The sequence below is a fragment of the Buteo buteo genome, chromosome 25, assembly GCF_964188355.1.
Source record: "Buteo buteo chromosome 25, bButBut1.hap1.1, whole genome shotgun sequence".
NCBI classification, from domain to species: domain Eukaryota; kingdom Metazoa; phylum Chordata; class Aves; order Accipitriformes; family Accipitridae; genus Buteo; species Buteo buteo.
The window spans coordinates 12,914,902-12,975,849 of record NC_134195.1 but is presented as its reverse complement, the minus strand read 5'-3'; the positions used below and the strand labels follow the sequence as shown (position 1 = coordinate 12,975,849).

At 40.4% G+C, this 60,948-nt stretch overlaps 1 protein-coding gene across 1 annotated transcript; it reads left to right on the top strand.

Moving 5' to 3' along the window:
• Positions 1-1,763: 1,763 nt before the first annotated feature.
• Positions 1,764-30,445, top strand: LOC142044619 (interleukin-5 receptor subunit alpha-like). The gene is made up of 11 exons (XM_075057266.1): positions 1,764-2,060; positions 11,842-12,041; positions 12,386-12,540; positions 12,670-12,817; positions 13,394-13,502; positions 13,588-13,775; positions 17,661-17,797; positions 21,946-22,093; positions 25,868-25,955; positions 27,531-27,621; positions 30,009-30,445. The coding sequence occupies exons 2-11, from the start codon at positions 11,939-11,941 to the stop codon at positions 30,129-30,131; spliced, it is 1,290 nt and encodes a 429-aa protein (XP_074913367.1). The 5' UTR covers positions 1,764-2,060; positions 11,842-11,938; the 3' UTR covers positions 30,132-30,445.
• Positions 30,446-60,948: the final 30,503 nt, after the last annotated feature.

Genomic DNA, 60,948 nt, shown 5'->3' with positions numbered 1-60,948 from the left:
AGATAAGGACAGGGAGACTGCTTACCAGTTACTACTGTGGGCTAAACAGACTTGATGTGGGGAAAATTAACTTTTATTTATTACCGATTAAAATAGATACAGGTAGTGAGAAATAAAAAGAAAAATGTTAAAACAACACTTGCCTCCTCCCACCCCTGCCCAGGCTCCACCTCATTCTTTCACTTTACACTCCTCTACCTCCCTGAGCGGTACAGGGGGAATGATGGGGGCTATGATCAGTACATGAACGGTTCATCTACACTGCTCCTTCCTCCTCGTGCTTTTTCTCTGCTCCAGCATGGGTCCTCCATGGGCTGCAGTGAATCTCCGCTCCATGATGGAGCACCTCCAGCTCCTCCTCCTCCTCCAACCTTGGTGTTCCCTCTGCTTTTCCTCACTCTTTTTGCTCCCTCTATCCAGCATTTCCCCCACCTTTCTTAAATATGTTTTCCCAGAGGTACCACCACCTTGGCTGCTGGGCTCAGCTGTGTGCTGCTGTGGGTCCAGTGGAGCCAGCTGGAATGGGACACAGGACAGCCCGTGGTGTCTTCTCACAGGGACCACCCCTGTAGTCCTGGTCACAACTGTCACCACATCTAGCCACCTACACCCAATGCATGTTAAAGTGAGTTTTTAGTGCTTTACCTTTTCTTCCTAAAATAAACAGAAGAGTGAATTAATATTGAGCTAGAGCTCAACAGCACTTTCTCTGGGATATCACCTGTGTACAGGCATTCTCACCAGCAAAACTGTTACAGGTCAGAATATGCAGGAACATTTCTTGCTCCTTAACTTAAATATTATACTTATCAGAAGTAATGGCCCAGTCAAGACCAGTTACTAGCAATTTCAGGAGAAGATGAGGTGTTGAATAGTCTTCATGTGATGTACCCAAAAGAGGCTTTGGTTTAAGTATGGGCCTATTTTCCCAAAGCTGAGATCCTAATAGATATCTACAGGTTAGTTGTTGCTAGAAAAGTCATTCCAAACCCATAGGGTGGGATTCATCTCTAATGTTAACCATCTAAAAATTATATCTGATTCAGAGTCTCACCCAAGAGGGCAAGACTCTGAATTATCCAGATTATTTATCCAAATTATTCATTTGCTCTGCCTTATGGGATGAGATTAAACCTGTAACGGACACCTAAGTCATGACAAGTTTATTAATCCTTATTCTCTGTGAGGGGAACCCAAGATTATAAGCCCAAATTTAAGGATCTTTGACAGATACTTAAGTAGTGGCAGATGAATCTTATCCTCCTGATGTAGAGATAGGTCTTTGCACAGTGCCACAAATGGCTCCTCTGCTGATACTGGTACTGGTAGTTTCAGTGGTGAGGTTACCTACTACAAATTAGCTAGCTCTATCACGTTTGCACAGTGTTTACTCTATCCTCCCCTCAGTTTTTTCCAGCTATTGGAACACTTATGCTGATTCTTCAGAAATAAACCTTTGTTAAAATAAGGAACAACTGCTTAAAAGGAAGAAAAATATTCAGCCGCAGACACTTGTGAGATAAAACGAAGTGGAAGTGGCTAAATTAAGGTGACTCAGCCTAAAGCAAGGAGCAGTTTAACAGAGTGATGACAACCCTGATTCAGCTGGGCAAACTTTGAGTCCTCTTGCGTCAAGAGGGCTGGTACTGCTTGCATGATCAAGTGCACTAGTAAAGGCTGGAAAAGGAAGTAGTGCCTGGGACTGAACAAGGATCTGACTGCTTTACTAGTTAGCTGACCTGGTTGCACACAGGGAGGTGAGTAAGCTGTGCGAAAAGTGCAAGTCACATTGGACTAAGTGCAAGAAAGGATTTGGAAATGTTAGGCAAGCTTGATCCATGGTGGAAGCTACAGCTTTGAGAAATCACCTCAGAATGAGAAGCATGTCTCATTGGGACTCTCCAGGATGCTAAATGGGGAATTACCTAAGCTTCGCAGTTGGACACAGCATCATAGAGGGCTGTATCCTCTCATCTTGTCCATCAGAAACGTGTGTGTTCTTCTTGTGGGACTGGAGTGCATCATGGATGGACTACAACAGCTGTGAAGCTCTGCCAAAGGTAGGTCTAACTGCATTCCTTTTTTAAACTTCAGGCAAGGTTCATTCCCTTCTCTCAAATTCTTCCCAGTGGCAGAAACCCTCACCTCCCTCTCTGTCGAGGAAGTCAGGGCTGTGCTAGAGCAGCCCTCCTCTGACTGACTGATTTTAACCCAGCTTCTCCTCCACTTCCTTTGTTTTCTATCAAGTAATCCTCAAGTGAAAAACTTATTGTTTAGTCAGAAAAATCAAGTACCCTCCACTGGAAACTGCAAAAAACCCCTGAACTCTCAAATTATTTTCAGGCAAAGTTGTAGATTTCAGAATACTCTTCTTACAAAACTTTCTAAAATTTAGAATAAATCAGATTTGTTAAACATCTAACACTTTAAAATTTTATCAAAATATTTCCTGAATTTTTTTTTACTGATGACAAATAACAGTGCCTGTGGATAGGTCAGTCTTTTGGGTGAGTGTAGATTTGCTTCAAACAGCATGTGTAATGGTTGCTCCAAGCTAAGATACAGCAATACTTCAGAAGTGTCATGACAAACGAACACAGCTTACTGCCTTTCAGTGTGATTTCTTGCTCAGTGTATGCTCACTGATAGGAGACTGAGAGACCACAAGAATGCAATGGAAGAATTTTTGTTGTTGAGCTCCAGATTAGTGATAAGGGCATAGAAGGCTGAACAAGCACAATTATCAACATTGACCAATATTTAAGAGTGCTGAGCAGAGCACCTAGAAACGTATCTTTCTCTAATATAGAATGAAGTTTTGAAAATCTCTCTAGGTGAAGTGGCCAATGATTTTGTTAGATGGTTCAGTTGTAAAGAGGTTGATATGTTTTGGAACTGGGATTAGCAAAAGCTGTTTCACCAGCAAGTCATTTATTTACTTGTGCTTGGCAGATGGATAGACATTTTCCCTCTGCCTGTCTCTAGTGATCTTTACTTCATCAGACTGTTTGGTGATAAGTCAATTTTCTTTCAACTGAGTCATAAATGCAGCTCTTTACTATTGTGATCTTAGGCAACTAGAGTTTGGTAGGGGAGGAGTGTCATGAGAGTGAGAAAGTTATTCCTAAAATGATGGCTATAGCAGGTGGATAGACTTTTTGCGCTCCAGGACACCAATATACTTGTCTTCACTGAGAATGTTACTTGCACATACATGTTGTCTTTCTTGGTTAAGCAACGAACGCCCCATGGTTGCACTAGAAGACTCCTTATTGAATACCAGTTTGTGAGATGAAAGAGTCAGATGGAGGATGCAGAAGGCAGCACTTTACAATATCTTCAGTATTCTAGAGAGCAAGCAGTCTTTTAATAACCATTTGTGAATTAATAAAAGCTTTGCCAGTGACAGTTCTAGGTCTTAATGGTGGAAGAATGAAAATTAAGACTTGAAGTTTAAAGACGTTGTAAGGATTGTTTTTGAGCATCTGAAATGTTTTCTGCATACCAGCTGGGAAGGAAAATAGAATGAACCATTCTGAAGGATATTCTTAAATGAATTGTATACAGGAAGCATGGAGAGAAATTAACAGTGCTCCATTAAAGGAATGGAGTGAAAAAAAGGATTTTATTGAGAGTGCATTGCTTTTTTCAATCTGCCCATTTTTAAAGGTTTTGCCCAAACAGGGGGAGAAGACATTGAATTTGTAACAATTTTAGGGCTCTGAAATTAAATTGTAATGAGCAGAGATCTAATCAAAGCAGTTTACAGCGTGATTTATCAGATTTATGGTATGGGTCTACCTGGAGATAAGTCCTAAGACCTTCCCCACGTGCCTCCTCCCAGCAGGGTCTGTTCATTTGTTCGTTCTCTGTCCGTACTCTAGGTAGTCCAGGTAGCTAAAGTCCTGCGGGAATGCGTACAGGTCTAGCAGGAAGATACTCTACAGATCGATGCGGTGGTTTAGTAGCTCAGTTTCATTCTGTTAAGTGGGAAGGCCGGGTGATAAACAGAATTAAAGAAGGAGGCATTGAGGTCTCTGCCTCCTTGAGACATACAATGATATACATGCATCTAATAGTAGTTCCAATACAGAAACAGGCACATCACACACCTGTGACCATGTGGAGTTGCTGTTTGTGGCACAACAGCCATCAAAAGATTCAAACTGACTCTAAGAGCTAAGCATAAATAAAGGCAAACATGACCTGCTTTGTTAGTCTCTTATTTGATTCCACAATTTTGTAGCTGATAAAGTATATATATAAAGTATTCCGTTGTCAGTGCTTGAATATCTGATCAGGAATATTTGCATAAATTAGCAATCAGATGCCAATATATACGCTCTTAACTGTCTAGGACTTTTCTCTGTGTTAGGCTATGTTTCAACAGTTCCCTTGAAAGAAGGATAATGTTTATGAAATACAGCTTATCTTTTATAATACAGCAGGCTCTATTCCTAGAAATATTCAGGATGCATATCTATTGTTTTCACACTAAAAGATATGTCATTCTTTCAAGTTTTAGTCTCTTAGGCTGCTTGTCATCACAATTATTGTGATTCATCACTGATCTGACCATCACCCCAGAGGGAATTTGTGTGCATAATGAGATATCAGCTCCTGATCAGTGTTCTGAATTTTTCTATGTAGTTCACAAAGTTTAAAATGGAAATTTCAGAACAGTAACAATTCCTAGCTATTTCAGCTATTTCTAGTGTGGTTTGGAAAACTTGTATAATCTCTCCATGCCTCAATTCCTCACTTAGCAAAGATGAGGGGTCTGGTTTTTCCCATCTTTCCCTCCCCTTTCTCTCCCCCAATAAAAGTAGTGCATACCCTAAGGTAGTTGTTAAATGTGTCTGATTTAGTCTAATGGATTTGAAACCACAATACTCTCAGCACTACCTTTATAATTCAAACCTTTCACTGATTCCTCCTGAGTAGCTGAGAACAAGCATGCCTATATGGTATTGCATGCCTTCATAGGGCTCATTACCACCCCTGATGAAAAGTCAGCATACCCTACAGTGCACCCCAAAACTGCACATTGCTGTCTTATAAATCACTGCATGTGGGATTTGACTGTAATTGATATTAACCTCTACAGATGTAGAAAACCACAGAAATTAGAACAGAGGCATTGTATCTGGAGTTTACTTTCACTGTCAACAGATGGCTATTTGCTGTAGATGAAAATTTTTGGAAAGCAAAGAGACATCTTCTCAAAGAAATTACTTTCTCTGACAAGCCTTGCATTGATATATGTACATATGCATCTATCTAGTCTAGAAAGTGTTACAAAAGTAATCCGCAACAAAAGAAATGTTCCATTTTGAGAGTGCAGATGCAGAGTAGAAGGCCACATGGACAGCTGCCATCCCTATTGTGTGAAACAGAAACATGAGATCAGCTTCAAAACAGGATTAAGAGACCCAAATAGGGGTAATTTAGTCACTGCAGCAGGAAACTGTGATGTCAAAATTCCCTTCTGCTAACAAGCACTTATCGCTTTCCGGACACTCCCTTTACTTTACTGATATCCTTCAAGTCTGCTTCTCTACCCTTTTGCAGTAAAACATTTAATTTTCAACAGCCCAAATCTCTGAAACTTCATTTTCACATCAGTGCAAAGCAAAAGATGAGATTTTGCCCTCTTCCTCCCTTGATGTAAACAGTGGTGGAACTAAAGAGCACCCCGAATGTCCCCAGCGCATGATTACAAACACTAGCTGTGCTAAGGCAACAAACTAGACTTCGAGGGAATGTGAGAAAGGAAAACACATGTCCTTTAATCACACGCATGGGACTTCCCTGGAACTAGCTCAACGCACGGTTCAGATGACTACGAAGGGAATGGCTGCTAAGTACTAAGCTTTGCTTAGAGCGCTGGCTTTATGGATTGTTAGCAGTAATTCCTTTTTACAGGCAGCTAAACCTTGGGTGAAGTACTGCACAGTGCATTGGCTTTATGGATATTTTTAATTATATGACATGCTGTTTTGATCAGCCCAAATCCATATGTGGTTCCAATGTAGCACTTTGATGAACTGGAACTATTATTCAGTTCAGTGTGAGAGTCTACTAAGGGTGGAAAAAAGCATTGAATTCTTACCATTCTTGCTTTTCTGAATAAATTAACAATGTGTGAAAATTAAAAAAAAAAAAAAATCCCTGAGGTGTAGCTTCCTTTTAATCTTTAATTATTTTAAATTACAAGAAAACTCCAGAAAACATACCACCAGGTAATGAATGGCTGTTCTCTGAGTCAGCAATGTTAGTATGTTATTGGTGTAAGAAAACAGGAAGAAACATGCTGCAATTACTAATGTGCTACCACTACTTCAATGTACAAACCACAGTTAAACCAGATACAATTTGTACGTTTTGCTAATAAGCAGAAGACACAATGGGAAAATAAGTTTTCTACACTTTAAAAATGAAGCATTGGGCCTGTGGTCATGTTTGCTACTGTTACCATTGGATATGAGTTTCTAAGTCACACTCTTCTCACTTAAATACAACATACTTCTAAATATAGTCAAAGTTCTCAAGAAGCATTTACCTCACTTTATCTAGTTCCTTGTTAAAAAAGAATGGGGTTTGTACACCCCCACCTTAAGCTCATGTCTGATAAACTCCAGAACAAGGGTGCAATTGGATTCAAGGCATTAGAGGTAAAGGCTGTTGGTTTGTCCTTATGTTGTATAATTGCATTATCTAGTGTTAACAATAAAATAACACGTGGACCTAACTATATTCTTTTCTAATCTAAAGCCAAGATTAACTTATTGAATCTAGGTATAAGGGAAATCTGGATATAAAACAGTCACAGTAATCACAGCAAAAAAAGTGTTATTAAAAGAAACAGGCACATGGTGTACACCCAAGATGCAAAGCAGCAGTTTTTAAGGCTTTAATAGTAAGAAGTTGAAACATTCCATTGGGCTTTTGTATGACAACTTTTTGGTTGTTTTTTTTTTTTTTTTTTAAATGTATTTTTAACATACGTACTGAAAGAATAAAAATATTTCCATACTTAACTGTAACAAACTCTGCTTGGGACGAGGGTGAAGATCTTTAAGTCTCTACCACTTCACCTAACAGCCATCTAAGCGAAAGGGATGCATGGCATCCTTCCTTTGTCAGCGTTTCTCTGCTATGTGCCTGGTAGCTAAAGATGGGGAAAAGCAAAGCAGAAAAGCCAGTTTCTGTGCTCTGGAGGGGATCACACCAGTTAGTAAATGAAAGAAAGTATATTCCTTGATCTCTTCAGCCCTTTGTAGCAGTGCTTGTGAAATGAAACTTTTAAGAGGATACTAGCTTGTCCAAATCTGGCAATTTTTTTAAAAGGCAGTAAATAATGCATTCTTGACACCTTAGGTTCATTTTTGCACCAAAACCTGGGGTCACATTCTCATTGAATAAACTTTAATGTAAGTGCAGAGGCATATCTGTTCCAAACCACAGTCCCAGAAAAAACTGAACAATTTTATCCATTATTCCCTCTCCAAACTCAGCTTAAGGTGGAAAGCTGGAATACAAAATATCAGCTTGTATGAATAAAGTGGTAAGCTGATTTCAAACTCACTTACTACCAAGGCAGTCAAACCCTGCAGAATGCCACTCATGCTGGTATGGCTTGTGATTGATTGCATATGCTGTAACTGCAAACTAACCTCATTTACAAAGTAAACGTGGTAAAAGTAGGACAATTTCAGAGGCTAGGCTGGGCAAAGCTTCAGATATGAAGAGTAAACCAGTCAGTCATACCTGTTCAAAATGTAAGATTTATTTGTTCTTTTTCCTCCATGAGTTCTGTGACTTTTGCTTACCTGTCTAGTTTGTGTTTGTTTTGTTTTGGTTTTTTTTTTTAAATTAATTTGATGTGCAGTGAAAGATGCTTATTAGCCACTGAAAAACCAGGAGAACAATGGCAGGTAGGGTATAATCTTTCTCGGAGTTTAATTTCATAGCCACCACTTGCACTATGTGATTTAACATCTTCCATAATCTGACTTTTTCTTAAAAGATAAAAGCTCATTACAATATGTAAAAAGTTTCAAAATCTTTCTCTTCCATGTGCAAAGATTAAAAATAGTAACAGGTCTGACCACTGAGTTAGTCATCCAGAGGTGTGCCTCTTTCACAGGTTTTCGAAGAACTTGGGTCAGGTTCCAGTTAGTGTTGGTGTGTTCAGAGGTGTGCTTCGGTCCCACAGTGGGAACCGGCACTGGCAACGGGCTTTTCTGAGAGGGTGTTCTGCAAAAAGGGAAGTCTCTTGAATCAATTTCTCATTATAGTCTTAAATCAAGACATTCTTCAGTGCTGACCTCCTCTGCTTCTCAGCCCAAACGATGCATAGGTATCCAGGATTTAATGAGCATTAAAATGAAGGTATGTTTTGAAAAAACGAATATAAACGGCACTGCTGTTTTGACTCTTCAGCTACCCAGACCTTTAAAATGTATTTGATCTATATTCTTTATTTCAGCATTCCTTAATCAATTTCCACATTGTCTACTATCAAATATGGGGGCTTTGAAAAATATGAATTGTCAGCCTTAAATGAAGCATAAGTTTTAGGTAGTCTTAATCAGACAAACACTCCTAGTGATTCCCCCTAGCTAAGATTGTGCATTACAGCCATGAATAAAAGATTTCATTGCTTAATGATTGAATTTACCCTCTAAATTAGGCACAATATTTTTTTCAAGAGCACTTGAAATTTTCTTTTTGGACAATTTTACTATTTTTTTCAAAGAAAATATTAAAAAATGCTGTTTCTTAAAATGTTAACTTTTCTATTTAGGAAGATATAATAATCAGCCCCACAAATTTTTCAAAAATCACTTTATTCAGACACATGGACAGCGAACAGACCAACACTTCAGGAAACTCTCAGGTCTCCTGAATTTTTAAAACTAAACGGTTAATTTTCCACACACTTCAAGTAACAGATCTTAAGTTTTGTGAAGATTGGTTTTGCTACTTTCATTTTTCTTGCCCTGGCTGTCTACTTCCCAGATTCACCAGATGGGTTTTCCACAAACCCTTACAATCTCTGCAGCTGCAGTGGCGTATGGGCTGGCAGCTCCCCTAATGTTACCTCTCCTTCCCCTACTCCAGCAACCTGCAGTTAGAAACCAGACATTGCCGGGCAGCAACCGACAGGCGTTGGCTGTACTTGAAGCTCAGTAATGAAAGCAAGGGGATAAACAAAAGAAAAAAAAAGTAAAATGTAAGTGTAGTACTGTTTTTAAATATTAAGAATACTTTCCTACTTAAAAAAAAAAAAGTATTTTTTGACAGTGCACTGTTTGGAAAGCAATTTTTTTTTTTCTTTATGATTATTTTTTAGATTATTTAGATTATTGAGATAATTTCTATCCCATTAGATTAACTGGACTGTCTGTAAGTATATTTGGCTAGTGTGCATTTCTTCAGAGACGAAAGGACCAAAGAATCTTTTTTAAAAATAATTTGTTAGGCAGTGAATTTTATTTTGCACCTCATAGACTGAATTTCAGCACGATATGCTAACATAAAGCTCTTTGTAGCACAGGATTAGAAACGTACAGTCCTGTCTGGGTATGTCTGAGAAGAAAACTTCTGTCTTTCTGCTCATCTATGCAGGCATAAGTGGAAATATGCACTCTTTGACAAGTTGTGAATCAAAAGCATTTTACGTATGGGTGGCTTTTCGTTCTCTCCTGGTCACCTGGGGTGTCCTTATGTTGCAGTGCTTTTGCTTTGCTGTTTTCTGTGGACCAATTAATTGCATGTAAACATCAGGAATACCCTATGGGGTCAGCCCCGCAGTCTATCTGCTGTTCTGGCGGCAGCAGTGGCGATAGGATCGGATCCACAACGCCGGCCACCTCCTGCAACCCACTCCCCAAGTATTCCCCCAGCACCTACAGCTGCTGAATCAGGGATGTTAGAGGGTACATCCACCTCTAATACTTTTTAGTAGCTTTTCATGTACCTGCTTTCTATGAATTTGCCTGGGCTGTCTACCATCGTAGCACCTGCGGGAGCAAGGTGCAGGAGTTCATTGCACACTGAGTGGAGAGGTGCCTCTCGGTGCTGTACAAAAAGTACTCCTGGGAAAAAATCACTTCTGGGAAACAGCAATGATCTCTCCTGAAATGTCTTTCTTTGTCTCAAGCTGTTTTTTTTTTTCTAAGTTTATTCGGACTTACTTTAAAAATCTTGCTTCTCTGCCCCTGTGTTTCCTCTCTCCAACGGAATGCATTTATATTATCTCACAGATGATTTCCATTTTTGTTTCTAACACCAAAAGTTGTTGCTTCTTTAAGATTTATTTTGTTCCTTTTCCTGTTTTGGGTCACCTTTTGACTTGTGTTTTCCACAAAAGTCATGTTAATATTAGCCACAAATATTTTAACTTGCTTAGTCTTTTCCATCATTTTTCCTTTTCTCCTGATTGAAATAAAGTACATACATGTTCCCAGGACTATTTTTGATTGCTCCATCTCATGGGAATGGATGAGCCCTTTACAGCCGCTACATGTTGAATTATAAATCCTTGAAAGCTCCTTGTTTTCATTCTACATTTTCCCTGACTTTTGCCACACACCGTACCATTCCAGGGGCATCATTAATGGCACAGCTCACCCTTTCCCTCTCCAGGCAATTAGAACTGGCTTCTTTCCCAGGCACACCAAGCAGAAGAATTTACTTGCGTTTTTTGTTGGCCGTATGCATGGTGTGGCATGCAGACTACAACTGCTGCAGCTGCCACAGCTGAGATCAGTACCAGAATGAACCAGGTGGGGGAATCTCTGCCTTAAAGCATTTTGTCATGGTTTTTCATAGCACTTCATAAACAATGACAGCATTCATTAAATGACCTCTTGTTCACTGCATTGTGCCAAAATAGCTTTATAAATGAATCTATATGTATTTGTATAAGTGTATGTGCTTTTTTTTTTTTTCCCAGGTAACCTCACTGCAGATTTTTGGATGTGCTGAATATTCACATATTTTCCTCTACATGACCAGTGCCACTTGTTAGTCAATGTATTGTGAACATTTTGATATGGCTCCAGGTGTCCTTTTGCTGATCCCTGGATAACATACATAGAGTGTGTCTGAGGATTTAGTACTGAAAACAATCAGAGCCAAGATAAATCAATTAGTTTGTGATTGAAAGACCCTGAACACAGAGGCGTATTAATTCTGTGGAGAGCTCAGAAGGTCTCAGAACTGGTTTTACATTAACGCAACCTTTGAATGAGTACTCAGCCATCAGAGAAACAGAAATTATGTCTTTCTAAAACCAACTTTGATCAGTGTGGAATCTGTTTGCTTACTGTATCCCAAATTTAGCAAACACCTGATATACTCTCGCTAATATTAGCTTTTGCAAATGGCAGGATTCATCTCTTCTCAGATAGTTACGGTTCATATCTTCCTAAAGCAGATACCTAAACCAGATAACAGGAATCACAACCTAGAAGTGACAGCTGCTCTACTGTCACTAGAGGCTAGGTAACTCATACAGATACGGCTGCTGGTTTTGCATCTAGCCAAAGTTATGTCAGGTGGCTCCTGCCCGAACTGCCTGCTTTCAGTATCAGTAGTGTCATATCTGTGGTCTTGCCTTGCAACCTAAGCGGTACTGCCATTCAGAACCAGCTCAGTATGGCACACGTCCTCTTTGGCCCTAGTACCCAGTTAAAGAGTGGGCTTAAATACATTCTGGGAAGAGAAGGCACCGAACAACAAGACCTGTTAAACATATGTCATTTCACATTTACTTCTTATACCTTGGACATCACTTAAGCAGTTAAGTGTCTGTTTCATATTATTTCACAGATGCAAAATGAAACCATCATGTTCTAACTCCTTTTTCAATCAAACTTGGAACTAAAGAGTCTCAATTTCTGCAGACCTGTGGCCCCAAGCATTTGTGATGGCACGTGTTACAGTCATTCTTGTCATGCTGATATTAAGTTTTTTCCAGCGTAAGACACCAATTTCCACTAGCTTGGCAAGTGGACAAGAAGATGTAGTGGGTAAGTAAAGTACTAAGCAACAGTTCATCCTACGATAGCCATCCCAGATATCTAATCTAAACTTGTTGTCGATGCACTTTCTACGGCCCATAGAGAGAAACAGAGAGACCTGTGCTAGGAGAGGTGTCCAAGACAGGTATAAGTGAATCACCTAACATTCTGAGACCTGCAAATAGGTACATGAATGTCACTACTGAAGTCAGTCATATTCAACAGAGCTCAGAAACCACCCTGTCCATGTAAGAACAGAGCTCCTGGGTGTGCAAGCCTTTCTGAGAGCCAAATCCTTTGTGCATACAGTGGTGGGCCCTCTCTTCCTCTAGGTAATTTCATTGTAATTGCAGATACACTTGGGCTACATAATGCTCTGTGGATTATCAAGCATGAGTCGAGAGTCATTCTGTACTGGAATGATAACCTGACAAAAGAAGAAACTGAGAAGTACACTGTGAAGTATATTTTGAGTTATAAATTCTTCAATACCAGTCACGAATGGAAAGTAAGTTGTTCAATGGTTACACATAAAGTGAAATAGTGTATTACTTCATTCAGCAGATGAATTTGCATAATTTCCCTTCCAATACTTAGTACCGTCTACCTTCATGCAACTCCTTCTTCCTCCTCTTAGGAAAGACTGCGGGAGAAGAAAAAGATAATACGTCTTGAGTTACATTCTGGTTTTAATGCTAAAGTTAAAACACAACTTTTTGCAAAAGAAACAGAAGATGTAATTAAGGAGAGTGGCTGGACAGAATTTACTTACAAGGCACCTCCAGGTCAGCTGTTTCCTACACGTTATTAAGACATCCAAGCATTCATGGTAATGTCCTGTCTTACTTGGAGACATATTATTTCTGAAAGCTCATTATTATCTTATACTACTTTTTTGGTATGGGTTTGGTAAGAAGATGACACATAACACCTTGGAATATAGCAGAATTATTTCCTTTATTGGACATGTACACATTCAGAAAACTCCAGCTCCACTGAGCAAGATGTCAAAACAAACCAACCACTCTCTCTATTTTCCCTTGCAACTCATGTCTCTTGAAGATTGGCTTCTGTATCACCTGGTTTCAGGAAATCTTAAAGGAGCAGAGCTTTTCAGCTACTAGTCTGGACCTTTTTTTCTTTAAGTGGGTTAGTAAGGCTTTTGGTTGTAGTAGCTGGTGTGCTTCTCAGTTGTCATTGTCAAAAAAGCCAAAAGACCCGTTTGTTCTCATCTACCACTTACTCATGCTTCTAGAAATAAGGCTACATAATGGGTTTGTAAAGGCAACCATCATGCTGTTATTAGAAAATCTGTGTAAAATAAACATCACTATCTCTTTTTTTCCCTTTCTTTGTTGCAGTATATATTCAGAATCTTTCATGCATCATATATAACAGTTCTTTTTTCAATTGCACCTGGTATATTAAAGCAGAGGCTCCTGAAGACATCCAGATCTTTTTTTCATACAGGTAAGGGTCTTGTGCAAAATAAATGTGAAACCATGTTTTTGTACCTAAGTCCTTGATTTGCAAGACTCTTATTTCCTTCTCACAGACATGTAGGAAAAGATTTTGAATGCCAGCAATATATAAAAAATGCAAGGAAGAAAAATATTGGTTGCCATATGAAAAAAATATCTTTCCAACAATCCAAAAAAATCAATTTAAACATAACTGTAAGAGATCTGAGAAATAATTCTAGAAGACTGTCTTATTACAAAGCTTTTACACCTGAGACAATAGGTAAGTATTGTCTATTATTACCTATTACAAAAGGATAATTTATTGGTTATTTCATTGGTCTGGAAAGCAAAGGAAGGAAAGAGGGACGTGTGACAAAGTCAGAATATCAATTCTAACTTTTTATGCATTCATCTCTCTGGTAATTTTACACAAAGATTAAACAAAATGGATTATGGCTCAAAGGGTTTTATTTTTTTCTTTGATGTAATACCACTGTTTATTGATAATTGTCATTTTAAAAAATTGATACGCTAGTGTGAGAAAATGCAATTTGAAAAGCATTATACCCTTCTTTTCTCCAGTTTTTCTTTTTCCTATCCTTTTCTTCTTTTTACGGTGCTGAAGAAAATGCCATAAAAAAGGAACATAAATAGACACAAGTCTAATTCATAGCTGAATTTAAGAATATGAATGTTCTCAAACATTAGTAACATTTCTATTTATTTATTAGGTCATTTTTCAGTTAAAAATATTTTGACAGTTATTTTTAATTATCGACAGTTTTGAATGATCAGATAAAATTATTTTTCCTTACTTCTCTGGGAAGTTTGAATTAATCTCATGGATGAGAAATTCACCTGAGTTTTAGCACAGACTGCAGATTCAAATACCTTTTAAATTATGAACATGTTGATGATATTCCAGACCTGTAACATGGGAATCTGTCATAACTCAAGGGATAGCAAAAAACTCATTCAAAACTATCAAAATTAATTCTGAGATAGATCTCATTTATTCTGTTCTAATAGATCAGAATTATTGGCTTTACCTAAAGATTTACACTGCAATCAGAGCCAGCTATAAGCAAGATGTTCTGTTTTAGCAAAATAAAACATTTTCAAGAAAATCAGATTGTCCTGAAAAGACAAAAAAAAAAAAAAAAAAAAAAAAAGGTGGAGGGGATGATGACTAATCTGCAGAAAGACTGTATTAGGTGTTTTCAGAGCTGACTGGGAAGATGCTCACTTCCAGACTGGCCGCCTGAGTCTGATCCCACCCACAGACTCCAGAGCAGAGAGCTGCCAGGGTACATCCAGCCTTAGGATCAAATGCTTCACCCACCAACAAAAGCTTTCCGCTAATGTTCAGAGGTGTTGTCTGAACTACTCTAATTTCCTGAAAGCCTCCTGAGGGCTTGCCCAGACCCACGTTGGCAGTTTCTCGCCTTCTCCCACCCCTCTGCTCCTCCTCGGGCAACCTTCCCACCCAGAGCCTCCCCAGGGAGCACAGGGCTGGGGTGGGCAGGAGTGAGCGGGGAGATAAGTCAGAGGGAGCAGGCTGTCCCTGCCCTCCTTCTCTCTCCATCCACTCGATCTCCTTCCGCCTGCTCAGAGAAGGATATATTCCCTCGTCTTCCCACCTTAGCCATCTTTACCCCTCATCAGCTGTCAACGCTGGTTCAGCCAACCGCTTCCCCTCCTGACTCAGCCCCAGACACAAACCCTGTTAGCTTGCCTCGCCTCTAAAACCCATTGCCAAGCTTTGGTAGGGTACAGCAAAACCTGAGCGTGCTTACAGGGGATGTTTTTCACACTGCAAGTAGCGGACTTACTCTTGCAAGGCTCCACCACTGCAAGCCAGGGTTACCTTCTCCCTCCTGAGAAGGTACCCTCCAGGTCACACACATCAAAAAAGGTCATTTGTATCTGGGCTCCCCTTCTTAAACACGAAAGCCTCTAGCTGGGCTTAGCCCTAGCCCTTGCACAGTCCTGGAGGTTCACTGGCCTGCTGCTAGCTACCAGCCCCTGCAATCCAAGCTTTCCTCTAGTAACGTGACATATGGTCTGACAAAACAGGACTTATGCATGCTCTGTGCTGCAGGCAGCCCCAAAATAACTCGGTTCTGGCTGTCGGGTGGGGAGGGCTGAAGAAATTTCCAGATGACAGGCAACAAAAGGGTGAAAAAAATTTGTTTCCTACTCTTGATATACTCACAAAAGGGAGAGATGCTCTAGGAATAGTATTTCAGAGACTAAATTAAAAAAAAGCTGCTGCTTATCTCCTCACCTTTCATGGCTCATGGTGTGCTGCCAGCCTCAAAGGCAGGTGTTGGTCACTGCCAACAGCTTCAGGGACAGGACGAAGTGAACAATTTTACAAGCCTGAGGTAGTCCTGGCATAAACCTTTTGCTGACTCTGTGGGACCTTTGCTCAAAGAGAGGAGACTTCTCAAGGAGGGGAAGGAAAAAGAAAAGCCAAAAAGGAAACCTCAGTGTGACATACACGCCTGTGGAGAGACACAGAGTTGTGCAGCCACAGCTGCTAGAGCAAGCACGACGGCGTCATGGACCAGTAATGCTGCCACTCACCCTCTCTCTCTCCCTGTGCCTTTTCTCTCCGGCACCACGTTGCAGCCATGTGTCGTGGTTTAACCCCAGCCGGCAGCTCAGCCCCACTCAGCCACTCTCTCACTCCTGCCCAGTGGGATGGGGAGAGAGTCAGAAGGGTAAAAGTGAGAAAACTCAGGGGCTGAGATAAAGACAGTTTAATAGGGAAAGAAAAGCTGTGCACCCAAGCAAAGCAAACCAAGGAATTCATTCCCCACTCCCCATGGGCAGGCAGGTGTTCAGCCATCTCCAGGACAGCAGGGCTCCAGCACACCTAACGGGGACTTGGGAAGACAAACGCCATCACTCCGAATGTCCTCCCCTTCCTTCTTCTTCCCCCTTCAGCTTTATCTGCTGATCATGACGTCCTATGGTCTGGGATATCCCTTGGGTCAGTCGGGGTCAGCTGTCCCGGCTGTGTCCCCTCCCAACTCCTTGTGCCCCCCCAGCCTGCTCGCTGGTGGGGTGGGGGGAGAAGCAGAAGAGCCCTTGGCTCTGGGTGAGCACTGCTCAGCAGTGACGAAAACATCCCTGCGTTATCAGCACTGTTTCCAACAGAAATCCAAACCATAGCCCCATACTAGCTGCTATGAAGAAAATGAACTTCATCCCAGCCAAAACCAGCCCCAGACCTCACTGGCCCTGTCCAGAGAGACATGCCGTGCACTTCTGCCTCTGCCGGGAGGGCTTTTTCAGAAAACTCCAGCTGCGGTTCCTCCCTTCACAGCAATGCAACAACAGCTGGAGAGGGCTCGGGCTGCTCGAGTACTCCAGCACACACCTAGGACCAGTGCCCTAACACCCACCATGCTAGAAAGCAACCGCAGACTTGCTTATCTAAAGCAAAGGCTAAAATTCTGGGAACCCAAATGTCCCTTGCTTCCAACCCTGTACTTCCTCCCTCCCTAAAATAACCCCATTGCCATTGCACTCCTTGCACTTAGTGACTGGAGCACAGCAGCGGGAGGGGGATTTTGTTTGGTTTTTTACATCTAAGCACATCTTGCTTCCTCCGTAGCAAGTGCTTGCCTGCTCATTTACAGGAGAGAGAGATTTCTTAAGCATCTGTAGCAAACCATATATTGAATAAGACCTAAGAGGAGCTGGTACCCTTCAGTAACCCCTCAGCGAGAGATGGAATTCCAGGTTTTCAAAGTTATACTATCAGGTTTACGGGCAGACTTGGGGTATCCCACAAGACACATGTATCCTACATGGCAGGAAGCCTGTAGCAGCTCGGAGTTCTCCTCGACACCAACAGACTCTGGAGAGTGCACTCAAAGGGCCCGCTCCTCCTGCCCACCCTCACTACCTTCCCTGGAAAGATATGGGAAAAAAAAAGACTCCCCCTCTTTATTTTGAGACAGAAATGGATGCCACTTAGTGAGCAGCACTTTTAAAGAAAATGTGTCACTTACTGAATGCCTTCTTTGGGTGAGAAAAACTCCAAAATAGTCAGCTGTGTATTTTAAGGACTAATGCACTGTGTTTGTTTTGCATCAGCATAAATATGAGAAAGAGCCTAAGGTACAGAAGATCTCTGTGTGCTCTTTTTCAGAGAAACTGAACCCACCGATCATCGTCTCAGTTTCCCTTGAAAACAGAAGTATTAAAATTCACTGGAAATCCCCGCCTACTATTGGTTCTGGAAAAAGCAAGTGCTTTATGTATCAAGTGAAAAGAACAGATTGTAAGGTAATCAGTTTTTTGGTAATACACTTAATGTGTAAAATATGACTTCCATAAAAACTAAGTATCCCTTGAATTTAACAGAATTAAAACTCAAACAAACTTTAAAGAAATCACAAGATCTTTCATGAATGATCCAACTTGTCTTGTCTTTCTGGCAAAAAATGGAAAATCAACACATTTTATGAAGTCTTTCAGAGTCACACTTGCATTGAAGTGGATTTGTTGTTTTTTCTTTTCATCTTGAATTTGAATTGTACATTAGTATCACATAGATCACTGACTTTTTTGTTATAGAAAAAGGAGTATTGACAAAAAGAAAAGTTTAGCAGGTGCTTTGATAATATTTTTTTAGAACCCCCCGCCCATGTTATTGTTATTTCTTCATACATCACTGAAAGAATCATCCCTGTTGTTTGCATACACTATATGTATTTAAAAATATTTCATGGTGTATCAGCAGCTTCTCTTAGTCTTACTAGTAAGAAATAGAACAGTGTTATAATTTACATTATGCTGTGTGGTGACTAAATGCCACCTGGCATTACCTGGTGGCATTTTTAAATTACCTGGAAATAAGAACTGAAAAGTTTTCATGCAGGTTCTTATTTGAACTCCCAAAGAGTATAAAGCCAAGCACTTAATTCAGAATACAATAAGTATGAAATTCAGATGTGTATTGGAATGTGAATTTTCTGAATATTTGGTGTTTTCATTCAAGCTGTCTTTGAAGGTGTGTTTTTGTTTAAGGACCTAAATCTCAGCTAATGCACACCTCAGTCAGTGCACAGCAGTCTAACAATAAAAGGCTTATCTAAGCTGGCTGCAAACATTTAAAAGACAATTAAACCCTGAAAGAACATATGACTGAACTGATATGTATCCACTCTTTATTAGACACAGTAGAAAGGAGAAGTGCAATGAGGTAGACACTTCATTGATCACAAAATATTATCTTCATAAACTACAGCAGAGTTTATTAATTCAGACGCAGTGCTAATATTGCTAGGCAGCTTCCAGAACAGAGCTGGCTCTTCCCATGTTCCCGCAGCGCAGAGAGCTCAGGTCTGTACGTGGACACGCCAAAGCTTCCCAGTCCTCTTTGGGTTTTTCCAGCAGACAGACAGGGAGTCTCCTTCTAGGCCACTTCTGCAAATCATTATCATTCCCTAAACCATTCCTAAGTCTAATACTTCAAAAACCCTGCCAGAGACATGCGGGGATTTGTCCCTGTGCATTCGCAAAGCTCCTGATCACTAAAGGCAGTGAGCAGAGGGAGCAAGGGGGGTTCATGTTGGATCCTTGGTGCCTTGTTGAGCATGGTGCTGGAGCCCTTCTGATTCCTTCCTGCCCATGCACACAGATTTCCTTCCTCTTCCAAGACTCAGAGCAAGGGAGGTGGAAGCGGGGAGGGCCGAGAGGAAGGGGTCCCCTCCCACCGCAGGGCTGGGCTGTGCCCAAGGTGGGCAGGGGGATCCTGTGATCCGCAGTGGTCGTACGGCCACTGCAGCCCCTGTTTCCAGCTTCCTAACACCCTCCACTCTCTGGAAGGGAATGTCAACTACATAAATTAGTCCAGCATCCTTACTTAAGTGGAATAAACCTCTTTTATTTTCCTTGTCTTATACAGCTGCTCCTCTGCTTTGTGCACATCTGCAGGGTATAAACATAGATGAGGAAAGCAAAGAAAAATCACTGGGGCATGGAAGTGAATAAGCCCCTATAGCAGTGGAAAATCATGTTGGTTTTTCTTCCACAGATGGGATGGTTTGGGAAGACAGGAGAGAGACAGCTGCAGCAACAATAAAAATAGATGGATGAGGGCACCAGCTAAGTGAGGGGGGCTTTCAGGTAGATTTGAGGAGAATCAGTGTTAAGGCTAGTAATGATTAAAATGGTAGTTACCTAGCCAAGAAGCACAAAAAGGGGGGCTCAGGGTTGGAGGGGGTTGGCGACAAAGTTAAGGAAGAAAACTGCAGCAATATTACAAGAGACACAGGAGGGAGAAGAATGGAGCAAACTAGAGATTCTGTTTCCTGATCAAAGCAAGTTCTTAATTGCTGTCACAGAGACTTAATGAGTTGAGGTATTAGGGCATCCATAAGCAGGCCTGCAGATATTTGTTGAAGAACAGGTAAGAGTATAATGCTTAAAATATACAAGCCTATATTTATTTATTCTGAATACCTGAAAAGTTGACTTGCTGAATACTTATGCATACAAATAATACTGTGATACAGATTAATAAAGCTTAAAAATAGGGAGTTAAGTCTGCAGATGACTGGAAGATAAAAAGGGTTGGCAAGTACTGTGGGAAACAAGGTTAGAATTTGAAATGTTGGGTAAGTCTGAAATAAACAAGCCAAAATTCAGTGATAAGGAAAACCCTATGATTAGGAAGTAGAGGTCAAATGTGCCAACACAAAATAAGGAATTAATGTGTAGGCAGCAATGCAGAAGAAAAAGGTCTGTGGATTACACTGAACCACAAACTGAGTCAATCATTCCATGTTATTACACAAAGGTCAAATGCTATTCAAGTATATATGACAGGCATGTCACATGTAAGATGTAGGTTGTGACTAATTTGCCCTTCTAGCTACTGAGTTTCACCTGAAGTTTCACAATGTGCTTTGGGCACCACCACAAAATATAAATATGCTGAAAAAAAAAAGTTCAGAGAACATCAGTGAGAGTTATCAAAATGAGCAAAAGCTTTGAAAATGTGCTCTAGGAGTGGAAGACTGAGGGACATGGTCTAGAGTACAGGAGTGTAACTTGTGTTAACAATCTTTTGGTAAGTAAAAGAGCATAGGGATCATACTTACCCATGCCAACTTGTGAGTAGGATAAAAAGTGACTGGCTAAATTCAAAGCAAGGAAAACATAGGCTAAAAGTTAGGAAAAGTGTCCTAATTCCAAGGAAGGTCTAGCAAGGGAACAGGTTTCTGAGGCTGCTTGGGGATTGCTCTGTATAGAGTTGCTGACAATGGCTTAGACATCCTCTATGAATGCTCTGGGTAGATGTGACTGAAAGTTGCCACACATCATGACTGCTGGAAGGTGGCCTACATAATTTTGTAAGAAATCTTTCAGTCCTGCATTTTGGAAATTTCCTATGATGACGTAAGCTTGTTATTGGCTCCTTAGGAAGAAATTTTCAGGCACAGCACTTGGTTAGCACTTAACCCTCGTAGTCATTTGCAGTTTGCTTTTGAAAGCCCAAGGACTTTCCCCCATTTTTACTTACTTTTGAAAAACTTAGCATGTGAACTTTTGGACCTATTTTTGGCACCAGATCTGGAAAGGTATTAAAGAATGTGAAGAAAGAGAAAGAAATGGCTTGGTACACAGGGTCAAGCACACACTGCACCAGTCAGTATGAGGAGAGCAGGAGATCACCTTTTCTTAAAGTTGGCCTTACAGTACTATCTCATCGTGCTTTCCTAACACCAAAGATGCAAAGATTCTGGGCCCCTCTGTGTCTGAGGTGCATGCTTTCTACTTCTTTGCAACGTCCTAGCATTACTGTTAGTTTCCTCTCCTGCTTTCTTTTTTGTTCCTTCTTAAGTTCTTAGCATTGTTTATTTACAGAAGTTGCCTTCAGTTTTCAAAAGTGATGAATGATTTAGAGATCTCTCGGTTTTAAACTCTGACACTCCTTGTGCAGGCTTGATCTTTTGAAGTGATGTGCTTTCTTTTATAGGCACAATTAAAGATACTTCAAGATAGTCACAAAAATGGTGGGCATCCCTCACCACCAGTTAGCGGATAAATGCAAGCTTTTATTCTACCAGACAAGCAAGTATATCACACTACTCACACCACAGTTGCATAGTTACTGTATTTGCCCTACACTTGGTATGGTAAAAAATGAAAGTGTTTTCAAACTCTTACTGTCCTACTATAGCTGATACCTCCTTCCATCTTATCAGTTCCAGGGGCTCCTTCATTTTCAGTCCTGAGTATCAGCACATACCAGGTAAGTCAGATAGTGTAGAGTCAGATAGTGTCTGGGCATAAACATTTGTTCTGAAAATCTGTTCCTACTACGTTAGAGATGTAAATAATAGTATTTGACATCCCTAGATTTATATCTTTTTGAACTGCAATGTGAAATCACCTAAAATAACCCCCTAAACCTATCTTGATAGATTGTAGATGTCACCGCAGAGAAGTATGAGTATCCATTTCATAAGCCAGCAAACAAATGTGCAGCACAAGTGAGGGTAAAGAAAGAGACATGCATAAGAAACAAGTTTTGGAGTGAATGGAGTGAACCAGTGTTTATTCACGATGATGGTAAGTTATCATGTATTTACTATTCATAACATATCAGTACGTATGTTATTACCATTCAACGTATTTACTTCATTATCACATTTGTTGTCGTCCTTGCTGTATTATTGTACCACAACAGTACCTAGAGGTCCTTGGCATGCACGAGGCTCACACAGGTCTAGGTGCTGTAGGGAAAGGCAGTCTTGGGTCCAGTGAATTGTATTTCCTTGGTCCTAAAGCAGTCTAGCACAGGGCTGTTCTCCTGGGGTAAATCACATCTGACTCTTGACATCCTTTAGAAAACAATAATGGTCAGCAGCCGAAAAGCTTACAACACCCCCCTGACTGCCCTGCAATGGACAGCCCAAGCATCTCAACAAATGTTTTTGACTGGAGTTAGTAAGCCAAGAAACCCACAAAAGTGAGAATGTTCAGCAAATCACATAGTCCTTAAAGACTAAGTCTAATTTTTTTTTTTACTACATCAGGGGAATAATTTCTTATCAGGCAGAGGTAGGAAATGGTTTAGCTCTCACTTAAATAGATGTGCTCTGGCCCCTACAGCTCACTTCATCACAAATTAAACAAGAACCTTGTAATAATTTTCCTTCACCTCCTATGACTAGATTTTAACATTCGTGTCCTAACAAGGGAAACTTGTGCTTTCCGTGACAAGAAAAATGCCTCCGCATGCAGCAGCTTCCTGATGTCAGGTTACATAAAGGGGAAGCAGTATAATGGAGTTATGCTATATTTATGGAGAGAAACTGGTGCATAGAATTGTCTCTGTATGTTGACATGCAAAAAAAGTACAATACTATTGGTAGTAAAACAGAAAAAGATAAATATTTAATGCAACAGACTGTGTATTTTGGAATATGTCTTTTTGATCTATTGAGCTTCAAGTACATATTTATCTGAAGACACAGGAAATGCAAGGCCAGACATTATTATTTTTTGCAGTGGATTGAATGTAAATTCTGTAATTTACCCTACAAATAGGGTTTATAGGATGTTGCCTGCCTACTCTATCAGATGCCTCACCACATCCCACTCCCACCTCTCAGCTGCCGCCTTTGTTGGCCCAGATTCATTCATTTCATTTTATAAGCATTTCACTTGTGAAATGCTTGGAGAGAAAAACCTAGCTGCTCCACACGCTCACTGTGGTGAAGGAGAGAACATGTTTCAGGCCATCAGAGACTTGAATTGCCCTTTGGAGATGCTTCTTTCTTCTCACTGAAGACAGAGCAAGCCTAGGAGGGTAGGATGGGCTGCAGAGGGATCTGCCTAGCATCAGCCTGGACACATCTGATGTGTAGACAGTGGAGGAACGGGGAAATCAGAAGAGCTTTTCGTGGTGGGGGAATGTAGATTTACTCGCTCCCTGCCAGCCTCTCACCAGAAGCACATGGAGCTGAAGAGTCACCCGTCCTAGTCCCAGCCTACCAAACTTTGCTCTCAGCAGCTGCAACTCTCCGTCAACCGTTTTCAACACCGCTGCTCTCCCAGCTTCCGCTACAGCTGTTGTTGAGGCAGAACAAGCACAGCGTGTCTCCTCTCCTTCCGAAAAATTTGTGGCGGACAAGACTGACATTGCGTATAAGCTGTAATATCTGCACGTGTTCAGTACAGCATGTTGATTTACCCCTGGAGCATACTGCTGCACATATGCAGAAGTTCATGTGACGCAGCAATTTCCCTTCTTCCTTCCTGTACTTGGAGAGGATCGGTGGCTTTTATAAAATAAATCTATGAGTATATTACACTGAGGGGTTGCACACTCAGGCAAACATCTTTAAATGTCTCCTTTGATGCCTAGAGAAAGTTTGCTGTCCATTTTATTTTGTATTCCGTTGAAATTATTTTGTCTGCTTCCAATTGGGAACATGTATAAGAGAATATTATGAAGTTCATTTTAATACTGCCTAGATTAGAAAAACCCTGGGATTAGTAGTATGGTTCATGGTAACTCCATGGAAGTCACATAATTTCACAGACACAGTGAATTGAAAAAATTGAATGCAATGACCTGCTTTTTGTTTGCTTCTACATGACATTCCATTAAGAATGCATTTTTAAGAGGCATTTCAGCCTCCATTTAAAAAAGCTGAAACATCAAAATGAAATAACATAATTCAAAACATAACTAAAATATTTGTTCTGAAATGTTCCTTTGACATGAAAAGAATTTGTTAATTTTCTCATGGGAAACACATTCATTCTCCATTGGAATTAGCATATTCCCTTGAAAAAAACCACTATTTAAATTGAACTGAGCTGTTTAGTGTAGAAACTTTCTGCTAAAAAAGAAATGTTTAATCAGCTTTATTCATATATAGAAACTTGAAATAATTGGTCTAATTTTTAGAGCTACTGAGCATTCACAGATTGCTTTGAAGTTAATAGTAATTCAGAGGTGTTCTGCATTTTTTGCAAACCAAGCCACTTGTTTTGGTTTCAAAGTACTGTTACCTGTGACTAAGTTTAAGCATTTGCAACTGAAAAAAACTCCACCATAAAATAGTCTACCTAAAAGAATATATGTGCTTCTTTTTCTTCCTCCTTTCCAAAATGCATGAAGTAAGAAAGCAAGAGAAGCAAACCTCTTTACGCTTCGTCTGATGCAAAGACCACTGCTTCCTCTTCTCCCTGGTGTTTACGTGATACGGGGTTAGCAGAATGGTGCAGAAGAATTACCTCAAACAAAAGAATTTCTACTACGCAGTCCAGAGATTGTTCAGAATATGTTTTCCGAGCCCTCACCTCAAAAGACAAGAAGGGAAAAACTCCCTTTTCATCTTAAAGTGAATACATAATAGTTTTGTATTTTAGCAGAACCTAAAGGTTATTCTCATACACAGTTCTGCCCAGAAGTTTGTAAATTTTTTCTTGGTTTCATATCAAATTTGTGGAAATTCATAGTATCCTTGGTTTAAACTACAGATGGGTTCAAACTTGGAACTTTTGTTCAATTCTTTTGTTCTTTGAATTTGATCTAGATTGATCCTAACCCCACTGTTTAACTGGCCTTGAACTATTAACATTTTAAGAGCTGTTCCTGCCTGTTTTTCTTTAAAGTACTTAGTTCAAAGCAATCCAAACTTGTTATGGTTCTAAAGCTAGGTATTAAACAAAGAAATAAAATTTGCTAGAAATACCTTTTTGAATCAACCAAAGACATTGGTATTTTTGTATTTTGGGTATTTTGGAGGAAGGAATGCAAGGTACAGAGCAGTAGCATTTGTTGAACAGTATGAATACGTATTGCTGGCATTTCTTTAGGACTATGCCTAGCATGGTTAAAAAAGGTAAATATAATGAAAACCAAATGTTTCTTCTTGGGTCAAAGATAATATTTTGTTTGACAAAAAGCTTTTATTTTCATTTTGCTTTAAACCAGTTACAGCTGTGAAGGGGTGAGGAGGCAGCGGCAGGGCACTCACGGTGGGTGGAGAGGGGAGGTGGCAGCAGCAGGAATCCAGAAGCAGCTGGGGCAGCAGCAGGAGTGTCGAGAGCAGATGGACAGAGGGTTTGATACCCAGAAATCAGGGCTGGCTGGAAGGATCCAGTGGCACAACAGGCTATGCCCAGCATATGAGGGCAGAAATCCAGGAAAAGGAACAGTGTTGAAATCAGAAGCCCCTGTTTCCCCTAAAAAAGCTCCAGGAAATGTTTCTTTAAATCTGTGGCAGTTCAGGAATAGTGCAATATTTATGAGACAATATATAATTCATCCAGTTATGAACTACCCTTTCCCACATTATTAATATTACTTTCCCTCTTCTTTTTAAGAAAAGACAGTGGATGTCATGCTGCTAAGCCTCACGTCATTTTGTCTCCTGATTTTCCTTGGAGGTTTGCTGCTATGTGCATGTAGAAGGTAGTGTACATTCCTAGATGGTAGTATAAATTTCTGGTGGAATAGAGGTCTGGGTGAGGGTAAACAAACATACAATGGATTAAAATCAAACACAGGTCTTCTCAGATAAATTATGTTTACAAGAAGCAGTCAATTGTGCATTTTCGACTATTGTTCTGTTAAGACCTAGTGTAAGATATTGAGCCCTATCACTGCCATCTCACAGCTCCCATCACAGTCGCTGGAGCTCCAGTCCCACATCCTACTCTCAGGTGTCTTTCTGCCACTATAAATGACATTTTTTCATTAATGACAATTTTTCATCTTACTCCGACTGCTGCCTCTCTATTCTCAGTGTGACTTTACCCCATGCTTTTGCAGGTTCTGCATCCAGGACCACCAATGTTAATCATGCCACAGATGAACTGCATTTGCCATGTTGCCCAATTTAATTTCCCAATCCATGGGTATTACCAAAAGCAGTCTTTTACTCTAAGCTGGAGAGTTTACAAGAAATAAATAAAAAAGGAAAGTCAGGCTGACAGAAGGCATTTGTTTTGCTGTACTATTAGTACTATTAGTACAGCAAAGTAATAGTAGTGGTCCTACACCTACCAAAAATTAGTGCAGCCAACTGCCTCCATGCCACTACTTTTCTGCCTGGCTACGTACCTTTCCTATTGACATGGCAGAGAAAGCTTTCTTGAACTGAAAAAATAAGCAGTTTCAGGATAGGATGGTAAGTCAAGATGCCTTAATATTTGGAAGGTGCAGTATGTAAATGGAAGCTCTGTCAAAAGTAAATTGATTATTTAATTAATGACTAAATATTATTCCTGATTAGGATAAAAGAAATTATCATGTGCTCTATCTTCCAGTAAACAAAGACTTAAGGAACTACAGATATGAAAGCTAATATAAAAAAACAGAATAAAAAGTTTCCCCTTGGGGCAAACAAAACTTGTAATTGAAAGCCATCTGCACCTAAACATGAAACAATATTCTGGTCAAAAAATGAGAAGTGACTCTGGCCTCAAGAGAGTGATTCAGCTGATAGATCTTGTCAGTGGAAAATTTACATAGTACTCAAACCCAACAGATAATCCTTTGTGATGAAACAAAATGTTTTCATGGTTCTGTGCAGACAACACTCACTCTCCAACCCGAATTCTGCTAGGCCTCAACAAATGAGTTAAAAGATGTTTCCGATGCTATGCCTGCTCCCTGTCATCCAATGTTTCTTTCTTTGATTGTCACACTTTATAGGTAATATTTTTAATTATGAAAAGCACACATAGGAGTAATTTTTTAGCTATAGACATAGTAGCATGCCACAAGCTCTCGCTTTGCCTGGATGTCATGTGTTTGTGCATATCCACACAGTGCTTTTATATCTGTAGCAGGCTAAAAACCAGTCAGGCTGAAGAAGAGCTGGGAAAAATGATGAGAAAAATCTCTGCAGTGAAACAAAAAAGGGTAGAATGACTTTAGAAAATGTAGATTCCTGTCTAATTGACGTATCTATTACACAGCATTATTGACTGATCTGTTCCTGCAGACATTTAATAGTCATGTGTCCGTATCACTCTCCTGCAGGTATCAATGCCTGGAAGTTATAACTATGCCTGTTCCACATCCTTCAGATAATATCAAAACTTGGTTAGATGCAGATGAGACTCAACACGAGGTAGTGTGTGTCTGTCTTTTTTCTCTCACTACATTGACAGGTATGATATTACTTGCGATCAGAATGGTACGTTACATCTGGAGCAGCAGGTCATTTTTAAGAAAAACTGGAAAAAAGGTATGCGCAATGTTTGTAGTGAAGCATGAAGAGAACAGAATGCTTGTGGAGGTCACAGGACAATGATCTCAGTAGAGAGGGTGGAGAAAATCCTCAGGGGAGTAAAATCTCTAGCGTGTCTCAAAGTGTTTCAGCATATCCACACTCAATGGGGCAACATCTTAAGAAGCGATCACCCTGACTCCCTGCAGAATAGTCAGTTATGGGATATTACATATATAAGCATGTGGGCAAGTTATCAAAGGGAAAGTTTTTGTGGAGAGCTGCAAGTCATTGGCTATGTTGTAGTAAATGTGCACCTTCTTATAGCAAATAAGAGGAGGCTCCACAATGCACGCAACGTAAGCTATGCCAACTGTGCACCTGCTGGGGGATAAAATTGCTTACAGAGGTGTTTACTTTGGAAAGATGATGTGCCGTAAGTTCAGATGCTAGCTTATCTCGTGGAAAATTATAAGTCTTCAGTCAACTGGGCAAAACAAAACAAAAAATATTTGCAATATTTGTGTGGCTATCATTAATGGAGCTCCTTGGCTGGCATATTCAATGCTTCTTATTGCTGCCTGTCATTGTGTGAGTTAGAGGAAAAAATGTGCTAGTCAGGCAGTGGTCTAGATCTCTATAACTCTGGTGAAGCTACACAGTGAACTGTGCTCCAGGAGGCATGGTAAGATTGCCTCTTACCTGGTTCTCCTGCAACACATGATGAGAAGGTGCAGGTGTGCCCAAACTATGCTTTTGAGGGGGGAAACATCATTGAGATAGAAAAGTGTAATGAGGATTTTCTTGTCCTGTGTACTCAAAACATTTGTTCAGAGCCTCTGCAGGATTTCTATTAATTTTTCCCTACCATCCTTTATTACTGTGCTTACATTGCAATATCGAAATGTCTTCTAGTAGTGCATTCAGCGATGTAACTAACAATTGCCAATGTGAGTGGTTATGCCATCTTCTCTCCCAGGGGAAAAATGTGTGCCTTCCAGTATTGTCTTTTGGTTTTTGGATAAATATACCTACATGATTGTAAACTCTGAAAGAATCCATGGACCATCTCAATTCATGAATCACTATTTGAATCGTGAGGCAAGAGGCACGGGTTGTTTTGTTTTATTTTTACCTTCTCAAAGACAAATTTATGGAAAAACTGATGTGCATATATTATACAATCATATTACAAATGACAAGACTGAAGCATTTTGAACTTGCACCTGGATGGAGTTCATTCCACAACCCTTGGGCTGGCTTTCAAGAGCAGTCTGTGCTCCTCTTCTTCTTTACAGCCATCTTCTCAGAAAAGCCCAAGAGCTCCAGAACTGGACTGAAGCCGAGTCTCTTATTCTCAAGATTCAAAGTCATTTCTATGCCACTTCTGGCCAAAATTATTTGACCAAATTTTACCCCAAAGGTGCCATATTTACCACCTTTTCTGTGCAAAAATCCTTTGGTGCCCTTTTCACCAGTAATAGTGTGCAAATTAACTAACAATACTCCTTGTGGCCATCATATATGGACCGGCAGAATGGAAAGATAAAATCATCACCATCAAACTTAGGTTCTGCATCTCCCTCCATGCTAGAATTGCATACACTGCCATTTAGGGGTCTTTGTATTCAATATATAAATAAAAAACCCCACAGCAATCAGTGATCACCACAAAAATTATATTTAATATCACTAACAGAGAAAGAAGAGATTTCTGTCCCCAAACTGTTACAAACACTGAATATACCTTTGACAGGAAGACCTCAGCATAGCTGTGTAATTGCTGTCTAGATGATTACAACAAGTGGTTGAGATGACTGTTGATGGCACTTCTGGGAAAGATAAATTGAATAAAACATATGGAACATATCAGTATCTCAAATATTGCTGGCACCTGAAATAGCAAAGACATTAGCTTTGGACATACTTTAAGAGTTAAGAAGACTGTGGAGAATGCTGCTGAGGTAATCTGTTTTATCCAACAAATAAATACAACCCCTGAAAGCTAGACTGTGACTTTGACATAAACCTTAGGTACATAGTCATATCATCCTGGAGGGTGACAAGCAACAAAATTATGGCTTGGGAACAACTAAACAAATCTGTCTGTGAACAACTTTTAGATTGAGAGAGTAACTCATATGGTCTCTGTATTCCAGTTACATGACAGGGTTAGTAATCTGTACTAATCCCAGGTACACCGAATAAGTAGCATGCTTGTACAATATTCAGAATTTGTAATACCATTGAATGCAGATGTTGTTCATAATGTAACTTTTATCCAACAGAAACAAATGTCAATGCAAATGGAGATGCACTCAGAGGTTACTATGGGAATACCAGAAGAGAACGGAGATGAGAGCATTCAACAACAGAAATGTTTGAAGGAATCTGGATTAGAAGACCTGTAGGGATGATATGCTTTTTTTATCTGCATGCGAGACTTACCCATCTGTTAGGTGGACCATATTCTGACAGATCTAAGAATGGCTGATACTGGAGTTTGTCTGAGCCCAATAATTTGAAGTATTTTGAGCTCTGACATTATATAACTCTTAAAATGAGCTTTGGATCACAAAGGCAAAGCGGTGTCTTGCAGTTTGTCTCTAACTACTACTGATCTTCAGCCCAGTAAAATTACAGCACCTTAGACAACATGTTCTAATATTGAGATCCACTTGGGTTAAAATGGAATTAGAATTAGTGTTTCATAATGCTGCAATAGCTTCCAAGTACTGTCTAATAGATCAATGCTGTTGAACACTGGCTGTTCATACAAATCTCATACTGCCGATTCAGCATCTGATTGAAGTGGTCATGAGAAATGGTGGAAGCAATGAATGTTTCTGGAAACAGCAGCAGAAGCTCACAAGAATTCTCTAAAGCTCAAAAAAAAAAAAAAAAAAATCTGCATTGTATAAGCAGACATCAACCAGAAAGAAGAGTCATGTGTGAAGACATAAGGTCTTTTAATGTGATGGACTTATTCCTTTGCAGTTAGTAAAAGGAGAAAACTTTAGACAAGGTAAAGAAACAAAGGTTTTGGCTGTGTTGTAATTGTTTAAATAAGTATAAGTCAGAGAAGTTAAAATTCAGAACTGACCAACTATTGCTATTTATTTTTCCCTGTCCTTTTAAAGAAATCTTTCTTGCTGTTTCCATAAGGTGGTGAGCCATGCCAGTTCATTTTGAGGTACACAACCAGCACAGAATCTTTTAACTGTCAGTTAAGACAGTATTTATTTGACTACAAGAAAAGGAATATAGGGCCTTGATTTTGCAAGGAAGAGGTTTCTGTAGATTTTTTTTGCAGGCAGGAAATACAAATAAATGATAGACCTAATTTTCTGGAGGGTTTGGAAGCTATCTAAAAAATTCTTGTTTTCGTTACTGGTAAAATTTCTCCATGTTCAAAATAATATTGCTTGAAGGAAATATTTGATTACACTTGAAATAACATCTTTTGTATTATTGTAGAGGACAATATAAAATTTTTGTTTGTGCTTTTGAAACATTCAGTTTATAAGATATGCATATGTGCAGAGTTTTGATTCACCTGAATATGCTTTTTTTGGTGAAATGTCTCCCTCACCACAGTGGAGAAGACCGCACTCTTTCTACTTTAATACTAAGAATGGCTGGTAACATCTCAAGAGCCCAAGCTGGAAACACCTGAACAACAAAAAGACTATCACTGACTTTGCCATAAGATCACATTCATGACCTCAGGAAAAAACAATCAACTTTACTAGGTAGTGTTACCTTTCCTGTTGCATTGCATTTTTTACAGAAGGTAAGGGTGGCCTTACCTTTGAACATCAGTGCTCTTCCCTCCATACCTGTCAGCCTGATGCCTATACAAATCATCAGGGAGAAGATGAATGATAGATATCAGGTACTGAATCAGGTTTCAGTAATGACAACTTTTATAATGTCGCCTTCTCTGTCTTGAACACAGCTGGGAAAACCCGCAATCAACATATTCATTTTTTTCTTGGATGGTCAAACACAGTCTCTGTGGGTAGACAAGGCAGTCTATCCCATCAGCCATGGTCCAGACGTTTTCTCAGGAAGTTGGGGAAGAATTACTACTTCAGGTAAAAATCATTACAGGAGGCATTTAGAAAACAAGTGTCATGAACTTACAAATTCCTTTCTTGGTGAGGATATAGAACTGATATAATGAAACAATCAGAACATATGTGAGCTAAGTGGGGTAGAGAAGTACCACACATTGGCCAAACACATCTGGAATCCAGACTTCATATAGTGAAATCAGGTCACAGTGAACATTATATCGTTCCTTAAAATATATTTTATATAGTTTTGGCTTGCAGCGCTTGAAGCCCAAAACCAGTGCCAGGATTTAAAATAAGACAGAGAACCTATAGATTAAAGAAATCCAATTATTTTACCTGAAAATAGAATAATTCTTTTAGATTAAAATTGCTTTGCTTACAAGAGGCCTCAGTTTCAGTCAATACACACAGTTTGCCCATATGCACATGGCAACCTCCAGAGACACACAACATAAAACAAAATATTATAATGTCAGTTCTATGGAAAACTAATCCTAAAGTGCAAATTCGATAATAAAAAAAATCAGTATCCGGACCCTTCCAAGAAACACTTGACCAATTTGTTTATAAAATCATATAATTTTTCCTTAAAATAAGACTATTGTAAACCTATCCTAGACCTGTTCTCCAATAGTGGATTAATGTGCAATATATACACAAAGACATGTACTTATCTGAAAACAAAACTGTACTATCCTCAGTATGACAATAAACGCTTAAGTACATACAAAATACTCTGCAAGTACCTGAGGGACGGGATCCCATCCAGAGGGACCTGGACAAGCTCGAGAAGTGGGCCAATATGAACCTCATGAGGTTCAACAAGGCCAAGTGCAAGGTCCTGCATTTGGGTTGGGGCAACCCCCAGTATCAATACAGACTGGGGAATGAAGGGTTTGAGAGCAGCCCTGTGGAGAACAACTTGGGGGTACTGCTGGATGAAAAGCTGGACATGAGCCGGCAATGTGCGCTCGCAGCCCAGAAAGCCAACCGTGCCTGGACTGCATCAAAAGTAGCATGGCCAGCAGGTTGAGGGAGGGGATTCTCCCCCTCTACTCTGGTGAGACCCCACCTGCAGTACTGCATCCAGCTCTGGGGTTCTTAGCACAGGAAAGACATGGACCTGTTGGAGCTGATCCAGAGGAGGGACACAAAAATGTTCAGAGGGCTGGAACACGTCTCTTATGAAGAAAGGCTGAGAGAATTGGGGTTGTTCAGCCTGGAGAAGAGAAGGCTCTGGGGAGACCCTATTGCAGCCTTTCAATACTTAAAGGGGGCTTATAAGAACATTGGGGACAAAGTTTTTAGTAGGTCCTGATGCGATAGGACAAGGGGTGATGGTTTGAAACAAAAAGAGGGTAGATTTGTATTGGATTTAAGGAAGAAAATTTTTACAGTGAGAGTGGTGAAGCACTGGAACACGTTTCCCAGAGGGGTGGTAGATGCCCCATCCCTGAAAACATTCAAGATCAGGTTGAACGGGGCTCTGAGCAACCTGATCGAGTTGAAGATGTCCCTGCTCACTGCAGGGGGATTGGACTAGATGACCTTTAAAGGTCCCTTCCAACCCAAACTATTCTAGGATTCTATGAAAATCTTACTCAGCTCATCTGGCTTGCTCCTGTGAATGAAGTGCTTGCCTTCATCTTACCTGTGAATGAAGTCCCTGTGTAGAAGATTTTACCTTCTGGTATTGAAGTGGCACAACCTGATGAGACACTGGGCAGTGCATTGCACATAGAGAGATCGCTCTTTCTCTCCACTTTCACATGTGCAGAGGACTCTGGAGTCAAAATCCCTTTGTCTGGATTGTAAAAACCTGTGAGATATCATGACTAGTTATTTTTATGCTTCCAACTCCAAGTCCCCACTTCTGCCAAGTACATATAACGCACAGGGACTTAGGGCTAGGAGTATTATTCAGCGTTTCTTCCTGAACATCAGTGACTATGCAGATATCAGTCGTACCTTACTGTAGCTTCTGAAGGCACGACAGCCCCTTCTCTTTGCTTTGAAAAGAGGATGATTGGAAGAGGACAAAAGGAATCGGCAAAGCAGCCCTCAGACTTGGGACTCTGCACCAAGGCTGGTCGGGTTGTCCATTGCTGCCACCTACCGTACACACAACCGACTTTTAGTGAGAAATAGTCCTCAAGTTTTCAAACTGGTTTAACTCAGGGCTGGTCTGCAGATTTAACTGCACTGATATAATTAAAGAAGTCCACTTCCCTCTCTATCTTGAAAACATGGCCTTTGTTAGGGACAGGATCCATCTCCCCTCATTTTACTTTCCTTAGGGTTGGGTGTCTAATGAAACAGAGCTGGCCAGAGCCCTGGGATTTTGAGAGAAGACATCCAGCGAATACGTCGTTTCAACCTAGAACAGGTGTCCAAGACAGGATGACTGTCCTGTCTGGAGATGCCTATCTCTTTCTCGTTAGACCTTAGATGATCAGACTCAGATTAGATGCTTACATTAGCAAAACATGCTTCTTTTGACCTAGTTTTTCTGGCTCTCCCTACCCAGGTGAAAGCAGATATTCTGGCCAAAGAACAGCTTGGCAGGTGTAGCCTTTGGATTTGGGAGTTTTTCCAGCACAGTTAAAGAAGTCACAGTTCATATCTCATCATGTTTCGGACCAACATTATTAAGCCAGCAACAGCAGTTTTGATCAGAAACAGCCTTGATCAAGAGCAAGGGCAGAGAAACTTGGGCTGCAGTGTTTGGGTTGAAGTCCAAGTTCACAGTTTTATTCTTCTCACTATCAAGTGGAGAGGCTGGAGGATGCAAGTATCTAACTTACATGTAATTGTACACCGCTATAAGTTTCACCAAAGTGAAATGTATCAAACAGATAAAGAGCGTGTGAGTGTGTGTGTGGGGTGTGTATGCATGTGGAAGGAACATGGTCAAGGAAATGTCTGTATGGAAAAAGGCACAAATATTCCTCAGGGCCAAGTATACGGTTCTTAGCATGCTGCCTGTATTTCTCCATTACAGCTGTACACGTTATCTGCTGGCATTTGAATAGCCAATGCTAGCTGACCGCTACAACTTGATCTACTTATATCTAAAGGAACCGGATGGCTCCTACACAGTAACTCTAAAGATAAAGATGACATTGAGAAGATGAAAATGCTTTGGTGGCTGCTGCAGCACTGGGTTGCACTAAGAGTTGTATTACTGCATCTCATCAGAATATACACATCAGCATACTTTCGGTAATCTCAGAAAAAAAATCCAGGTCACAGCTTTGAATGCTAATTGCATATGAAGCCTGTCACCATGCTTCTAGTTCTCCTGAAAACTGGCAGGTGATCAAACCCTTAAACATTGGACAAACAGTTAGAGAATATGGTTTTGGTATTTAGTTCAGGAAAACATTTGTTGTGACATAGACCCAGCGAAGCAGTCAACACCTTTGAGTCAAACTACCATAGCTTTACTCATCTTTCCTATTATAATCCTCTAATTTTGTAAAAGCTTCTAAAAAACACAGTCACACTTATCTAGCTGCTGTAAAAGACATGTAAGCATAAAAAAATACATGTATAATACATAGGCAAAGCAAGACATTAACAAGGAAGGAAAGAAGAGATGGAAGTGGAGGAAAAGAATGAAAAGAATTAGAATTCCAGACCATACAACAATATTATTATGTTTTCATTACCTCACAGAATTATTTTGTATCTAGCAAGCTGCCACTTTGCATTCATATAGATGAAAAACAATTGTATTTTAAAGCTTGTTTTGGCTTCTGGATGTCTTTTTTTTTTTTTTTTTTGACCAATGGAGAAAATGAGAAATGCTGTGATTATGTAAATATTCTAGACCACAATAGCTAACAGATACTCATTTCATCCTTGATTTTTGTGCAATAGGCTACTATGTGGGGAAACCTTTTTCCAATTTTTAAACTACAGAGCTGCTTGCCACAGGATGTTGAAAATGTACATGGCTTCAAAAGGAAAACTGGACAAAACCATGAAAAAATACCTGTCAAAGACTTGCTAATTACAAAGTCAACTCTTCTGGCTCATGCGGTGCTCCACTCATAAATTGCAAGACACAAGGAGAACACATCTGCCCTCTTCTTCATTTCTCCCCTAGGCACCTGCTACTGGCACTATTAGAGAGAAAATGGACCGCTGGTCTACATCAGCCTTTCGACTCACCAACTACACCCAGATTTTTGGAGCAGTTGGAGGAACTGCTAAGGCATCGTATGTGTTTCCCAAATCAGGGGACTAGTGGGTTCACTGCTGATATTGAAACCAAGTGTATATGACCTCTGTCTTCAGGAGAACAGCAAGGCGTGCTGCTCAGCTAACATCTAAATGCAGAAAACCTCAGAACTGGGTGGCTTCATAAAGTCACCCAGTTCATCTTCACTATGGTAATGTGGGGAAACTTTATTTGCCTGGACTTCCAGTGATAGTATGGCAAGGGGAATTTATCCACTTACATAATTTCAGTAGCATCTTGAATCCAGGGTGTTTTTTAATAGAACAAAATGTTTTATTTAAAACACACAGGATGGGAAAGATTTATCCCTGATCCCTTTTGGACATTTAATAAAAAGAAATAGTGATGCATATACCATGGACTGTTGCAACATCTGGCAACTATAGAAAGAGATGGACACAAGCAAAATTGTACCCACTTTCAGCAGGCTGAGGAGAATTTACAGTAACATATATTCATTATATTGTGAATGTAGTCAGCTTTGATGCATTGTAAACCTTCCCTACTTGACTGAAGAGTCTGTGAAGTATGAGGTATTCAGGGTTATATAAAAACTCTAAATTATTTGCATCCATACATCTCTCAATTTTTTTCTTCATGAAAACCAATGAAAAGTAAAATAGCAGAATACCTGTCCCATATGTAGCATATATTTTGGATTCCTTTAGATTGAACACAGTGTATGTTAAAGGGAAGGTCTGTGCCTGATAAGAAGATTAGTCCTGGTAATTTGAAATTAAGAGGCTTCAGGATAACCTGTTTGGGGAATTTATGTTGTTCACTTCCTGCCATATTCCTAGCTGTCCTGGTTTTAGCTGGGATAGAGTTAATTGTCTTCCTACTAGCTGGTACAGTGCTATGTTTTGAGTTCAGTGTGTGAAGAATGTTGATAACACACTGATGTTTTCAGTTGTTGCCAAGTAGTGTTTAGACTAAGTCAAGGATTTTTCAGCTTCTCCTGTCCAGCCAGCGAGAAAGCTGGAGGGGCACAAGAAGCTGGCACAGGACACAGCCAGGGCAGCTGACCCAAACTGGCCGAAGGGGTATTCCATACCATGTGATGTCATGCCCAGTATATAAACCGGGGGGAGTGGGGGTGGGGGATCGCCGCTCGGGGACTAACTGGGTGTCGGTCGGCGGGTGGTGAGCAATTGCACTGTGCGTCATTTGTACGTTCCAATCCTTTTATTACTGTTGTCATTTTATTAGTGTTATCATTATCATTATTAGTTTCTTCTTTTCTGTTCTATTAAACCGTTCTTATCTCAGCCCAAGAGTTTTACTTCTTTTCCCAATTTTCTCTCCCATCCCACTGGGTGGAGGGAGTGCAAGTGAGCAGCTGCGTGGTGCTTAGTTGCTGGCTGGGGTTAAACCACGACACTAGCACAGGGACTTGTATTAAAAGTGGTATGGAAACCACTTTCCCAGCAGTGGAAAATGGGACACTGCTGGGCTTCTGGGAGCACAGAGGGGGCAGGGCCACCCCACTGGTGAGTGACAGGTCACTTCCCTCCCAGCTCTAGAGCCGTGAGTGAGTTGTACCAGCACAGGAAGGTTTGGGGTACAGGCAGCACACTTCAGATGATTAAATTAGTGAAAACCTGGTGATTATCAGGCCATGGTGATTATTGATTTTGTAACCCGGTAAATCCCGTGATCTCTTTAAATGCTACTTTTCTAGGGCACCTCAGCCCTCGAACTGGAACATTGCTGATGGGGTGGTACTTTAGAACAACTGGGAGCTCTCCTCACTAAAAATAAGCCTTTCTGGTTGTTTTTATGTACTTTTGGGTGTTTTTTTTTAATGTGAGTAGATTTTAAACACTAGGTGTCAGTCAGTCACCTCACAAAAGCAAACTCTCAAGCCATAGCACATTTGTCTTTGGCAGCAAAAACTTTTCAAGAGAGCATGTACAATAAATTGTAGCATGTACACATTAAATAGTAACTGCAGTAATGCCAAAGCCAGATGAGGCAATTATTCCACAGTACTTTTTAGCAGCCACAGAGATCCCAAGCCAGGGAATGTGGAGAAAACACTTTTGTAGAAAGACCCTTGCACACACACGGGTGAGTATTCACACTGTCTCTGTAAAATCCTTGTTAATCTGTTGTCTAATGCTACAGGTGACTGCTGAATTCCTCTGGTAAACCAACCATACTACTCCTGCTTCTGGAGCATTTGTAAAAAACTTATGTTTCAGAAGAAAGGACACCCATCAGCTAGGTTGAAAAACAGGAGTTCAAGCAGCACTCTTCTCTTCTGCATTTCCTCCTAGCTAAGTTAGGACACTTGGCGAAGGGTCATGCTACTGCATTTCAAGGAGTTATGGGCCCCTCTTGTCTTTCTGACCTTCGGAGGTTGCTCCCCACGGGGCATCCCTGGCATACAGAAACGTATGCCTGCAGCCGAGCTGTTGTGACAGCTGGGGGCTGTTTAGGCAAAATGCTTGCGTTGACAATAGAGCTTGAGAATTGCTCCTTTTGCCAGTTCTCCAGCAAAGAGGCCAGTTCCCTGGTGGTGAACTGCAGCAAGAGTTGCTGGACTTCATGGGTCAGGCCCCTCAGGCAGCTCTGCACGGAGGAGCTTCAGTTTTGTGGATCTGGCTCTTAGTGATCTGGTATCACAAGTGATGCAGACACCGGAGCTGTCTCCACAGAATAACGATATACAAGAGAAGCTGTTTGCTTAAGCATAACTACAGACATACTGTCTCAGGACACAAACTAGTATGTCCCTGCTGAGCTCCCCGCATGGATATGTAGGGTGGCATCCTGCTGCCTCTCCGCTGTGTAACTTGGGCACCCAGCTTTCCCTTCTGATTGCACCATGGACCTGTCTCACATGCTCACAGCTCCACTAGATGTCAGGGCACATACACGCTCTGGCTCAGCTAACCAGTGTCTGAAATTGGGCTCTGAAGTGACAGTGTTTTTTATTATTCTCTTTAGCTACATTTTGATTCAGAAATCTCAATAATCCTCCAAAAATCTGTTGCGTATTCTTGAAACACGTTCAGACTGTCTTTCCTTCTTGGAACCATACATGTGTATCATTTCAAACACTCAACTACTTTTAAGACAATGCCACTGTGTAGCTCGAATGGAAACTTACTCTAGACTGTATGAAGAAATGTATTTTATAATTCTGATCTCTACTCTTTTACACATACATTTAAAATTACTGCATCTTTGCAGTGAGAGCCTGAGGAGAAATGTCTTTTATGACATGCTGATCCCACAATACACAATTTTTTTCATCCCGCCTGTGAGATCCCAGGATGCTGGTTGGGTTAGTGCAGCTCCCTCCACGTGCCAGTCCCCAGGATGAAGGACCACTGAGGACATGTCGTCAGAGGAAGCAGGTAACAGCTTTCAGGCTGAAAGAACAGAGCTGGATTTTTCACTGTTCTGTACTTTGTGAGGCAGAATACAGCCATGTGCAGGGCTACGCTGTGAGAGCAGTTGCATTTCCACCCACTCTTCACTCATCCTGCCTGAGCATAGGTCACTGCAGAAGGCGAGGGGACTGGAGAACCAGTGCCTTTGATGTCTAGACGATCACTGCATTTGGGTCTTTTTTATATTATTTAGCTTGTTTGATCTCACATCAGGGCTTTAGTACTTTTTTTCCTGGTGATGGGAAGAAACAGCAATGAATTAGTTCCTCATCTATGTACCTGTCTTCCTGCTGTGATCACTTGGCCATCCTTTCTTGTTCCCTTTACTTCGGGGTAGTTTTGCACCTGCACATCATCATGATGGCCACGACAGCCCCTCAAATCAATAAAAACTAGACATATTTGTATGTCAAGCCTTCTACCAAGACAAAGGCTGCCTTGTGTGGAGCAAATATGCAAACACCTATACCCAGATTCATCCCACGTAAGTGAGGAGCCTCTGTTAGAAAACCAGAACCCCTCCATAGCTCATGGAGAAAGACAGACACCTCCAAAAGATGGCTCATTCCACCTCAGGATGTCTATTTCCTCCTACTTTTTTCCCTGGACTTGCAAGAGCTTCCTCTTACTCTCCCTCTTACTGCAACAGCTCTAGTTCAGCACATAAATTTAGTTGAAAAGAAGTGAGGGAAAACCATTAGCTATATCAAAGGTGTAGCAACACAAATAGAAAACATAGTTAGAAGGTAGAAAATGGAAAGGTGGAGGAAAGCAGTGTAGCGGTGAGTAAGAAAAAGGCTCTCAGGTGCCCTGTGTCCTCAGGCCTGTCATAAGAATGTGCCATGTTTTGACCATACATACCTGCTAATTTGAAATTTCTGTCATTTTCATAATTCTTCTTTTGAGCAGATGCAAGACTGGTAACTGTCACCGAAAATGTCCTCCTGATTGCTTGAAATAGCCATTTATGACTCCATTTAAAGTCAGTTCAGAAAAGTGGGATGAATTTTGGACTCATTATCTGCTTGAAGCCTAAGATTGACCTGTTGTCATGAGTACTGTCTTTGCCTCACTCAGAACTGGAGCTTGGAACACAAAGCATGTGATACTAAGCTGATTTGATCTGCGAGATACAGCCATAAGCAAAAAATTATATCCTTCCAAATTATCATGTGGGTCTTTTGTTCCAAACTGGCTATATGAAGCTGAATTTGGTGTTTTACTGCTGAAGTAAAACAAATGAGCACTGTAACAAAAGAACTTTACATCCTTTGCCTATGGGGATCCTTTCATGGCTATGAAGGTTGAATGAATTGGCCTGACACAGACTCTGCCCTCTCCCTTGATGACTACTTCTTTAATGTTTGTGAACACTGAATATTTATCAGTCTTTTACCTTCAGTCAAACTCTGGCTGAAGCTGGCTGGCAGGATTAAAAGGAAAAAAGGAGAGGTGACTGAGAGACATAGGTCCATATACACACACAGCATGATCAGACCAACCTCATTTACCTAATAAATCAGGCTCAACGGTCTTAAAGACACACTACTGCTCTGAAAAGTGAAATTATCAAAATAGTAATACACCATGCATAAGATCCGACCTTTGATAAGGTTAGATAAATTTACTGAACTCAATTAAATTAGTCTCATGCATACTTAGAAAACTTCAGCTAATGAGCTGATTGGTATGGTTCATACTTAATAATACCTTTGAAGACTATATTCAATTTTTGTAATCAGTAAGGAGTGAAAGAATTCACAGACTCAAAATGCTGAAGGTTTTTTTGCCTCTGTAAAAGAAGATCTTTTCCTAAGTGAAGCTAAGTGAAAGGGCTCTCTTTCTGAAAAAAAAACAATTGCTTTATAATACACGTAAAAGCATGACATTGTCAAAGAAACCAAGTGAGGTAAACACTGAGCTGTTTGGAAGTAACATGGGTTTATTAAATATCTGATTTAAAAAGCAGACAACTCATCATTGTGGTTGCACACATCCTAAAGATGTGTTCAGCTCTCTCTGTCATTGAAATATAATTTTTGCACTTGTGGTGAATGCAAATCAAACTATCATGTAAACTTTATGAAGACACACCAATCTTGCTCCCAAAGAAGTTAATAGCACAGTTGTCCCTGAGTATATGGAATTTCTTTATTCCATTGAAACACTGGGAAGTGCACACAACCCCGGCTGTTCAGCACAGCAAGGTAGAGACTGATTTCAGAATCCAGTGTCATCCATAGAAGGAGGGAGAGGTAGACACATCAGGATGAAGATATATTTTCCTTGGCTCAAAAAGCCAATATAATTGTGCAAGCAGGACCTATTTCATAACAAATTTGAAGCTCCTGAAAGAAAAGTTATTTCAATATTACAAAAATCACATAGGACACAAGATTAAAAGGTATTAGTTTTTGTTGGCTGGCTGGGGTTGGTTGTCTGGGGTTTTGTTTTGTTTCTGTTTTGTTTCATTTTTTTGCCAAAGCCAGATGATACTTGATATAAAGCAGCAATTTGATCTGTTGGATCATAACACAAACATCCTGTCAAGACAAACTGATGGTCTATCTAGTTTTTTCCTATGTAGTGTGTGGCTGTGCTTTTTATCTATTTATTTATTGGTTTCAAGAATGCTTGGAATTAATAAGAAGGTAATAAAGAGCAAACCAGAAAATATAATAGTGACATTCTAAAAATTCAGGGTGTATCAGTGGCTCAAAAACTGTATGCAGGTCTGGTTGTCCAACCTAAAAAGAATACAATAATCTAGAAAGTGAAAGACAACAGCAGTGAAAGGTATGAACTAGCTTGCACCTGAGAAGGAACGAGGTGGTGGAGGGTCCTTCAGCCTGGAACAGAAGTAGTTAAGGGAAAGGATGGTTGTACTGGCTATAAACTAAACAAATCACATACATCTCTTCCAACAACATGCATTGTTAAGCTGTGAAAATCTTTGCCAAGTAGTGCTGTGGATGCTGATGGTCAACGTGGGTTCAAAAGGGGATTAAAAAAATCTCTTGATTCATGAGGGACTATCTAGCACAGTTCTGTGACTCAGGAGGCCCCTGAGCTAGATAGCCAGACAGGGAGAGGCTGCATGTTACCCTTGTCCCCTTCCTACCTCCTTCCCTTGGCCCATCACGGTCTGCCAGCTGGAGGAGCGGTTGGGTTGGCAGTGCCAGGTGCCCTCCCCACCCAGCCTGGGACCTCGTCCTTGGCGTGGAGTCCTCCGGACGGGCTGCGGAGGTGCTGAGGGGCTGCCCTGTCTGCTGGGGAGGAGTGGGCTTTTGGGAGGCCAAGCCATGCTCTCCCTGGGAGGGAATACAGAGGAGGTTTAGAGCTGAGCTCCTGCTCTTCTTTCTTGTGCACCTCTTGCCAAGAGGAAGAAAATATATATTCTTTGAAGTGTAGATAAGCTCATCAACTTTGATAGGGGTATGAGCAGGTGTGGCCCATATCTTCTTCCTGGAATCTGTTCACTAAAAGGCTATAGAAAGTTCCGAAAAATGGTGAACAAGGTTAGAATATAGCTTAGCACAGTAACAATGTCCTAGAGAACAGCCACCACATTTTGGGCCGGGGCACATGACCCTTCTGAGGGCTCTTTTTAAGGGCCATACTGGCAGGGCTATTACTGCTGGATTGTGGGTGCAGGCACAGCACCAGCTACAGCAGTTCCCATCTCTGCATGAGGACATGTGCCATGCAGAAGTGCGTCATCTACAACTGGTGGGCACGTTTCGTGTTTTGAGTCCTTCCTCCATCTTCCTGTTCCCACCTTGGAAAGAAAAATGTTTGTCCAAAAATGCTGCCTGAACATGGATGTGGAGCAGAGAGAATCCATTTTGTTCAAAACAAAACTTTAAACTTGCTCGGTGTGTTCTGCTATCTCTGCTTTGCTGCTTGATAAAGGAGATAATGAAATTGGAGATAAGAAAAAAAGAAAAAAGGTCTATCTTGATCTTTTTGTTTTTTCCCTGTAAGTACTGTGTATTAGGTGTCACTAAATTTTGTTTCTCTTGCTTAATGTGGCATTGACTTCAGCAGAAATTACGAATCGCTTTTGTTATTTGTCCAGTTTATAATCCCTACTGATCTGAATTTATTCATCCCTAATTTAAGTTTGTATTTCAACACAGAACTGGGACAGTGTGAGCCTCACCGACAATTTATTTCCCTAGGGGAGAGGGATGACAGAGATGGGCTGCAGCAGCTGCCAGCCCACAGCTTTCCTTACAGCATAAGGTGGGCTTCTTCCTTCAGTGAAAAAGCAAGGAAAATCTTGTCTTTCCTAGTTCCATGGTTGATTGATAGATGGGGAGAAAGACTGAAAACTTCCATTTTGCAGGCTTGCACTGAAGGCGGCAATTTACACCAGGGGAAAGCAAAATAAAACCGAGGCATTCTGTTATAGCATTGTTTTCCACTCATGCAGAAAAGTGGTGAAGCAATGCATGCATTACAAGGCACTGAGCATTCAGGTTGACCCTTCCTTAGCTGTGAGTGAAGGTTTGGTCCTCTTGTCACATAAGTGAACCAAGCAAGCTTCTGCTCTGAAAGCTACTCAGTTAAAACAACATAAATGGGTTTATATGGGAGAGGGGCAGTGCAAAGGAGGAGGACTGGAGGTGGGAAGCCTGTATTTATTGCTTCTCAATCACTTAAAGATAGAATTTGCTCCCTTTAGAAGTGCTTTTCATCAGAAATGCAAATTGATAGAGATGTGACGTACCAACTTCTTGTGAGTGTATGATCCCAGGAAGCCCTTTTTACTTAGACTCTCCAAGATTAGTTTTATGACAATTCCATATCACTGAAGCAACTTCTATTGTAAGCATGCAACTGAGATTGGGCAAGGGGCTGGCTCAAACATTATTTCACTGTGGTTATCCATGGATTGCTGAAATTCTCTGTAGCTGAATGGACTTTTCAGAAAAGAAAAGCATGGAACATAGCTACCTAGCTATGAATTGTCAATGTAGTATAAAAACTTCTTTGTTTACATTCATATGCACAGTGGCTCTGTCATACCCAAACACCACGTCAAAGGAGGAAATTTTCAGGGAAGCAGATACAACTTTTCAGCATGATTTTCCATACCAGTACCACGTTTTAAACTGAAATAAAGAGAAAAGGTCATCTTGAAAAGATGTTCTTTAACAAAAGCAGAATCCTCCTTTCCAGCCCCAAAACAATATGATCTTTCCATGAGCCCTCCCAGCCTCTACTTGCCCTTTCCAGACTGCCTTCTAAAAAATACTAAGAAAAAAAAAGACCCTAAATACACGTTCTTCCCCTTTAGATCTAACTTGATAAAAACTGCCACCCTCCATTCCCCATATGCCTGCTGGTCATGGCCATCACAAAGTTAATACTGTTACCAGAAATGAGCTCAACTTAACTCAAAACATGTGTTTGCCTGTACAACAGCATTTGAGAAAACTTTGCTTATATTTCCCCATCTTCAACTTTTCTATTGTTTGTTTGTTTGAAAACAACATTTGAAATTCAATTACATTTACTGCAATTCTGAGAAGGGCCCCTGCTTCCTTTTTAAAACAACTCATGGAGAAAACTAAATGGGGGATGTCAAGAAAAAACCCAAGATGCTGCTGGTGCAAGAGACTGTCTGTAGAGACTGGCTTTCCCCATCTTCCTTTAAGCAGACTTACCTATTAAACAATGTTATCTTGTGCATACCTCACTTCCAGTTAGTCTTGTACTGAAGGGTCTTCTCAGCCATCAGTAGTAACTGCAGCTGGATCACATCGTAACAAAGCAAGAAGATGTCCTGGCTGAAGAGTGCCACCCCAGCCCCAAAAAGATTGATATTTGTGGAAAGATAAACAAAAATCCAAACGCTACCTAGACACAGTAACCTAAGATATCACACTGCTTTGACCGCACAGTCCTCTTTTAGAGTATTTTTGTGTGATTGCTCTTCCAGATACAGGGAATCTTCAGTGTAATTAGTCATTAAAAGGCACGAGAAAACATTTTGTTGTGATTAGCTCAGATAGCAAAAGATGAACGACATGAACCACATTCCCTGATGCAAAATCCTCTTCCATAAGGGCAGAGGGTTACCAGATCTCCAGAGTCTAGAACCGCAACTCTGTCCCCTTTACTGTAGGATCATCTGCAGAGTATATAAATAAGCCTTTTAACTCTCCCCTTCACATATGAGCAGCTCTCCCCTCAAGACCTGTTTTAAAGCTTCAGTACTATTGGGGGCACAAATAACATAACAGTAACAGAACAACTACCTTCTGAAATTTGAGTTTCTGATACAATTTTCCAGAAATATAGGCAAATTGGGGCCTGAGGGAGCAGAAACATCTTTAGCTCGTTGTATGATAGCCATCCATTTGGTCAGTGCAAGGGAACATCATTAAATACCCATTTATCTCCCTGCTTTCTTTGCCACAACAAAGTCTTCCACAGTTGCAAAGAGCCCAGGCTCTCCCCAGGCCATCATGTCCCATTCTGATACACTGGACTACAGTGATGGCAGGCAGGATAGAAAGCTCTCAAGAAGCGTCCAGCACTGTCTGTTGAGTATTAAGACAGCATTGCTTTTAGGGAGACCCCAAAATTTCAGATGGATGAACATGACATGGGAGTTCTTAGTAAGGCATGGTGGGTAGATGTGAGGAGTTTCCACTATACTAGAAATTCACCTCTAGTCAACATGCGAAAGAAAACAAAGAAATGAAATCTTATTATATAAAGTACATGGAAAAAAAATATGAAATAATTAAAACAATAGGCATAAAAAGCAAACACTGAATTCCAGTGTAGACTTTAAAAAAAAATAATGTAGTATTCCTATAACTTTTTATGACAATGGAAAGAAAAAATATGTATAAGAAAAAAATTCTGGTGTTTTTTTGGTGAATTTTGCTATCATGGGCTGAAACAAACAAGCAAATAGTTCAGGTTACAGTGGGTTGAGTTTTTTTATACAAAACTCAAACCAGAAGACTAAATGAGTGAAGTTAACTTTCATTTACAATTTTACATTCATAATCTTCTACATATATGGGTTTACTTGAGAACAGATGAAAGAAGTTGTAACACACCACAATACTGACATGAATCAACACAATTCTGCATCAACAGGTAGTATGTAAAAGAGAAGTCTGGGGTTTGTGAAACCTCAAGACACTGAAAAAAAGTAAGTTTCACTAAGCATTGCAATTTTTTCTACTTTCTCTATTACTTGAGATAGTACTTTTTAACAATTGAGAACTAATTAAAATATATGACCATAAATAAATACACAGCACCAACTAGAACTCTTCATCAAGCAAGAGACAGATGTTTATGTGCAATACTTGCATATCTTTATGAAGGCAGCACTGCTGGGTAAACATAGATACCTGAACTTCTCCAACCAAACCCTGAGCTGGAAGCACTGCCAAATGGCAAAATGAAAAACTATATACTGTATATATATATACTTACCAGAATGGCACTTTACAAGTATTCAGAAGATCTACTGAAATCAGATCTTTCATATTTAAAACAATTCTGTCTTTGTGAAAAGCACACCAACACAAAATGTTGTCAAAAAAGAAAAAAACACACTTTTATATTTCATTTGTCATTTTTTCTACAAGAAAAGTAAGAAAAATGGCAGTTACCCATGAAAAAAATTCATTTCTGTCATATTCCCATTTTTAACAGGAGCATTTTAATATTAGAAAAGCTTTGTTAGGTCTATGCAGGAATATACAGTGACACAAGGTTTGTCAGGAAAAACATTGTCTTTTTTGAAAGCAACTCACAGACGTGGAAAAAGCTTTTAAGCACACAAACCGTTTACAAGCCTGAAGTGGACGCAGCAATACTAAGGCTGAACAGAGGTTGCAAACAACTGCTATGGATTAAATGCAAGTATGTTCATCAGAAAGTTGTAGTGAAAAGAAATGTACCGCAGGAGGAACTGATAAGGTCTTAGACCTTGTCATAAAGAGAGGGAACTGATGTCAAAAATGAACTTGAATGAATAAAACAGATTGACCGTTGAAGAAACTCAAAATACATGACTACTCTTTTCTGAAACCATAGTAAACCAGGCTGACTCGTTGTTTCCTTTAATTTGCATACAGATGAAATTAGGATTTAGGCTAATCAGACCCAATGTGTTTTCCTTGGGGGACAGGGGAGGGAGAGGACAGGAAAGAAGAGAGGAAGGTGAAGCTGGCGGGGGGGGGGGGGGAGGTGTTTTGTTTTTCTATGTTTTGTTTTGTTTTTAAAAAGAGAACTAGATTGCTTCCACATCTTTGGGAACCCACCAGCATTCCAAATATAATTATGCAACATGAATCTCAAGTGCTGAAATGCTGGAGTATATGCTGTCAACACCTGGGGCAGAAAGGAGGACAGTTTGGGCAATATACTTCAGGCCTCCTCTGCTGAGCTTTCTTTGGGGGCTAAAGGATTGATCCCAAATCCTTCCACCTTGTTAGATATTCCAGAGAGTTAGTTTTTGCCAACGTAGTCTCTTGGTTTTACAGACATGAAAAATATAAACTTCCAATAGCCCAAATAATTCGGCTATAATCAGGACCTCCTGGCAATTTCCTAAATACGTGACTTATCCTCACGACTTGCACACACAGCCTTAAAGTGCAAGCCACTCAAGTGAAAGGAATGATACATCCTCAATAGGAAAAAAAAAATTGTGAGATTGGGTCTGGAAGAGATACCTTGCCAGTTCTGTGGTCTTAATTTGGAAGTTCTTTAAAGAGAACTATATTATCGATTTTTATCACTTGAAATAGTTATAAATGTTTATAAAATATCTAGTTTATAATTTGAAACAATTATAAAATAATTATTTTATAAAATATGATATATAAATAGGCTATAAAGTTATCAAATAGGTTGGTCTGGATCTTCTCTTTATATTGACATCCTTGTTTAAGAATTATCAATACCTAATTAGCATTGGGACTACAGACAAAGCCACCACCAGGAACAATTAAATACAGGCTTTTGCTTTTCAGGTTGAAAAATGCATATTATGGCTTCATTTGCAGCAAATGCTATGACAGAATTGAAGTTTTACATGTGCCTGCCATTTTGAGACTTAGAAATCACCAATGAGTCCATCCAGACGAGCCTGTGGTCAAAGCATTCTGAAAGACTCTGGATGATCTGGGAGTTATCACCACTGTCCGGGTGATGTGGCATAAAAACGCAGCCTGGCAATCTAAGGCTGCCAAGCATCCAAAGGTAGAAATCATCAGGCATTGCTCCGGCTAAAATTTCAGTTTCAGTTGGCTCTTCCTTCCTTCTCTGCCCCACAGTACGTGGGACTACTTAATCTGCCAGTGGGGCAACCAAAGTTCAGTAGAAGATGAAGAACTTTCCACAGGTAACTCTGCTTCCACAAGATTTGCACACAAAACTTGAGGGGTGCCAAAGTAATCAAAATGACCATTCATATGCTTAGCTAGGCACGTGTCTGACTTTATTGAGCTTATTTAATTTTCTAAATCACTTTGGGGCATAAGCTGGTATAAATGCAAGAAATTCATATAATGAAACTAGAATTTGATGCCTAGGAAAAATGCCAAGATTCATAACCATTCCCCCAGCTAAATTCTACTTTGCCTGATTTTCTGAATTAAGTGGTGGTAATTATGTGCCTAATATGCATTCCTAGTTAACATGCTTGTCTCTATAAATTCAGTAATTGCTTATTCAAACAAGGCAACAGGCATGTAACACATAATTGGCATGCACAATTACCTCATTTGCATCAGCAGTCACTATAATTTCATGTCACAGTTATTATGCGTGAAATCATGACTGTATTTTGGAAGACATTTGAAACCCAAATGCAGAACAGAGACACAAGTTTCTAAATCAAGAATCTTTTCCTCTCACCTTTAAAAATATTTTACTTCCATGGTGCTATTTTTCATTTTTGTACATTTGCTTGTGTTTGTTTATTTATTTTTACTTTCCTTACCTCACTGTCCTGTAATCAGGTCTGTAGAAGATTGTGAACAACTAGTCCCACGAGAGGGATAGGGCTCCTGTGTCCTCCTGTGTCAGCTAAATGGTGCTTATGTTCTTCCATGTATGTTCAAAGAAGCCTAACATTTTCAATAAGCAAAGGCTGAAGCGTTTTCATCCAGGCATGGCTACCTTCTGAAAAGGAAAGTTTTCTCTAAATATAGTTGATATTATGGATGACTATGTATTTGTCCCTCCCAATTATTGACGTTCTTATTGCTATTTTTTTATTAAAACCCATTTAAATATGTTATTGCAATTATGATTTAATTTTTCATTTAATGAAATTGGAACTTTAGAGAAATTACCATTTTCACCTCTGAAAGCTTTACAGTTAGTGATTTAAATACTTTAATAATTTCAATAGATATGTTTAAATAATGTTTTTCGTATGAATTTTGTTTGCTACTGGAATAAATATATTAATTTTTTTTAAAAAAACACAACCCCCTTATTGATGGAGCAAGTTAAAGGAAGCTATGCTCCATTTTTCATTATGGAACAATGAAGCAGAGCAGAAGAGTAATTTAACAAGGTGAAACACAGGTAACTGTAGCCTTAGTGGTGTCTCTAGGACGGGAGAGCTGGAGCTGATTCAGCTTTTTCAATGCCTTTGCCTGGCTGTATCACGCTTCTCATCTCAGCTCTGCATGAACTTAAATGTTCATTTTTTAAATTTAGCTGATTTTCAACTTCGTCAGTTAGTCATGCATTCAAAGCCATTTTATTTCCCTGTATTCCCCGGAGTATCCCCACTTGAGATCCATGAAGCTGCTACTCATTAGTCCAACATCTTATCTTAACTAGTGACAGCAGAGCATTAACTTAAGTAGATGCTATTTTCTCTTAAGAAGTCCGTGCAGGACTTTATCCCCACCCAGTTCATCCCCGTCCTCACACTGGAAGGTGCGTGTCCTCCCGCGGAGGAGGCTGTTGGGAGCCTGAGTGCAGAGCTGGAGCTCTCGCCCTCCCAGAGCTGGTCCTGGCCCCACGCTGGATGGGGTCCCCAGGAGCACTGGGAGCGGAGACTGGTGCCAGCGGACAGCGATGCTGCCCTGGGACCTCCCCGAGAGGCTGGGACAGACACAGTCAGTAAGTCAGGACACTTGCCGGCTAGTGCTTAACATCGGGTTAAACCGAAGGCAAAAATGTCAGATTTGGGTTCAATCCGTGGTGTATGGAGTCGATCATCTGAAGGCACCTCAGTGTAGACAGAAACCCCACCTGCTATGCGAGTTCTCTCATTTTCTGTGTGTGTATGATTTATGTGTAGTAAAACAACCCCAGCGAGTGGGAGTGAGGCTGACTCCTAGGTTAGTCTTCCAGGACAGCAGAGGGTATTGATTATGCAATATTTTGAGGAGTGCACTGAAGCCACTTTTAAAATCTGATTTCATTGGATCTAGAAATATGAACAATAAGTGTCTGATTCATCCCAGGGTAAAATAATAAAATATATATGAGGGTATATATGTTCATATGCATGTATAGCAATAATTTGTTATGGAATATGAATATGCATGTATTTATGTATCTATGTATATAGAACCTATCCATACAGATGCATGCATGTGCATGCACATACACACAGACATATGCTCAAGAGCATAAAAGCACCAGGAAAGCATCAAAGGTCTTTGCAGTTAGAGTGATGCATAATGCACCTTCTTTCCTCCTTGCCTGTGGCAGAGCTGCAGAACGCAATACGGAAGCTGCCCACTACTGGGTAGCAGCTTTGGCGTATTTTATTTCCCACAGTGATTCATTTTTAGAGAGTGATTTGTTCTGTCACCAGCTGACTTTCGTACTGCTCTGTGCTGAAGGTGCTCAGCACTAAACAGGTGATTGCTGACAAAAATGGAGCTTCCTAGTGCCATGCACAGGAGGTCAGGATGGATTACAGTGCTGAAAGTGTAAACTGTGGTGTCTTCCAGTTTATTATGACAGCAAGTTCTAGCCTAGGTTTTAGGAAGCTGGCTAACAATCTCAGCATGAGCGAGCCTATCACCTCAAAGAGAAAAGCCAATTAACAGCGGAATATGTATTTACCAACATGGGACTCACATCTTCATTGTATGATCTTCAGGGCTATGCATGGCTGGAGGAGTCAGATGAAGCTGCATACTCAGACTGAACGGCTGTTGTCCCAGTCTGGAGAGAGCTGTAAATTCCTGCATTTCATCCCATTAAATGGTCTTTAGTGCTTGATTTTCCTCTGTGTTAAGTAAGTTCCAAAGTGAGTAATGGAGCACTGTGAGCTGGGACACCAGCTAAATGGGGAGAAAACAAGAAAATATATCTACTCTGCAGATAAAAAAGATGGAAAGAATAATATCAATAGCATTACAGGGTTACGTCACAAATGTGAATAATGTAGAAAGATATGGCTTAAAAGGAGGAGCAGTGAGAAAACTTTCAGATATAAAGGCATGTTCTTCTTGCTGCTCTAAGTGCTATTATGGAGCACCTTTGAATCATTTTTAATGAATTTTATCTAGTTTTACTAACCACATCCATTATTCTTTTGAGCAAAAACATTTTAACTGAAAAATTCAACACTATATATCTGTCACTTTAGTGTCTGGGAAATTAAAGTTCCTGTTCTTTGATTTCAAGTTCAAAAGCCAGAGTTCTTCATTTTATATGCCTTATGCATTTAGAGAATAAGCATTGTTGTCATAGTGTAACCCCAGTCAACAACTAAGCACCATGCAGCCACTCGCTCACTTCCCCCCACCCAGTGGGATGGGGGAGAGAATCGGAAGGAAGAAGGTAAAACTCGTGGATTGAGATAAGAACAGTTTAATAGAACAGAAAGGAAGAAACTAATAATGATAATAATAACAATAGTAAAGTTACAGTCATAATAATAAAAGAATCGGAATATACAAAACAAGTGATGCACAATGCAATTGCTCACCACTCACTGACCAATGCCCAGTTAGTTCCCGAGCAGCAATCCCCCCCCAAGGCCAACTGACCCCAGTTTATATACTGGGCATGACATCACATGGTATGGAATACCCCTTTGGCCAGTTTGGGTCAACTGTCCTGGCTGTGTCCCCTCCCAACTTCTTGTGCCCCTCCAGCCTTCTTGCTGGCTGGGCAGGAGAAGCTGGAAAATCCTTGACTTTAGACTAAACACGACTTAGCAACAACTGAAAACATCAGTGTGTTATCAACATTCTTCTCATACTGAATCCAAAACATAGCACTATACCAGATACTAGAAAGAAAATTAACCCTATCCCAGCTGAAACCAGGACAATTGTTTAGGCCAGTTGATTCTCACTTGGCTCCATTTGAGCATCCAGGTACTCTGATAATATAATCTGACTCAGAGTCCAGAATTATTATTTTAGTATTAAAAGTGGTGCAGTCGGTTTTAGGGCTGCTGATCATGTGCATGCTCTGTCTCCTTATAGACGAGTCAAATGAAGCCCTGGTCACAATGCTGACCCATAACCAGAAGAAGCTGTTAATATGGAAGGGAGCGAATCATGGAGCAATTTCACTGTGCAGGACAAAAAGGCCAGCAGTGCTCTCTGTCTGCTGCTAACACCCTGGCAATTTCTTTTCTGGTGAGCCATGTCAACAACATCAGGTGGAAAAAACAGAAGAAAGCTTAAATACTCACTCCCTTGCCCTTATTTTCGTGTGTTTAGGTCACCTGGCACCCATCTTTGCTCATGCTTATTACTGCAGTGAGATGGGTACATGTGGAAGAGCAAATCTAAAAACTCAAGGAACAGGCTGGGCAGTGACACAGACCAAAGCCAGATGATACCATCGGCTTGTCCTTCACCTTGGGCTGACTGCAAGAAACAAGTAACTTTATTCTGTGTGTTTGCAGTGGAAAAACTGCCTTGTCCCTGATACAATGTGGAAAGATGTGTGCCCCGTTTGGGATCCCTTTAAACATCCCGTTTTTTACATATAGGGGACTGTGAGAGACTGAAGGAGTTAATGTCTCAGACATTGTGGTGGGGCAAGTTCTGCTTAAGGACTAACTCTGCCCAGCAAGGAACCCCTGCTGAAAAGGAGCCCATCAGCACCCATCGGCAACAGGAGGGGGAGGGTGTGCTGGAGGGTGCACAGCTCCCCAGTCTGAGGTGCTGAGCAGGGCAGCTCACCATGCAGGGAAGGGGAAGTTACTCCCCAAATGACTCCCAGGCCCAAAGGCTCACAAACCACTCATGACACCTAATTAGCCTAATGCCCTCCTGAAGGAGGGGCAAGGATGATAAAAGCACACAAACTGGACCCCTTGGCTGACTGAACCAACGCTGGACCCAGGACCGGTGAAATCTTACTCTTCTCTCTCTCTTTCCCTTTTCCATAATCCCTACACCTCATCCCTTTAGACATAAACCATTGACCAAGTCTGGGACTAGGAGGGGATCCAGCCGCCCCTGGGCTCCTCTTGGAGAAGGAGTCTAGAAAGCAAGGGGGTCTGCTCTGAACCTTGGGACTCAACGGGAGGGCTCTCCTTATTGTCTTTGCTGAACTGATCCCCAGATAAGCAAGGCCTGTAGTTTATGTTTGGTGATGCATGGTTAGCACATGTTACGCAGTTTACTGACATGGTTTCGTGCCAATTTTTGTTGTGAGCATACCAGTTTTTGTGGTAGGCATGCCAATTCTTGTTGTGAGCGAATAAAAGGTGAGTTTTGTGAGTTAAAGGATCCCGGGTCTCGTTTCACCTTAATCCTGACCTGGGAATCAGCAAACCTGAGTCACGTCCTGAGAAATCGGGACATGACAGGGACACAATTTCTTGGGGAAGTTATAAAAAGTGGTCATTTTACATGTTTCTTTTGTGAACATTAGAAAATCTTACTCTTGATATTTTAGTTACTTTAGATCAAACCTAGCTGGCTTGTGAACCAAATTTTCAGGAGTTCTCATTTATTAAAATCCCTTTGAGACCCATCAGAGTCCAAATCTGCTTCCATTTAGCTTGCCAAATGCTGGAGGCCTGCCCGGCTCTTGCTCGTCATTGGAAGACATGATTTCTCTTGATCCCTGCAATGACAGCTCTCACACCAGCCTGCTCCTATAGAAGACCCTCTGCTCCCCCTCGGACCGCCTCAAGCAACACTTCAGAGAGCTGGGCGCCTGCTAGGGTGCCTCATCTGCTCGTTTTAAGAGTCACAGCAGGCTTTTGTGAAAAGTACTTGCTGTTAGTCAGATCGAAATCACCCTTCATTAAATGCAGGTTAGGTTAAAGTGGAAATATGTCTGTTCTGGAGGGTACATTCAAAATAGCTGATGCTTATGAAAGAATTGGGACAAGAAGTAAAGAAAATAAAAGATACGATCTTCCTAGAGCAAGCACAAAACTTAAAGGCCTTGTTTCTCTCTCTTTTTAGGTGACATGCAGTAGGTGCCTTCTTGGCCAGTGAGATCAGGGATCTCTGCTCCCTGATTGCTGCTCATTGCAGATAACGATCTTCGGAGCAAACCCTTTCCTGATAAAACCTATTAACTTTTAGAGCTAATCTGTAGCTCTTCTTAGTGTCCTCCAAAGTTTTAGTATGGTTCAATTCCCCTTCCCAAAGCTTACACTCTAGCAAAACCTCCTAGTCTTCTAAGTCCTGGAAAATTAAGGACTGTTGGAAACTGTAGCAAATGTTAATTGTGCAGTGAAGGTGTTATTTGCACAAAAAGATCTGTTTGTATTTCCTTGACTCAATGAGGGGTACAAATCCACCACTGTGACAGAGGTGTATTTTTCTCCTGGTAGCAACATCAGCATAAGGAGATTCTGTTCCCTGCATGTTTCCCCTTCACGGTCCCCTGCTCTCATATTCTGATTCCTGCACTGCCCTGTAACTGACCTAAATTCTTTGTTGATTTTAATCTTAATTTAAATTAACTCAATACCTAACTTCAAGATCAAGGGAAGACTGTTCAAAATATCTTTAACGTTAATCAGATTTTGTGCAAGATTTAAAGTCAAGAGCACTAAAATATATTCAGACGATGATTGCAGTCTGGAATATTTTTAGGACAGTGTCAACAACAATGGTGGAATGTGGGAGTTTTCAGGAGTAACAAGTTCAGTTGGTTCATGAGAGATTTAATCTATTATGAAAATTAGAATGAACTGTTCAGTGCATCACAAGTCCCCAGGACTTAATTCCAAGTACCAGCTTTGCAGATCTTTCTGTGATTGAGTTTAGGCATGGTAAAGGTGAAAAATGCTGATTCTCAGTCAAACTCCATGTGGAAAAAGAAATGTAGTGATTTGAGAAAGAAAATAAAAATTCTCAAAAAGAAAGTACCAACACAGATCAGTTCCACTTCTGAAAATAAAATCCTATGTTCCTGGAAGTCCTTGCTCAGTAGCTGCAGAAGAATGAAATTGTTAGTATGCTGTAATTTTTGAACAGTTTATTCTTGTGAAGAGTTAATCTTACCTAAAGAAACAATAAAAACCAATGCAATAAACTGCCTGACGCACGAAATGAGTGTGGTACCTGCATCTTTCAGAACAAATACCTAAGACAAGGATTAAAATACTTTCCAAAGATAAGAATCTGCAGTCATCTCAGTACATCCTGAGATTACTGACTACTCAGTCTAGTATTATTTCACACTGATCAGTTGATTTTATTTTTTTTTAAATATGTTTGGTTCCAGATACCACAAAAGTTTGCTGTTAACAGTTCAGCACAGACAGTAAGTGTGGCAAGCATCTAGCCTGTTTCAACACACCCTCCACTGGCAACCTGCTGAAACACCAACAGCATTTCATAACAGCAATGGACAAAATCTGGTGGGGTTTGTTTTTTCAAGGTAAGACAGTGCATGTTGTAACCAGAGCCCAATTTCTTGAACTGCTAGCTGGAAGGTTATAAGCACTGGTTTTGCTACTGCTGTAGCTTGCACCACTGCAGCCATAGAAGATGCAGCAGGAAGGGTCTGTCACTTGGCCTTTTCTAATGAAAAGCCCAAGCAACTGTACGCAACAAAACAGGTCATTAACCTAATTTGACTCACAATGTCAAATGTGGCACTCAGCAGCAGAAAAATCCAACAACTGCATGTTGTCATAATGCATGAAAACAACTGCATTCATAAGAAGTTAAAAGTAGTATGGAAAAAATAATTCTTAATGTTCTTATCTTACTTTCAGTATCTTCTATACAATTGCACGTACAGATACTTCTCCGGAAGAGCTCTTAAACTGAATCCTTATCTCCTCCCCATCAATATCAGCAGCAATGGAGGGAGGAGGGGGAGGGAAGCCAGCTGGAAATTCCAGAGTGCGTTTCATGGAGTTTCCCTACCACTTGGGACTCACCATTATGCACAGGAACCTGCAACACCTTACGAGAACACCAGCATGAAATCAGAACCTGCCCGACGTCCGTCTCATTCCTGTCTTCTTAGTGCCCTAGCAATGACCTGCATATTGCAGGCAAAACTCTCTTGGCTGTCATCCTGCTTTCTTAGCACGCTCCTCTCTCACACAGCACCTCTGGGGATGAGTATCCATTCTCTACAAACATAGATGCAAATCAAGACCAAATCTTATTCTTTCCCTCCCTTACTCTTGCTAACATCTTAACTTCCATTGAAGTTGAGTTTCACATGAACTTGCTAAATGAGAACTGAATGCCATTACAGGCTCCAGAAGCTGAAACAGTGACAGTGATAGTTATGAATCTCTGCAATAAATAGGTCAATGCATAGTTTCCTCGTGTGTGGGACATAAAAATTTATTTTCAGACAAATGCTATTTCTCTCATGACTTGAAAGGCAGGCCGAGATTTTGGTAGTGCAGCCCCAGCTGGTGAGTAACTTACAGGAGTGGCTATGGTCCAGCCATGAAATGGTTATTTAACCCCCAGGTCTTCTTCATTCAGCCTGTGATTTCTAAGAGGTGTTTCACCGCTTTGCCTTGCATGTTTTGTGGGATGTATCCCAAAGTAGTTCAAACTCTGAAAGATGAAATAATGCCCCGGTGTATTCCTGGCATGGTCTCCTGCCCGCTGCACGCAGCCAGTGAGGACTGAGGGAGAAAGGAGATGCACAGGATGAAATAGCTTTTCTGCGGGAGAAGGAAAAATTGTATTGGCTTTTGTATTGGCTCCATTACTTGCTCTTTCTTTTTAGCACTGGAAACACCAGAGGCTAGTTTGAGGATGATTATTTTCTCCTCTGTTGTTTGTTTGGGTTTTTTTTAAATGTGGGGAAGGTACATAGAGAGAAGGATATACTCCAGTAAAACATGTTTTCTTTCAGATTGCAAATTAATATTTAGGTTTCCTTTTCTCCCATGTAATCTGCCATCATTTCCTACCTATTATTGCTTATGTATTCTTTAACAAATCAGACCTTTGTCCCATATATATGTGTGTTCACCGTCAGTTCAGTTTGCATTCCTCTCAGCTGCTTTACCATTTTAGGAAACGGGAATAAAGCTTCTTTCCTGCAATGCAAGATTGTTCCAGGATGACAGGAGCTCTGCCTTTTACCAGAGAAGAGCAAGGAAAGCTGTGTTGGATGTTTTGCAAAGGAACGTGCTAGAGGATTGGAAATTTCAAAAATAGGTCAAAATATTCGATGGTGGGAGATGGAAGAAGCAGACGTCTTCAAAGAAGAGTAACTGAAAGTCACAGACATTATTTTTAGCCTCTAATCTTTCCTAGCATTACAGGAGCCTAATGCTGTAATTATTTAATTACATGGTCTTATTAATTGTATTATTATTAATGCATATTAGTAGAATCTTAAGGATCTTAATCTTACATAATCTTAAACATTATGTAATCGAAAGATTATCACAAATGCACTTGCACACAGCTACTCTTCCATCTTCTATAGATAGCTTTATAGACTATATGGTAAAATTTGCTTTGCCATCTTTTCAGTTTAGATGTGGGACTAGGGCAGTATTTTGACTTGCAGTTGAAGGACCCCACACATGATGTCAACATAAGTAGATGGGAAAAGAGAAAGACAATAGAAGTGTAAGTGACTGCCAGGTTTCCATTTGATGTAAAATGCTCTAAAAATTGAGAATGTCCCAAAAAGAGAAATGGGTTCAGTTGCATCCTTGAATTTATAATTCTATTATTCTCTTCCCCAGAAAATAAAAGCATAATACTAAGAACAAAAATGTAGAACTTATTACAAGTGTTTTTAACAATACACATGGCAAAGATGAAATTTAACAAAGTGATATGGTAAAAAATTAAACATGCACTATTGACTGGAATAATGAAAAGACTTTCTAAATGAAACAGGTAACACCTTATAGTATGCAAATTGTTGTATAATATCCATTTAAAATGTTTTCTTTTGCTTATAATGTCTCTACTTTAGAAATTGAACTGTTCATTCTTAATTTTTATGTTATATAGGATGCTTGTTTGTGTTTGATTTTTTATTTAAAGATGCTTAACTTCAGCCAAAATACTACTTCTTTTTTTTTTTTTTTTCCTTTGGAGGTTCAGACTTGACATTGTGAAACATTTCTTTACTGAGAGGGTGGTCAAACACTGGAACAGGTTTCCTAGAGAGGTGGTTGATGCCCCAATCCTGTCAGTGTTTAAGAGGCATTTGGATAATGACCTTAATAATATTTTTTTTGTTCAGCCCTGAAGTGGTCAGGCAGTTGGACTAGATGACTGTTGGAAATCCCTTCCAACTGACATATTCTATTCTATTCTATTCTATTCTAGTTTTTTAATGACTAAGTTTTTTTATTTGCTGACATTGAAATATTTCTGCTGATACATTTTTTGCAATGGCCAACCATACTTATTCTTTTAGGTAAGGTCTTGAAATTTATATGGGATCCGTTAATGTCAGTAACAGACTATCAAAGAGAAGAGCTTCCAATATGTAGACAAATGCCCTGCACAGCATGTGACTATCCTTATCAGGACACCCTCTTCTTTATTTCTGTAGTACCCATATTCATTTAGCATATACCTTCCATATTCTTTAGCACATCAAGCAGGGTCCTACACATAAAAGACTCCTTCATGATCCAGGTGTGATCCATTCAAAAAGCAGCTTCTTTCTGCTGTCTGGACTCATGTCTCTGTGGTTAAGTTGTATGCAGTATGCAAACAAAAGGAGTTGAATAAAGGGTTTAGCTTATACACCACTCTTTATTCTGACTTTGGGATACTTCACCTTGCACCTCTAATAGTGACCTTCTGAAATAATTTTGTGTGAGACAGCTGTACCTACTGATGCAGTATATATGGAATCTGGTTTAATGTTATCCTTCCCTTGGCATAGGTATTGTCACTGGTGGCAGTTGAGTACCAGGCAGGTATAGGACAGTGCTGAATGAGAATGGCACTGGTACAAACGACTGCAGATCAGGCTTTTACACACTGCTCTCTGCAGTATTTTTGGTGAGTTCACAGTTTTGAATGCTTGCCTATTGTGGCTACTACTAGCTGACAGGCAATGCTTGAGAATGAATGAAAGCTCAAAGTTTCCAAAAAGTTCAGAAAATAAGTATTGTTGGGCAGATTGTAATGATATCATGCAAGCAACTGTAAAGCAGCAGGAAACTTTCAGTCCTCTTTAGTGATAAAACTCTGTAGTGCGATCATGTATGGGATCTGTAATTAAGCTTACTTGCATTTTAAAGCTAGAAAAGCAATGTTCTTGCACACATACACAAGTTAATCATTGCTTCATCTAGAACAATCTCTACTTTCCTACTTAAGGGCAAATTCCTGAAACAGAGAGATCAGCCTGCCAATTTGACATAGATTTTAATTTGACTCTCCATACACATTGCTTGGACGTTACTGTTGCAGATCCATCCAGAGAAAGAGGCTGTTAACTTTCTTTGCTGCTACAGTGTGTTGCAGGCTCATGTTCATCTTGTTGTACATTGGGACACCAAGGTCCTTTTCTGCAGAGCTGCTTTCCAGCTGGTCAACCCCCAGCATGTACTGGAGCCCAGGGTTATACCTCCTCAGTTACAGGACTTTGCATTTCCTCTTGCTGAATTTCATGAGGTTCCTCTCCATCTGTCCAGACTGTTGAGGTCCCTCTGAATGGCTGCACAACCATGTGATGTATCAGCCACTTCTCCCAGTTTTTTATTGTCTGCAAATTTGCTGGGAATGCACTATGTCCCAGCATCCAGGTCATTAATGAAGATGTTAATCTGTATTGGTCAAAGTATTGACCCCCGGCGTACACCACTAGTTGTGGGCCTCCAGCTGGACTTTGTGCCATGAATCACAACACTCTGGGCCTAGTAGTTCAGCCATGTTTCAAGCCACCTCAACCCTTATCTAACCAGTACTTTGTCAACTTGTCTGTGAGGATCTTGTGGGAGACCACACCAAAGGCCAAAGTAAAGCCAAAGTAAACAGTATCCACTGCTTTCCCCCATCTGCCAAGATAGTCGCCTGGTTGTACAATGCTATCAGGTTGGCTGAGCATGATTTCATGTATTTGGAAATGGTTTCCAGGATTAGTT

Coding starts and splice junctions, on each gene's coding strand:
- LOC142044619 (XM_075057266.1), top strand. CDS start 11,939: ATGGCACGTGTTACAGTCATTCTTGTCATGCTGATATTAAGTTTTTTC. Junction 17,798..21,945: donor TGAAAAGAACAGATTGTAAG/GTAATCAGTTTT, acceptor CTATCTTGATAG/ATTGTAGATGTCACCGCAGA. Junction 27,622..30,008: donor CAGATGAGACTCAACACGAG/GTAGTGTGTGTC, acceptor TTTATCCAACAG/AAACAAATGTCAATGCAAAT.